Source organism: Stegostoma tigrinum, chromosome 11 (assembly GCF_030684315.1).
Source record: "Stegostoma tigrinum isolate sSteTig4 chromosome 11, sSteTig4.hap1, whole genome shotgun sequence".
NCBI classification, from domain to species: domain Eukaryota; kingdom Metazoa; phylum Chordata; class Chondrichthyes; order Orectolobiformes; family Stegostomatidae; genus Stegostoma; species Stegostoma tigrinum.
In genome coordinates, this window is record NC_081364.1 from 81199767 (window position 1) to 81271855 (window position 72089).

The 72089-nt window shown below is 43.2% G+C and overlaps 2 non-coding genes across 2 annotated transcripts; one reads left to right on the forward strand and one right to left on the reverse strand.

Moving 5' to 3' along the window:
• Positions 1–29522: 29522 nt before the first annotated feature.
• Positions 29523–29637, reverse strand: trnal-caa (transfer RNA leucine (anticodon CAA)). Its single transcript has 2 exons — positions 29600–29637; positions 29523–29557 (listed from the first exon to the last, which is right to left on the reverse strand). It is a non-coding gene; the product is annotated as a tRNA-Leu (tRNA).
• Positions 29638–30817: 1180 nt separating this feature from the next.
• On the forward strand, positions 30818–30889 carry trnae-uuc (transfer RNA glutamic acid (anticodon UUC)). The gene has a single exon. It is a non-coding gene; the product is annotated as a tRNA-Glu (tRNA).
• The last annotated feature ends 41200 nt before the right edge of the window (positions 30890–72089 follow it).

The window sequence follows — 72089 nt, forward strand, 5'->3', positions numbered from 1 at the left end:
AGTGAGACACAACCTCCCCTTCACAAAACCATGTTGCCTCTCACTAATACGCCCATTGATTTCCAGGTGGAAGTAAATCCTGTCTCAAAGAATCCTCTCCAAGAATTTCCCTCCCACTGACATAAAGTTCATCAGCCTGTAAATAGCTGGAATATCCTTGCCACCCTGCTTAGACAAAGGAGCAACACTGGCTATTGTCCAATCCTCTGGGACCTCCCCTGTAGCCAGGGAGGATATGAAGATTTGTCTCAAGGCCGGAGGAATTTCCTCCCTTGCCTCTCTCAGTATTCTGGGGTCTATCCCATCAGGCCTTGGGGACTTGTCTGCATTAATGTTTCTCAAGGCCCCCAATCCCTCCTCCTTTTTGATCTCAAAATGAACAAACTATCTGTACACCCTTACCCAGACTCATCATCCACCATATCCTTCTCTTTGGAGCATACTGATGCAATGTAGTCAGTTAATACCTCACCATTTTCCTCTGGCTCCACACATAAATTCCCTTCCCTGCCCTTGATTGGGCCAACCCTCTCCCTTGCTACCCTTTTGCTCTTTATGTGCATATATGGGATTTTCCTTAATCTTGTTGGTCAATGACTTTTCATGACCCCTTTTTAGCCTTCCTGATTCAATACTAAAATTTCTTTAATCTTTCCTTCTATTCCACCCTTGCTTCATATCTTCCCAACCTCCTGGCCTTAATAAATGCCTCCCTTTTCTTTTTGATTAGACTGACAATATCTCCCGTTATCCAAGGTTCCCTAAACTTGCCGTACTTATCCTTCATCCTTCCAGTAATGTGCTTGCACGGAATTCCCGGCTTTCAATTACAATTGAAAGCCTCTCAATGCCAGATGTGAATTTGCCCTCAAACATCTGCCCCAATCTACATTCTTCAGTCCCTGCCTAATATTGTTATAATTAGCCTTTCCCCAATTTAACACTTTCACTTGATAACTACAACTATCATTATCCATGAGTACCCTTAAGCATACTGAATTGTTGTATCTGTTTCTGAGCCATTCCCCTCGTGAGACATCGATCACTTGGCCAAGTTCATTCCCCAATACTAGGTCCAGTAAGGCCCCTTTCCTAGTTGGAGTATCTACATTGTTTTTGAAGAAGCCCTCGTGGATGCTCCTTAGAAACTCCACCCCATCTGAGCCCCAAGCCCTAAGTGAATCCCAGTCAATATACGGGAAGTTAAAGTCATCCACCACAACAACCCTGTTACGTTCAGAGCTTGCCAAATTCTGGCTACATGTCTGTTCTTCTATCTCCTGCTGGCTGTTGGGAGGGTTATAGTAAACCCCAAACATTGTGATTGCACCCTTTCTGTTCCTGAGCTTTACCCATATTCCGTCACTGTATGAGCCATCCGAGGTGCTCTCCCACAGTACAGCTGTGACATTCCCTTTTGCAATTAGTTCAATGTTCCCACACCTTCTCTACTCCCTCAATCCTGCCTGAAACATCTTTTTCCTCGAACGTTAAGCTATCAATCCTGTCTCTCCATTAACCACATCTCTGTAATAGCAACAAATTAGTTCTACGTACTAATCCAAGCTCCAAGTTCTTCTGCCCTACCTGTTACACTTCTTGCATGGAAATGGGTGAACTTCAGTCTACTAGATCTGCTTGGAACAGCAAGCACACCCAGTCTGTTCTTTCTCTGAGCCTTACTGGCCCTATTCTCCAGTTCGCTTTCAGTCCATTCACTTTGCATTGATTCCCACACCCCTGCTAAGCTAATTTAAATCCTCTCGAGTGACACCAGCAAACATCCCAGCCAGAATATGTGTGCCCTTCCAGTTTAGATGTAACCCGTCCTTCTTGTACAGGTCCAACTGCCCTGGAAGAGAACCCAATGGCCCAGATATCTGAAACCCGCCCTTCTACACCATCTGTTTAGCCACATTGAGCTGTACTATCCTACTATTTCTAGGCTCACTGACACGTGGCACAGGGAGTAATCCCGAGATTACAACATTGGATGTCCTGCTTTTTATACTTTCTACCTCACTCCCTGAACTGCTGCTGCAGGACCTCGTCACTCAGCCTATCTGTGTTGTTAGTACCAATATGTACCACAATCTCTGCCTGTTCACCCTCTCCCTTCAGAATACTTTCTGACCTTTCAAAGACATCCTGGACCCTAGCACCAGGTGGGCAACATACCATCATGGAGTGTCTTTTACATCCACAGAAGCGCCTATCTGTACCCCTTAGTAAAAATTCCCCTATAACTACTGCTCTAGTGCTCTTTGTCCTTCGCTTCTTGAAAACAGAGCCAGCCATGTGTGCCTGCTGCTGCTGTTACCCTCTGATAGGTCATTCCCCCCAACAGTATCCAAAACAGTATGCTTGTTACAGAGGGGATTCCTGTACTGGCTGCCAGCTCCTTCTAGCAGACACCCATCTCTCTGCCTGCACCTTTGGTCAACACATCTCTAAAACTATGGTCTATGGCACTTTCTGCCATCCTTGTGCTCCGAAGTGCATCCGATTAATGCTCCAACCATTCAATACAGTCCGCAAGGAGCTGCAATTGGGTGCACTTCCTGCAGATGTAAGCATCACCAATCTCCCACATCTCAACAGTGCAGTACTTAACCTCACTGAATGATACTTCTATTCCCAATCCAGAAAGTTTATTTAACACTTAACCTTACTCATTGCTGCAAACATCCAAGGTAGGTCTTCCCTCACTCACCTTCCCAGGCTGCTCACTCCATCCTCCTCTTTGCCTTTGCTGCCACTTTACGACAGCCCCTCCACAAATCATCTTCTGGAAGAAGTGAATGCGCTGATGCAGATCTTCCCACGTTGGCTGATCAGCATTAACACTCTGCTGCCCTCTTCAAGTTGACTTGTTTTCAACTTTTCAATAACCTGTGCTCATATACATCGAGGACCCTCTGCTCCTGAACCCACTTTGTAACAGTACAGCCTATTTTATATTGTCTTTCCACCAACTGCATCGCATCACTCTGTTCTATATTGGTCCTCATCTGCCACACACTTGAACACGATACGAACTTGTCTCTGTCCTGTTGGTTTTCCACACTGTCCTTCACACACTTTACAATCCTTCTAGGTTTGGTGTCTTCAGGCATTGAATTTGTAACACAGTCCCCTCAGAGAAACAGACATATTGACACACGCCAGACAGATTGAGTGAAATATTGAGAAAATCATCAGAGAACAAAATAAATGGTAGCAGACACCCCTTATCCGTATAAATGTCAGTGCATTAGTTTGTATATCTCTGTTTCTCTTTTAGTGCCTGTGTGTCTTTGGCTGTGCGTGTATTTCCGTGTGTGTCTGTGTGTGTGTCTGTGGGGGCGGTGGGTCTGGCAGTCTCTGCGGTGTGTAATGTGATGCAATGTTTCCCTCTGCTGGCCTCTACAACATAATGCACCAAGGGCAACTGAAGGTGAAAAGGGATTCATTCAGTCTGTGAGGCAGGGTGGGCGCGCAGCAGCTCCGAGCACCATCTAAACTGACAGCCCATCAACACAGGCATACACACAGACGTACACATACAAGGCTAATGTCGGGAGGATTGCATTTGTACTAACGTTCTGAACAGTCGGAAATGCTCATGTGGAGAACTGTCTCTGCCCTCCCTGCAACGTGGAAGTGGTTTGTCTTTGGACATTATTTGTGGCTCTTAGTGTACACATTAAAGAGTATTTCCACTGCAATTGTAACCAAACAATTCTGAGTGAACCATTTTGTAAGGAGATGAATTGAATTTCATTCCATGGTCTTTAGGTCACAATGTTTTGTAATGAACTCTTACAAGTTAAAAGTGAGAAAGGAGTGTAAAGTCCTAAAACATACACGATGGTGATGGCAATGCGTCAGGAACAACGTCGCTATTTATCGAATGACACTGATTTGTGCCTCCAAAGATATTATTAAAGAAACAATGTGAGAGATTCACAGTGTTTGATGTTGTCTCAAAGAAAACTGAAAACTGTGTAGTGGTGTGGGGAGGCCAGCAGGGGGAGAGATTGTGTGATTGTAAACACAGCAGGAACAGTCAGCGTGAACGAGTGGAGATAACAAGGTGTTGAGCTGGATGAACACAGCAGGCCAAGCAGGGAAGCTGACGTTTCGGACGTAGACCCTTCTTCAGAAATGGGGAAGGGGAAGGGGTATCTGAAATAAATAAGGAGAGAGGGGGAGGCGGACAGAAGATGGATGAAGGAGAGAATAGGTGGAGAAGAGATGGACCAGTCAAAGAGGCAGGGATGGAGCCAGTAAAGGTGAGTATCGGGGGAGGGGAAATTTTAAAGCTTGTGAAGTCCACATTGACACCATTGGGCTGCAGGATTCCCAAGCGGAATATGAGTTGCTGTTCCTGCAACCTTCGAGTGGCATCATTGTGGCACTGCAGGAGGCCGAGGATATACATGTCAGCTGAGGAATGGGAGAGGGAGTTGAAATGGTTCACGGCTGGGACGTGCAATTGTTTAGTGCAAACCGAGCGTAGGTGTTCTGCAAAGCGATCCCCAAGCCTCCGCTTGGCTTCTCCGATGTACAGAAGGCCACAACGGATATAGTGGTGGAGTGGGTTTGATTCCTATTTCAATGGATTCACTGCAAACACAAGTGACCTCACTGCACAGGGATGCAGACAGTGATTCACACACGAATACACACAATACATATGCACAGAGACATGACACACATCAAATGCAAACACATAAACAAACCCATACACACGGACACAATGGTGCCTTTAAGACAGAGATCATACGTTTTCCATCAATAAGGGGATCATTGGTCAGTTATAGAAGGCAAGGGAATGGGGTTGAGAAACAATTCAGACATGATCAAACGGCATTGTAGACTTGATAAGCTGAGTTGCCCAATTCTGTTCCAATTTCTTATGCTATTACAATCTTATGGTGCCAGGAGATAATGGGAACTGCAGATGATGAATAATCCGAGATAACAAAGTATGGAGCTGGATGAACATAGCAGGCCAAGCAGCATCAAGATGCTGCTTGGCCTGCTGAGTTCATCCAGCTCCACATTTTGTTATTATGGTACCTGGACTTGTCTTTCTGTGATTACAGTGGAGGTTAAATTCGTTAAATAATTCATTAAGACCGTACCCAAGACGTCAGCCTTCCTGCTCCTCTCATGCTGCTTGGCCTGCTATGTTCATCCAGCTCTACACCTTGTTATCTCAGATTGCAGCATCAGCAATTCCCACTATCTCTGAGGAAAATCTAGAATGAAACCAGTTCCCTTGATGGCCATTGTCAGTGCTGCCATCTCCCTGGTGCATACATGGCTCACTCTCTCAGTCTTGAAAATGTCTTCCTATCCTTAGTGTATTTTCCTGGCTGATAAACTGTTATATCTCTATGCAGTTGCAGTGACCTGAAATATTAATTGGTCTGCTCGTAATAGAAGCAGTTGACAATGTAATTGCACAACTTTCTGTACCAGTCATGATAATAGCACCACTGTTGCTGCTGGAATTGACTGGTGATGTTGGGAATGAGATGGCCTTGTGGTACTATTTCTAGACTATAAATCCATGAACCCGGATAATGACCCAGACACCGATTCAAATCCTGCCATGGCAGAATGTGGAATTGGAATTGAATGAAATGGTGAAACTATTAAGCCATCGTTGATCATTGGAAAAACCCACCAGGCACACTAATGGCCTTCAGGGAAGGAAATCTGTCATCCTCACCTGGTCTCACCTACATGTGACTCCAGGCCAACGGCAATGTTGTTACCTCTCAACTGCCTTTTGGAATGACCAAGCCAGCCACTCAGTTATATCTGTCACCACAAGGTCTCAAAGGAATGACACAGGACAGGCTTATAGACCAGCAATGTACAGCACATAGTCTGTAGTGATTCAAGAAAGCAGATCACAATGACCTTCTTAAAGGCAACGTGGAAAGGGAAATAAATGCTGGCCCAGCCAGTCACACCCACAACCCATTAATGAATAAATGAAGATGAGCACACTCAGGGAAGACAGACTGAGGAGACAGAACTTACTTTAGACAGGGACTTAGAGGTTTATTTACATGGGCATGATATTCAGGAATATGGGAAAAGGTGAAAAATGAATGTAATTAATTTCGCATTTTATTTCCATCCACCTGATCATCAACAATCCCTTTCTTTGATTTTCTTTTCCCTCTATCTCTCTTTCTCTATTTATTCAACCCATTCCTTCTCCCCTTCCAAACAAACATCCCTGTCACCAGCATAAATCACAACAGTTACCAGCTGATTTCAGTTCTGATGTCTGTTCAGTGGAATTGAAATGCGAACGCTGTTTAAATTCCATCAGAGCCTGTCAAACCTGCTCAGTTTCCTCAGCACTTTGGTCCTTTTTGTTTCAGATCTCTGACATCTTTCTTTCTTTGATTTATATGTTATTCTTTTTTATTTCATGGGATGTCAAAATCACTGGCAAGAGCAGCATTTGTAAACCATCATTAATTACCTCTAACTTTGACCATTCCACAGGGCAGTTTGGAGCCAAACATATTGTTGTGGGTCTGAATTCACACTTAATCCAGACCAGTTAAAAATGTTAGATTTCTTTACCAGAGGAGGTCAGTGAAATGAAATGGGTTTTTAGATAAAATGCTGCTGGTTTTATGGTTGCTATTAGTGAAATTCACTTTGGTTACAATTCTTATCGTTAGAATTTAAGTTCTACCACCGACTGTGGTGTTATTTGAAACAGTATCTTTAGTGTAATAACCCTTGTGTCTGAATTACCTGCTGAGTGACCTAACTACTCTGACATGGTGTCCCTATCATTAGCTACTTTAGAAACAAGAACAAGGGTGTGATCAAATTATTTATAACTTGGAAGACGGGTGAGAAGACAGCTGGAACCATAAAGTCTGAATTTTACCACGGCACAGATAATGGTTTATTCAGCCACAGCACAGAGGCAGACGGGGAGAGTGGCGATGTTATGGAGCTCGTGATGGATAGGTGATGGAGACAGTAGTGAAACATAAACCAAAAAAGGCCCTCAACGTAGTGAACAAGGCTTGTTCTCAGATGTTTGTAAAGGATGAGTCTAAAATTCATGGACAATGAAGTGATGTTTTAATTAAAACTGAAGATAATTGTTTCCATCTTTTCCAAATCCAAGTACCAGAAATGGCAATAAAGTTGTATATGCCTTGCGGAAGTAATGATTGGACAGAGATAGAGACACTTACCAGGAACACCAATAATAGCGAGAATGGGATAGTAACCAGCCTGAATAATCCACAGTACACCTAGTATCCGAACTGGTAATCTCGCCCAATACACACTGACAAAGAAAAGTCCCAAGGATAAACTCCTGTCCATTGTCATAACATTCCAGTCTATTGTTCTCAGACTCTGATCCATTGTTGTAACATTCCATTCTATTGTTCTCAGATTCTGATTCATTGTTGTAACATTCCAGTCTATTGTTCTCAGATTCTGATCCATTGTTGTAACATCCCAGTCTATTGTTCTCAGATTCTAATCCATTGTTGTAACATTGCAGTCTATTCTCAGACTCTGATCTCTCCGCCCCCTCTCTCTGCAGCTGCCAGTCACTGTTAGTGCTGTCGCTGATGCTCCTGCTTATACTATGGGATAACACACTGAATGGAACCCCTTAGTTATAGGAGAGAGAAATCCTCCTCTGACATAACTAGAATCCATGGAGACTGACATCAATCACAGTCACTGAACAAACAGTTCCAGTTAACCCCTTTCAATACACCTTCAGTGAACCTTCAGTTCACAATGAAAACTGGACTGGATTGCATGTTAGTGATAATGGGAACTGCAGATGCTGGAGAATCCAAGATAATAAAGTGTGAAGCTGGATGAACGCAGCAGGCCAAGCAGCATCTCGGAAGCACAAAAGCTGTTCCTGAGATGCTGCTTGGCCTGCTGTGTTCATCCAGCTTCACACTTTATTATCTTGAATTACATGTTAACATCGTTGGCTATAATCTGAGAAACCAACGCCAATTGTTCTAACAATATCTGTGGTGAGGGAGAATGATTGATGTTTTCATTTTGCAGGCTAAATGGCTCTGAGCTGTTGTCCATGTGCAATGCTGTAACCACCTGCATCTACACCCTCCCAAAAAAAACACAATCAAAATGTTATTACTGGGCTGAGTACTCTTACACGACCAATGGAAAAAAAAGAAATCGCTGGCATAGGTGGGCTGACCTTGCAGAGAAAGTGTGGATTTCTCACTGATGTAACAAAAAATTGTATCTTCAACATGCAAAGTTCTTCATTGCAGTTTATGTGCTTTAAAGCAGTAATGTTTACATTTCTTGATTCATTTGACCAGAACTATAATCAAACGAGGCGTGTACAATAAGGTTGTTCATTAAAGCACATGGACTGAAGAGCCAGGGACAGAATGAATGTGGCATTGGTTCAGAGACAGAGAGGAATGGGGGCAGTGGCTGTAGAGACTGGAGAGGACAGTGAGATCCCAATGTCGCCAGTATATGACTCACAATTATGCTAACAGACAGAATGAAAAGTCATGCAGAGCAAGAAAACAGGTTATATTTGGGAGATGGAATGCCGATGAATGATGTGAACACACCATGATAATGTTAAATGTGATGCAGGAGATGAAATATCAGGGAAACACTGTTTAATCGTGCGGTGTGCAGAATGATAAAATTGTTCATATATGCACAGTATATTCAGAATTAGAAGCAGACAAAGACTTCAAAATGTTAGGTGTATAGGGAGATTACAGGATAATAATAGTCGGGATACCATTCACCCCCAGCTGGTGCGGAGATGATGGGCTGAGTGACCACTGTAATTATTGCTGTAATTATTCTGAGATTTGTATGAAAATTTTTCAGAGCCTGAGGGGAAACACTTTCAGGAAAGGCACAAGTTGTGCGACCATGAGTAACCCATTTCTGTTGTCTCATGAAGTGCAGCTGCCTCTAAAATTTATTTTATTTTTAATCAATTTCCTGAAATTCATGCATTTCGGAGGGCATTCGCAATTTTGTTTTGGAACTTAAATAAGAGACAAACTCTGATGTACTACAAGTGTAATCAGCACAATAGCTCTAATGGAAACGGGAATGGATGATATTGTCCAAATATAACCATGTCAAGCATCTGGGCGCATCAAGAAACGCAAAATACTGGAGATTATGGAAATCTGAAATGGGAACAGAAATTGGTGGAGATAAGCAATAAATGAGGCAACATCTGGAGACAGGTTTTGAGTTAACATTTCTAGTCTGTTATGAACCTGTTCTGAAAAAGTCACATTGCAGATGCTGCTAGACTTGACCTTTTTTATTCCAGCATTTCTATTCTTTCTTTTGCACTGCCGCAATTGGACTGTCTGATCTGAACCAGAAAAGTGAAACTGACATTTGAGTTGACTCTCAAGTATTTGTGAATGGCCATTAGTTGAGGCATTTTTTCATAAAGACTGGTAAAATCTATGGCATGTTGCATTGAGATATATTGCCATGAAAAGCTTGAACTCAGTGCCACTGATATTGCACAATCAGTCCTCTCATTGAAAACGATGCAGACCCTTACCTCAATGTCATGATGCGCTTATGATGTCATTGGGGTTACACTCATCTAGCAAAGTGTTACGTTTCTGAGACTTTAGACTAAACTGTGAAAATATAAAATATCTTGATCTTTCTAATAGGACACACTTCTCCATGGGTTTTAGTGGGCACGAGCAAAGGCTAAGTTTATTTGACATCACCACTATCTCTGGAGAAAGTAACATAGAGCTGCCTTCGTGAAACACTTCCAATCCAACTGCTGCAGAAGTAGACACAAACTTGTTTATAAGGGGTTCAATGATTTTTTTTTCAATACCTCATAGTCAAGGAGCAGCAATTTAATGCCTATGCAGGATGACAAGTGACTTGAATGACAACTTTCAGAGATTGATTTTCCCTTTTTTCGATCGAGGACATTTTTCGTGCAGGATTCTCCCCAATTCGCATCGAGTACATTTTTGTTCAGGTTCCTTGATGCCGCAATGAGGGAAGTAACATGGGTGGCATGGGAAATTAATCTGTTCTCACTTCAAATGATGTTGGAACATTGGCTGAAACAATAAAGAGTGAAAGTACAGAACACTGTGCTCACTGTCCTCATAATATTCCAAAGAAACTTTCGGTATGGACTTCGGATTCTGTCAGGAGGCGTTTGTCCTATTCGTGATGAGACTATTTGGTGTCTGGAATCCACTGCTTAGGAGGGTGGCTGAGGCAGGCAACATCCCAAACTTCAGAAAGCACTTGTATCAGCACCTGGTGGTGCAGCCTCAATGAGTCTTTTCTCAGTTCTATGATTCCATGTGGTAGCAGCCATGAAAGGTCTGATATATTCCGAAGTACTAGCCAATGGCTCTTGTTTATCTGTTCGAACAACTGTGCTCAGAAAGTTTTTTTTCAAAACCACATCACTCAAAGTATCAGCACTTTCTCAGCCTAGGAAAGTCCAGCCATCTCTGAAAACATCCAGGATTTTTCAATGATCAATGCCAGATTATTCCAGCAGTTTATCACCATTATTTTAATAAACCAATAAAATGGATACAGTTTTCCCTTCATTAGAATAAAGTATTTTCGCTGTTAAGGTGCGATTCCTCAAAAGAAGAATCAACTCCTTCCCATGTACCCATTTTGAGAATGTATTTGTTTCCTGCCAGTTCTTAATCCTCACTCCCCTCCAGTGCTGTTTCCATGATCTGGTTCCATGTTTGTGCCACTCGAATGTGCATTTTCAAAGAGAATGTTTCTGTTTGAGCCAAGAATGTAATGCTCACGAACAGGCCATATTGACAGGGAGTGAAAACATCAGACACCCAACTGCACTGAAACTGATTCCTCAGCAGAGTTTCACGGTCCTCAGTTACTGCAGTCATCTATGTTGTTATTTCAAAATATGTGGGCACCGCTCAGGTTTAGCTGATGAATGGCAAATAAGAATAGTCCTTCAATATTGCCGGGCAGGAATTATCTCCAACAGGAGGCAATCCAAAAGCCCCACCTTGATATTCAATGGGATAATCAACTTACAGTGACAAATATCCTGTATGTAGCTATTCATCAGAAATTCACCAAATCGTTGAATCATAAAGTTGTGAAGAATGGAAACAGACCCTTCAGTTCACCTCGTCCATGCCAACTACATATCTCAAATAAATCTTGCACTATTTGCCAGTATTTGACCCATATCCCTCTGAACCCATCCTAAACACAGACCCATCCTTTCGTATATTGTAATTGTACCAAACTCTATCACTTACCCATGCAGCTCATTCCACACACACACCACCATCTGGGTGAAAACGTTACCCCTGACGTCCCTTCTAAATCTTTTCCAGCTCACCTTAAACCTACACCATCTAATTCTGGGCTCCCCCACCCTGATGAAAACACCATTTCTCGTTACTCCATCTATTTCCCTCCTGGCTTTATAAACCTCAGTAAGGTCATCCCTCAGCCTTCAAATCTCCAGGAAAAAGCCTAATCAGTTTCTCCCTAAAGCTCAAACCTTTCAACCCTGGCAGCATTCTTATAAAACTTTTCTGAACCCTCTCAATAGCAGGGAGATGACAATTGCCTACAATATTCCTAAAGTCGCTTAACCAGTGTACAGCCGCAACAGGACCTCCCAACTACTATATACAATGCACCGACAAATAAAAACAAGTGTACCAAACGCTTTCTTTACTGTTCTATCTATCTCTGACTCCACTTTCAAGGAACTATGCAACTGCATGCTAGGACTCATTGTTCAGCAATAATCCCCAGGGGCTTACCATTTAGAGTATAAACCCTGCCCTAATTTGATTTCCAAATTGCAGCACCCCACATTTATTCAAATTAAACTCTGTCTACTACTCTTTGGCCCACTGGCCCATCTGATCAAGATCCCATTGTACTCTGAAGTAGTGTCCACTACATTTCCAATTTGGTGAACTTCTAGCTGGAAGTTTTCAAGGTCAATTAATGCCGGTCTAGCAACATTAAAATCCCATATGAATTAAAATGTACGTCTGATTTTCTATTGATCTATTAAACTAATCAGTGCCTTTGATATTGTGGGATATATTTGCAAACCTGTTCATGCATAAATTGAAAGAAAAACCCAAATCACAGTGCAGGTCACAGAATAAAAGATAACGCAGCATTTAAGAAGCAACTGAAGGAGCACTCAAAACGCCAGAGCCTAGTGGCTGTAGACTTCAAGGTAGGTGTGATTAATGTAGTTTTGTTTTTTTGACTGGAATAGGCATGTTGAACTGAAGGTCCTGTTTTCATGCTGAATGACTCTCTGGCCTTAATTTTTGAAAAGAGAAAATTCAGTCTCACAATTTTCTCAGAATGTGAGTATCAAGTGTTGAGGATTACAATCTCCAAGACCACACAGCATCCTGACTTGGATATATATCATTTTCCATTCGCTATCACTTGCTCAGAATCCTGAACCACTCCACAAAATGTATCTGTTAGTGTCCCTGGGTTTTACCATCATATTCTGAATGGAAATTAGACAGGGGCAATAAATGCTGTTCTTGCCAATGAAACTCATCTCAACAGAACAAATAAAAGTAATCTGTCCTATTAAAGTTATATATTCAGCCCAATCTGTTTACTAATGTAGTTTTAATGAGATTTTAACTTTGTTCTATATCTCTGGCCTTTCTGCAAAACCATGAAACTTTCCTGAGTATTTTCATACTGTCATTTAAAAATTGTATTTGGAAGTTGTACCCATCATTCTGAAAGAAAGAGGCTTCGTGGCCATGTGAATTTTCTCACCATTTTCCGGTATCTAAAGACAAGAGAAATGTAGAAACTTCGAGCAGGAGTAAGTGATTAAAAAAGTCAAACCAAATCCTCCGTGTGATGTGCTCTTGAATGATCTGGTTGTGGCCTCAAATAAACATTCCTGTCCACCCCTTATAACATTAGTGTGTCATTCTTAGTCAATAATCTGTCTGCCTCTCCCTTAAGAATATTCAACGTTTTCCATCTCCCTCTGGAAAGACTTCTGTAAACACACAATCCTTTGAAACAGTAAAGAAAATAAGTCACCATTGTTTGAGATATTCTCCAGTTTTACAGTCCATCCACTGGTAGTAATCTCTTGCACATATTGAAATATTGTTTCAGCATTCAACTTGAAAAGACTGCTCAGAATATTTTGGGATTAAACAAGACCATGTGTCATTTGTCTAAAGTCCAATAAATCCGGAGCCAGTCTGGTCATGATTTCCTCCGAAGACAAATACTTCTCTCAGGAATCAGTTCAATCAATTATCTCTGTGTGGCTTCCGATTTCATCACATCCACATCTCTCTCAATGCAGTCTCACCATTACTCTGGAAAACTGTCCAAAAACTGCCCTATTTCTGAAAGCATAATAAAATGTGAGGCTGGATGAACACAGCAGGCCAAGCAGCATCTCAGGAGCACAAAAGCTCACGTTTTGGGATGAAGGGTCTAGGCCCGAAACGTGAGCTTTTGTGCTCCTGAGATGCTGCTTGGCCTGCTGTGTTCATCCAGCCTCACATTTTATTATCTTGGAGTTCTCCAGCATCTGCAGTTCCCATTATCTCTGAGACTATTTCTGAAAGCATTCTGTTTTGGAATGTTTCAGCATTTGCATTGCCTCCCTAAAAACCTGATGTACAAGGAAAGTTTTATTTTCTAACACAGGTTTCTGGTTCCTCGCTACCTCATGTTTGCAACCTCTCATTTGAAATAATACACAGGTTTTCCATTCAAACCTTCAACATGTTTGAACACAGACACATTTTCCCTACTGTGCTTCATACACCAATAGTTCTTTTTTGTTCACGACACAGCAACGTCTCTTTTTAGACTCGTGCTCTTAGTATTTCCCCCTTCTAAGGTTTTCAATGTTTACATTCTTCCATAATACAATCAGAACATATAAATTGCCTGCTTTCGGGGGTGACAATGGCCTCTTGGTATAATCACTGGATTGTTAGTTCAGGGATCTCGGTAATGTTCTGGAGAGCCATGTAAGAATCCCACTACGGCAGGTGATTGAATTTGATTACAACAAATATCTGGAATTAAGAGTCTAATGATGACCACAAATCCATTACCGATTGCTGGGAAAGCCCATTTTTTCACGAATCCCCTTTTGGGTAAGTAACTGCCATTCTTACTTGTTCTGCCTACGTGTGACTCCAGACCGACTCTCAACTGCCCTCTGAGCAATTAGGAATGCGCAATAAATCATGGCCTAACAAGTAACACTGTCATCCTTTGAATGAACAAAAATAAAACAAAGCTCCTTTGGAATTGACAATATAATACTTTTACTCCATATTCAAACTGCCAATTTGTGACAATGCTGACATGTTGTGCAGTCCCATCACCCAATTCCCCCTCTGCAGTGCAGAAAATAATTTTTAAAACTCAAAACAATGGACCCCCCCCTTTACTTCTGATGTAAATGGTCATTTGCCTTTTTGTTATGACATTGACATATTAATTAATGACTTTCTGTCTGACTGTGACATTTGGATTTTGTTTACTCAAGGCAATTAGACAACAGGAATTAGGAACAAGAATAGGCCGCCTGGTTCACAGGCCTGCTCTGGCAATCAGCAAGACCTGATTCCGTTTTTGTATCCACATTACTGTCTTGCTCCACACACACCAACAAGCCTGCATTAACTGAACCCCTCGACTCCCGCCACCCCAACCTTCACTGAAGTCTGAATGCCAAACGACTTCAGATGGAACAACATTGGAACACAGGAATAAAGAGCAGAAGTAGCAATTCAACCCTTGGAATCCACTGTGATTCTTAATATGATCAAAGCTAATCTTATCCTGCCTCAGTTCAACCTTCCTGCCTCATCCCCACAGCCCTTTGTCCCACTTTTCATTAGAAACCCATTTCTTTGTTTGTTGAAACTGTTGATTGACTTTGCCTCCACTACACTCTGGGGCAGTACGTTCCACATTCACAACACTCTGAGAGAAGTAGTTTCATCTTATGTCAATTTTATGTCATTCTGTATCTCTGACAACTTGTTCAAGGCAAGTTGGTCCCATAAGAGGACATGTTGCCAATCTCCACATTATCAACATCCTTCAGCATTTCATGTGCCTTAATCAGATCCTCCCTTATTCTTTTGTACTCCATCGATGTATAAGCCCAAGCTATTCAACCTCTCCGCATATGACAACCCTTTCATCCCTGGAATCAAAGTGCTAAACCTCTTCTGAACTGACCCCAGTGCCAACCACATCCTTCATAAGTAAGGAGACCAAAACAGGACACAATACTCCAGGCGTGGCCTCGACAAAGCCTGATTATAACAACCCTTTTTCGTTTTATAATGCAGTTCTTTGGCAATAAATGCAAGGGATTCATTTGACTTTCTTATTGTATACTGCACCTGCACACCTCCTTTGACATTCATACACAGAGAAACCTAAATTCTTCATCATTCACACACTTTGAATCTGCTTCCACTTAAAGAAGAATTTATCCTTTAATTTTCTGTCCAAAATAGAACACCTTGCACTTATCCACATAAACCTCCATCTGCCAAATTCTGGCCCATTCTCCTAAACTCTCAATATTCATCTGAAACAAAAACAAAGCTGCTGGAAAAGCTCTGCAGATCTGGCAGCATCAATGGAAGAGAAAACACAGTTAACATTTTGTGTCTGCTGACCCTTCCTCCAAACCATTCTGAGGAAGAGTCACCGGAACCGAAAGGTTAACTCTGTTTGCTCCACCATAGGTACTGCCAGGTCCGCTGAGTTTTTCCAGCAACTTTGTTTTGCCTCCTGATTTACAGCATCCACAGTTCTTTTCTTTCTTTTTACTTAATATTCATCTGGAAACTCTTTGTCTCCCCATCACAGCCTGCATAACCAACTCTTTAAATGTCATTTGGGAATTTTGCTATATTACATTCTGTTTCTGGTTCCCAAAAATGAAAATTACAGCATCTTGCTCGCTTCAGAACACCACGCAGAGAAGATCCCATTTAACCTGCTGCTCTAGAACATAGATCATAGAACACTGCAGTGCAGTACAGGCCCTTTGGCCCTCGATGTTGCGCCGACCTGTAAAACCAAACTGAAGCCCATCTAACCTGTACTACTGCATTATTATCCATATGTTTATCCAATTACCATTTAAATGTCCTTAGACTTGGTGAGTCTACTGCTTTCGCAGGCCGGACGTTCCACATCCTTCCTACTCCCTGAGTAAAGAACCTACCTCTGACATCTGTCACATATCTATCACCCCTCAGTTTAAAACTATGTCCCCTCGTGCTAACCATCTCCATGCGAGGATAAAGGCTCTCACTGTCCACCCTATCTAATCCCCTGATTATCTTGTATATCTCTATTAGGTCACCTCTTAACCTTCTTTTCTAGCATGCAAACAGCTTCAAGTCCCTCAGTCTTTTGTCGTTATGCCTCCCCTCCATACCAGGCAACACCCCGCTAAAACACCTCTGCACACTTTCCAATGCTTCCACATCCTTCCTATAATGTGGCGACCAGAATTGTGTGCAATACTTCAAGTGCGGCTGCACCAGAGTTTTGTACAGCTGCAGCATGACCTCATGGCTCCAAAACTCAATCTACTAACAATCAAACCTAACACCCTGTACTTCACTCCCCTATCAACCTGGGTGGCAACTTCCTGGGATCTGGGCACATGGACACCGCGATCTCTCAGCTCATTCACACTACCAAGAATCTTACCATTAGGCAAGTACTCTGTGTTCCTGTTACTCCTTCCAAAGTGAATCATGTCACACTTATCTGCATTAAACTCGATTTGCCACCTCTCAGCCTATCTCTGCTGCTTACCTATGTCCCTCTGTAACCTGCAACATCCTTCTGCACTATCCATAACTCCACCAACTTTAGTGTTAACCGCAAATTTACCCCATCTGTCTATGCCCTCATCAAGTTCATTTATAAAAGCGACAAACAGCATTGGCCCTAAAACAGCTGCTCACAGCACACCACTATTAGCTAAACTCCAGGATGTACATTTCCCATCAACCACCACCCTCTGTCTTCTTAAAGCTATCCAATTTATGATCCAAACTGGTAAATCACCCTCAATCCCATGCCTCAGTATTTTCTGCAATAGCCTACTGTGAGGAACCTGATCAAAAGCCTCACTGAAATCCATATACGCCGTATCAACTGCTTTATCCTCATCCACGTGTTCGGTCACTTTCTCAAGGAACTCAATAAGGTTTTGAGGCACGACCTACCCTTCACACAACCGTGTTGACTACCCCTAATCAAATTATTCCTTTCTGGATTATTATAAATCCTATCTCTTGTAATCCTTTCCAACACTTTACCCACAACCAAAGTAAGGCTCACTGGTCTATAATTACCAGGGTTGTCTCTACTTCCCTTCTTGAACAACATTTGCTATCCTCCAGTCTTCTGGCACTATTTCTGAAGATAATTACGACACAAAAATCAAAGCCAAAGGCTCTGCAATCTCCTCCCTAGCTTCCCAGAGAATCCTAGAATACATCCCATCGGTCCCAGGGGACTTATCTATTTTCACACTTTCCAGGGTTGCTGACATCTGCTCCTTGTGAACCTAAGTGCTGTCTCGTCTCTTAGCCTGTATCTCAGTATTCCCCCAACAACATTGTCCTTTTCCTGTGTGAATACTGATGAAAAGTATTTATTTAGCCCCTCTCCTTTCTCTTTGCACTCTACGCACAACCTTCCCACTGCTGTCCTTGACTGGCCCTAATCTTACTCTAGTCATTCTTTTATTCCTGAAACACCTATAGAAAGCTTTAGAGACTTCCTTGATCCTAACTGCCAAAGACTTCACATGTCCCCTCCTGGCTCTTCTGAGCTCTCTCTTCAGGCCCTTCCTGGCGAACTTGTAATTCTCAAGTGCCCTAACTGAGACTTCATGCCTCACCTTTACATAAACCTCCCTCTTCCACTTGACAAGAGATTCAACTTCTCTGCATGAAAGGTTCATGTTGATTAAGGACACACAGTAGCTGTTCCTTGAACAAGCTCCACATTTCAATTGTGCCCAACCTCTGCGGTTTCCTTCTCCATCCTATGCATCCTAAATCTTGCCTCATCACCTCATAATTCCCTTTCCCCAGCTATAACTCTTGCCCTGCGGTATATACCTGTTCCTTTCCATCGCTAAAGTAAAAATAACCAAACTGTGGTCACTATTACCAAAGTACACATCCACCTCCAAATCTACCACCTGGCCTGGTTCATTAACCAGAACCAAATCCGAAGTGGCCACACCTCTTGTTGGCGTATCCGTCCTGCACACATTGGATAACAACTGACCCACCTGAAGTGTTTTACCTGTTGTGTTTCCAGTAAATATTTGGAAAGTTAAAGCCCCCCTATCAACGAACCTGTTCCCTTCGCTCCGATCCAGAATTATCTTGGCAATCCTTTCCTCTACATCTCTGGAACTTCTGAAGCCTATAGAAAACTCCGAACAGGGTGACCGCTCCTTCCCTGTTTCTAACCTCAGCCCATACTACCTCAGTAGATGAGTCCTCACCAAATGTCCTTCCTGCCACCGTAATACTGCTCTTGACTAACAATACCACACCTCCCCCTCATTTCCCACCTTCCCTGATCTTAGTGAAACATCTAAACCCCGGACCTGCAACAACCATTCCCGTCCTTGTTCGATCCAAGTCTCCAAAATGGCCACAATATCAAAGTTCCAGGTACCAACCCATGTTGCAAGTTCACCCACCTTATTCCGGGTGCTCCTGGCGTTGAAGTAGACACACTTCAAGCCACCTTTCTGCCTGACAGCACACTCCAGTGACCTTGAAACCTTATTTATGACTTCGCTACTCCCAACCTCCTGTACACTGTGTCTACAATTCATGTTCCCATCCCCCTGCTGAATTAGTTTAAACCCTCCTGAAGAGCAATAGTAAATTTCCTCCCCAGGACATTGGTACCCCTCTGGTTCAGGTGTAGACCATCCTGTTTATAGCGGCACTGCCTACCCCAGAATGAGCCCCAATAATCCGGGTATCTTAATCCCTTCCTCCTGCACCATTCCTGCAGCCAAGGGTTCAACTGCTCTTGCTCCCTATTCCTCACCTCGCTAGCATGTGGCATGGATATCAACTCAGAGATAACGGCTCTGTTTGTTCGAGCTCTAAGTTTCCACTCTAACTCCCTTAATTTCTGCCTCACATCCCCGTCTCTTTTCCTACCCATGTCATAGGTACCTATGTGGACCACGACTTGGGGCTTCTCCCCCCACCACTTTAGGATCCCGAAAATAGAACCCAAGACATCATGGGCCCTGGTACCTGGGAGGCAACACACCAACCGCGAGTCTCTCTCATCACGAGAATCTCCTATCTTCCCCGCTAACTATGGAGTCCTCAATGACTAATGCTCTCCCCTTCTCCCTCCTTCCGTTCTGAGCACCAGGGGCAGACTCTGCGTCCGAGACCTGTACCCTATGACTTACTCCTGGTCAGTCATCCCCCCAACAGTATCCAAAACAGTATACTTGTTATTGAGGGGGATGGCCACGGTGGATCCCTGCACTGTCTGCCTGTTCCCTTTCTGTCCCCTGACTGTAATCCATCTACCTTTGTCCTGTACCTGCGGTGTAACTACCTCCCTGTAACTCTCACTTACCCCTTCAGCCTCCCAAACGCTTCGAAGTTCATCCAGCTCCAGCTCCAGTTTCCTAATGCAGTTCCTGAGGACCGGGAGTTAGATGCACTGCCTGCAGATGAAGTCAGTGGGGTCACTAGTAGTGACTCTTACCTCTCCTATCTTACAGGAGGAACATGCAACTGCCCTGGCACCCGTTCCTCAGTTCCAAATTCACACACAGATGATTGCAAAAAAAAAGAAGCAATCCTACCAGATCAGTGCTCAGATCCTTTTTTTGATGCGAGGCGGAGGATGGGTGGGAGACACCACTGAAGTAGTGTTTTGGGGAAAGCAACCGCCCAAATATATGACCTCACTGACCTTCCTGTGTGCGCTCTGGCTCGTGCTGCTGCTGCTGAAAACAAGAGGGTGGCTGCTGCATGAGGTGCGTTTTTATAGCACGGCCACCAAAAAAACGAGCTTACCTTCCCGTCGGTGCTCTGGCTCACGCTGCTGCCGCTGAAACCAGGTTTTGCTTCCTGAATAACTTATCCCCGCCAGCTGACAATATTTTCCCAAAATCTCTTGCACCATGCTCAGAGATGAGGAATTCCCGTTTGGGGGACAGAATCCCAAGGCCGAGAATGTTCTCTTTGGAGCAAAACAGGAGATTTTTGGGGCTGTATGTAATGAGGTGGTTGGGTGGGTGTGGGGATGGGCCGGTTGATCATCGGGATAAACTGTACCAATGACAAGATTTAGTTGCCAGAGGACTGGGATTGAAGATATTTCATGAAAAATAGCAGTTATTCAGAATAATCGCACAGAATACTGCAGAAACTCAACAAGCCCAGCTGTATCGGTGGGAAGAGAAACAGAGCTAAGGTTTTGAGTACAGTTAGATTCTTGTTCAGAATACGTCTTTCCTGAACGTCAATACACTGGCAGACCTGAGAAAACGTGAGTTTGTTGGCATCAAGAAGTCATTTAAAATGAGTTGCAGAAATGCACTTGGCAGAATTCAAAACTACACGGGGAAACCCCAATGAATTTCAAATCTATTGCTTTTACAAATCAACCACAACTGCAGGCAACACCGCAACTTTAACATGCCTTATGGAATGTTCTGACGGGAATGGCGAGTACTCGATTTGAGATGTCTGTGCTACTACCCGAATATTTAACATCACCCTGCACTTGATCAGAACAGAACAGGCTGTTGGGGGAGTGAATTAAACTAAACACATTGTAAGAGAGTGTGAATGGAAAGGATTAACTTCCATGAGCAGAAAGTTTAATTATCAGAGTGGCGGGTCGAGAAAGAATTATGTCCTTGTATTTTTATCGCACCTTTCACGACCTAAATCATAGCCAATGCCGTATATTTGGATAAGATTCCTCTTTGGCAAATCTAACGTGCAAAGCAGGACAGTTGCTTTAACTAGAGGTCTCAAAACAAAATGTTTTCAGCACTTACAGTTGACACTGGAGATGTCGGTGAGTTCACACCAAACTTTGGAGGCTTGTTGTGCTCTGATTTATACCGGGTGTGTTATCTCAGGGAAACGAGTTGCCCGTTTAAATCAGAGATAAGGTGGATGTTCTCACGCTCAGGCAGAAGCAAATCTGTGGATTTCTTGAAAACAGAGGCTGTCAATGCTAGGTATATTCAAGGCTGAGACAGACAGGCATTTAGTCATTTCAGGAGTCAAGTCGATTGTGGGGAAAAACCTACCTGGTTTACTAATATTTTTCAGAGAAGCAAACAGCCATCCATGGCTTATATGTGACTCCAGACCCACAGCAATGTGGTTGACTCTTTACTGCCCTCTCTGGCAATTTGCAATGGGTGAAAATTGCTGGTTTCGCCAAACATTGCCCTCATCCTGTGTACGAATAAAGGATCTGCAGTTCATGCTATCTCCTGTTAACAGCAACTTTTCCGCAATACATCTCCTGAACAACATCAGATTATCATAGCCCCGCGTTCTCCACTTTGAAACCCAGGGCGATAATATGAATCATTTCGAAACTTGGAGAGAGAAACTTCACTGGTGAAGGTGCTACTGGTGTAGGAACAGGTGTGGGAGTGTGTACAAGTCAGGTCGCACCGATTAGTGTCAGTAAACTGGTTGGCATTCAGTGTTTGCATCACTCAGGCGTGGCTACAATTCCCAGTCGGGAAATGACGATTTATATCTCTTCCTGTTAACTCTAGGAATAAAAATGAATTTCTGGCTATGCAGAGAACACACGCCCTGAAACTCCCAGAGTCAATCCAATGAGAGTTTGCCCTCACGTTGAAGGATAATGGCAGCAGATGCACGGGAATACGACCACCACAAACTCCCCTCCAAGTTTCTCACCATCCTGAGTTTGAACTATGCCGCTGTTCCTTCAGTGTCACTGCTTCAAAATCCTGGAACTCCCTTCCTCATGGAATCAAAGCTGTACCTACATGCCAAGGAGTTTGAGTATTCAAGAAAGTAACTCGTCACCTCCATCTGTGGGATAATTGGGAATGGGCAATAAATCCAATCCCACTGAATGAAGTCCTATCCCAGGCATCCGTGTTCCAATTGGAGTTTCTAACTGAGCACCTATATTCGGTCAGGAACACGTTCAGAAGCAAAGTGTAGGAGTAAAGCAAAAGTGAAAGGCAGTGATGGCTGGGGGTGCGGGGGCATGAGGCAGGAAGTGAGTGTGGAGCTATTGGTACAAGGCTCAATGTTGGTTCCAATGGGTCAGGCTTGACAGCTGCTCAATTAACCAAAATGTACCTCTTCCTCTTGTTAGGTTCCCTCAGTGTGTGTTACTGTTGTTAAAGGGCCCCGAGAAGATGAGCCCATGCTCTTTATCCAGTCAGCTTAAACAGGTGAAAATGTCAGTTTTAAACCAAAGCAGGAGGAGATTGTTTCTTTCCGTGTATTTTCACAGGATAATATTCAGCTGTGAACGGTCCATGTTTGAAAAGTGGGGTTAGATTGAAATTCTCACTGAGTAACACTGATACAGGAAAGTTCCCCAAGTTACTGTGAAAGCGTGGGTAAGGAAATGCCCTAATCGTTGGGTAAAAAAGTGTGTAGTAAACAGGCGAACTTGAGTTAAAATCCCAGCGGTGCCTGAGCTTTCCATTGAAGATTCCTCGTTTCAACTTCTCTGAAATGCCATACTGTTAATCTCAACCGTAAAGTTATTTTTGCCCCTTTATTTGTTCATGGAATAAGGGTGGCACAGGCTTAGGCATTTAGCCAATCAGCCATTGCTAATTAGCCACCATGACTTCTGTGGGTCTGGAGTCAGATGTAGGCACGATCAGGTAAGGATAAAAGATGCCAAAAGGATATAAGGGAACCAAGTGGGTTTTGGTTCCCCTGACGATGGATTTATGATCATCATTATATTTTTAATTCCTGATATTTGATGAAGTCAAATGCCCTCCTGTTCTGAGGGTGATATTTGTACCTAGGTCTCCAGACACTACGTGGCTTTCTGAATAAATAGTCCAGCGATAATACCACTGGGCTGTTAGTTGCCTTTTGGTGGAGAGAACTGAGCATGGTTCCTCGGCTTGAATGCAGACAGTTATCATTTGGTGCTGGTATTCCTGTCGCCTGTTTTCTCCCCACCAGGGAATGGTTTCCTGCTAACAAATAATTCATCCTGAGGTTTGGTAAGAATAACAAGGTAAGGCAGAATAATCTGCAGACTTACTGTGGAATATTGTGGCAGTGAGACGGACACCATGAACTGATCACTCTCACTCTCTGCTGTCACCATTCACTCATTTTACACCCACAGTAAAAACAAAACATCACCGTAATCGTATAATTGTGGCATTTTGTTTCTTTATGGTGGATTAGGAATTCTATTTAGAAGTCTAAACACCCATCATGTTTTGAGGGAATAAATGTCTCCTTGCCTCAGTCCCTAAGTGACCGAAACACTATTTGGAGAATGTGAGCCCAGTTCCAGGCTTTACACTCGGGGTGGGAGTGGTGCTTGTGGTGAGGAAGCCTCTCAGCAGCTCCACTCTCAAACACTCCCCGATTTTCAGACTTTTCAAAGAGCAGCAATGGGAAATGAGGGATATAGACGGACAGAGAGTAGGAGAAAATAAAAGGGGGTGAGGTGAATACCCAGACACAAAGAGAGACAAATAGAGACGCATATTGAGGTAGAGCCTAAAAGGGCCAATTCTCCATTCGACACCGCTGCTAACTAACTGAAAGGAAAAGGCAAAAAGAACCATTTAAGCAGAGCCTTTCACCACCTGAGGGTGAAGGAAGCAGCATAACAACGGGTTAAAGTTGTAAAGTTGACGACGGGAAACTAATGCGATATTTTGATAAATATACTGATTCGACAGATAAAACTGGTAATTTCCCTGCATTATAATATGGAAGGGCATAACTGACTTGGTTCTGATGTACATTCAATGGATCTGAAACGTTAACCCTGTGTCTCTCCACAGATGCTGCCAGGCCTGCTGGGTTTCTCTGTCAATTCCCGTTTCTGTCAATTCCCAGCATCTGCAGTTCTTTGTTTCATGTTAGCTTGAATATCGTTTGGGACACAGTTAGTTACCTCACAGCCCCTTTCCTTCTCCTCATAGGGGAGGTGATACAATCCATGCAATCGATTGTTGGAAGAACCCATCTGGGTCACTAATGTCCTTTTGGGAAGGAAAATACCACCCTTACCTGGTCTGGCTTACATGTGACTCCAGACACACAGCAATGTGGTTGATTGAATTAATGCTGCTGAGCCAGTGGTGCCAGTCAATGAATAAAATTACAATTAGTCAGCAAAGCTGTCATCAATAAAAGCTAGGAGGGAGGATCTTCCACTCAACAGTTCAAACCAGGGCCGTGGTTCCAAAAGCACCAAATCCGAACCACCAGAGAACCAGAGAATACATTGGAGGTGCTTGCATCATTTCTCAACGACAGTTTTTGCCTTTCCGTTTTTGATCCTTTTGATGACAGGTCAGTTTCTCCCTGTCTTCGAGTTTTTATCACGTGGAAAGAGACTATCTGGGCCATTGAATTGGTGCGTGTCATCAGGCATCTATCTATTCTAATCTCAGTTTCCAGCACTTGGCCCATGTACCTCTGATGTATCAGGGACAAATATCAATGAGATTAATGCTGTAATCTACAAACGGGACTGAGGCTTTGTGACAGTAAAACTGTGTTACAGCCGACGTATGGAACTCATCCTCACGTTTAGCCACAGAGGGAGATGCACAGACACACCCCTCAGGATGACACTGACTCCAGGTGCTTCACGTTCACTCTCTGTCCCCACACATGTTTCGCCGACAACAGGCAGATTTACATGGAACACAAGCAAGTTCTCCAGGCCATGAAGCCTGTTGTTGTGAGCTCGGAATTGAAACTAACAGAGAGCTGAAAAAGGTTGCCAACACAGCTCATGCGCAACTTCCAATTTCATACTTTAGCTTCTGGGAATCTGGCTGCAAAATCACCTGCTGTACGTTCCAACTTCAGGTGAAGGTGTCACCTTGCTGGTATTGAAAATGGACCAACTATGCTCGAGCCAGGCAGGAGTCAGACGTACAACCTGATCCGAAGTCAGATGCGTTATCCATTACGCCACTGGCCCACAGTGGGCACCTGACTTCTTGTTGAGTTGAGATGTTTACAAGGACCAGGGTGGAAATGTGATACAGGAGTTGAGCACCAGCAAAGGCAATCTCTGTCACTGCTTCACTTCAATGGGCATCACTTTGGGAAACAGTAAATTTCACTTGCAAAAGAAACAAATTTATCCTTAGGTGCCTGCTTCACAGTCACCTCTTTATCCATGAAGGCTTGCCATCATTTTATTCAGTTCCTGTGCTAGTTTATGAACCAATCCAATGAAACGTAATTTCCGACAATTATTAATGCTAAACCTTCATCAGTGAAGTGGATGCATATGATATATTTGCAGGAAACACCTTTTGGGAACATAGACTGAAATCGATTTCATAAAGAATCACCCCCTGGCTCTACTGAACATTAAAAAACACAGAGGCAACAATGGCTGATGCAGAATTCAAGCCAGCAGCTTCTCTCATTTCTAACAGCCAGCTGGTGTGAGATGCAGACCAGAAGACCAATGATGCTGTCTGCTGCTGGGCAACTTAACAATAAATGAGGTGTCAATCATGCAGTGATAGTCTCCCTACCTCGGATGTAGGAGACAGAGTTCAAGTTTTATCTGCTCCGGAAGTATATAATAACATATCTGAAAAAGTTGCTGAAAAAAAATCTATTCCCCGTTGCTTCAATTAACATCTTCTCATTCTGTCACCATTCTGCTGGGATAGAGCTCTCTCCATTGGCAAATGCATTCAACGATTGGGCCACAGGCAGGCAGTGCTGAGGGGTGGTATACACTTTGTCGCTGTCTCTCAAATGCTGGAAGAGGGAAGGAGCAGAAGGGGTGGAATCAGACTTGTGCAGCAAATTGTAAAGGTGATTTGGAACTTTCATCAAATGACATTTATCAGAGGCAGACAGAAAGATGGAGGGCTGCTGGGAAAGATAGAAGTCAAAACTCGAGATTAATCTCTACAGCAACTTAAAATGTGATCTTTCTAGGATGTTTGAGTGAACGATTTCTAAACTTAAAGCAATTATCGAGTCCGAGAGATATTCAGCACAGAAACAGTGTTTTTGGTCATTCTCGCCCATACCGATCAGATTTCCAAAATTTATCTCGTCCTTTTTGCCACCATTTGGCCCATATCCCGCTAAACCCTTCCTGTACATGTATCCATGCCGACGCTTTTTATATGTTGTATTTATACCAGCCTACACCATTTCCTGTGTCTGTTCAATCCATGCACACACCATCCTGCGTGTCAAAACATTACCCCTTTAAAATCTTTACCCTCAAACCATAAACCTATAACCTAAAGTTTGGACTCCACTACCCTGGGAAAAAGACCTGATCACTACCCCTCATGATTTTATTAACTTCGATAAGGTCACCCCTCAGCCTCCAACACTCCAGTGTAAAGAGCCCGATTTTATTCAGCCTCTCCTTCTGGATCATCTGCTCCAGCCCTGGCAGCTTCTCTGTAAACCCTTTCACCTTTCCTTGAGCAGGGAGAGGAGGATTGAATGCAGTTTGCGAGGTTTCGTCTGTGTGTATTAACGTGGTTAATGTATGCAGAGAGGATGAACACATCCGCTTTATCCCGCCAGTTTAAATTGTGAAAATATCGGTTTTAAAGCAGTGTAAGACGAGACTGTATCTTTCTGTGCATTGTCACTGGAAATGTTCAGCTGTGAACGATCTGTCTTTTAAAAAACGGTGTTTGACTTAAATTCTCACTGATTAACTGTGAGATAGAAAACAAGTTTCTGTGTTCGGGTGTTTAAGTTCATGAACATATGGATTGGAGCTGAAGCAGCTTGTGTGGTGCTGAAGCAGCTTGTGTGGTGCTGTGGCTTAGTTGGCTAATGTGCCTTTCTAACAATCAGCATAGGGGTGGTTTGAGTCCTACAGGTGCCTATGCTTAGATTGACAGTATCTTGTTTAAACCTCTTGTAAATAGTGCCAGTTGCTTGGTTCCTGAAAGCTGAAGTGGCTTGCTTCTTGTGTTTAAACTCAATGCATTATTATTCCTCTGCTCCCACTCCAGTTACCTGAGCTTAACACAACTGGCTGTTTTGTTTGTTGCTGTTTTGTGAACTGTAACAATTAACTATTGTCAGCCACTCAGAGAGAGAAATTTTGATAAATATCCCGATTTGACAGATAAACCTGATCACTTTGTCGAAGATGACATGATTGAAATGCATAACTAATCTAGTTCCAATTAACAATCTGTGGACCTGAAAGGTTACCTCTCTTCTGCTCCACAGATGCTGCCAGGCCTGCTGAACTTCTCAGTCAATTCCTGTTTCTCTTTCAGACTTTCAGCATCTGCAGTTCATTGACTTCTGTTAACTTGAATAATTTCTGGGACAAACCAGCCCATCTACCAGCTCCAGAGCTTCTTTCCTGCTCCTGAAAATCAGGCATCACAATAAACGAGCAGAATAGAGCTCCCATTCCCTGACCGAAAACGGAACCCAGCCTGCAGCGGTGAAAGCACCAAATCCTAACCACTGCACCATCAGGAAGGGCACTTGAGACTCTTGTATCTTTTCTCACCGACACTGCTTCTGACTTTTTATTTTGTACCATTTTGGCTGCAGATCAGTTTTTCCCTTTCACCAAAATTCCATTTGCGTTTTTAATTCCCTGCTGCACCTGCAATCCTACTTTTAGTGATTCATGCACAAGGGCACCAAAGTCCCTCTGCACAGCAGCATGCTGCATTTTTTTTATCATTTAAAACATAGTCCATTTTGCGTTATTCCTACCAAAATAGATGACCTCACACTTATCAACATTGTACTCCATCTGCCAGGCCTTTGCTCCCTCACTTAGACTATCTATATCCCTCTGCAGATGTTTCGTGTCTTCTGCACACTTTGCCCTATACTCGTCTTAGTGTCATCTGCAAATTTTGACACACCATGCTTAGTCCCCAATTCCAAACCATCTGTGTAAATTGCAAACAATTGTGGTCCCAGCACTGATCCCTGAGGCACACCACTAGCCACTGAACACCAATGAGAAAAACATGCATTTACCCCTCCTCTTTGTTTTCTACTTGTCAACCAATCCTCTATCCAAGCCAATACATTACCTGTAATATGGTGCAACTTTATCTGATGTAGCAGCCTTTGATGTGGCACCTTGTCACTTGTCTTCTGGAAATCAAAATACACCACATCCACAGGTACCCCATTGTCCACATAGCAGATAATGTCCTCAAAGAAATTCACCAAATTAATTCAGCAAGACCTACCCTTCATGAACTCACGAACACCAGTGGGACAATTTACATCCAGATGTCTTGCTATTTCTTCCTTGAACATAGATTCAATCATTTTCCCCAGTGCCGAAGTTAAGCTAACTAGACCAAAGTTACCGGCTTTTTGCCTATTTCCTTTTTTAAACAGTGACGTCACATTGGCTGTTATCAATCTGCAGGATCAACCCCAGAGTCCAGTGAATATTGGTAAATAATTACTACTGCATTTGCTATGTCCTCCATCGCCCCTTTTAGTATCCTGGGATGCAGTTAATCAGGGCCAAGAGACCCCCATGTCCACTGTTCGTCCCGTTACCTTGCCCAGCACTGCCTCCTTAGTGATAATGATAATCTCTATCACAATCAATGAGAGTTTCACATCAGAGGTGAATTAAATGGGAAGAAACATTGAAATACATTACTTCCATTAGCTCAGAAACAGTACGACAAAAATGCTCTTTATTGAAACATACAGGTGTTATTGGCGATGTAACGGATTGGATGCAGAAAGGTTCGATCCCTCCTGGGACCGTCTGAGAACCGAGTGTCTAATATCAGAATGGAGGTTGCACATTTAAGGCAGAGTCGAGGTGAAGTTTATTCTCTCAGATGGTTGTGAATCAGTGGATTCTTTTACAGAAGAGGATTGTCAGAGCTGGCCCACAAAGTACATTTAAGGCTGAGGTTGAAAGATTTTTAGCAACAAGGGTATCAATGGTTATCGGGAAATCCAAGAAAGTGCAGGTCAGGATTATCCGCTCATTTAATAGCAGAGCAGACTTGATGGGCTGAGCTGTCTCCTTCTCCTCCAAAACTGCATTATGTTAATATAAAGCTGCAAAACTGACCGGAGCAAATTTTGCTTTAAAACAGGTAGATCCCATCGGGACACTGAACCTCAGTGATATTTACAAAGGACAACAAACAAAGGGGCAGTCATTGTCAGAAGTGGGATTTGAACCCACGCCTCTAGGTGGAGACGAGAGCACCCGGCTTTACAGTGGAAGGAGTCTATTCTTTGAGTCTGGCACCTTAGACCACTCGGCCATCCAGACACACCTTAGCGGCTCCAGAGCGATCTGTATACCAGGGTAAACAGGAAAAGCCAGTCTTCAGCACCCACACTGAGCCTGGCTCCATTAGGCCCACAGTCACCTCTCACAAACCACCATTGCCCTTCACTTTTCCCAACCTCCCCCTTGTTCTTGTCTGAAACAAATTGCACGTCAGGAAATTGTAGCTGACATTGCCGATGTAGAACTGTAATGTAGATTGAACTGATACCGCCTTTTCTATGACATAATTCTGCTTCAAAGATCAGTCAATATTTCATAGTTACTATTGCAAATAATAACCATGAACATGCAATGGCAGTGAAGGCACTGAATCCTAATCAGCAGACTGCAAGGGAAGAGGTATATCTCTACCACCCTGGTCACTGCCTGATTCAGCATTGTGTCTCTCATCCTTCTGCACATGATTCCTTCAGCTCCATCACGGTTTTGTCGCATTGTCTTGGTTTATAATGCACAGACTATCCTGCCATCTATTACATTGCAGTTTCTAATGCTTGAAACCCTACCTTACAGGGCACAGCCTTCGCTCTGTAGCGCAGTATTGAAAGCAATGATCTTGTAAAGCACCAGCCATGAGTTTACTTCTAACTGGAGGAGATGAGAGTGTTTATACAACTGTGGCATCCAACATCTAAAAGAGGATTTTCAATATTGTCTGAAATTATGCCAGTGTCATTTCCCCCATAGGCCAGCAGTGAGGTGAGGTGAGGTATTATAACCTGTAGGTTGACAAGGAAACAATGGGGGTCAAACACAGAGAGGGGAGCGGCCGAATGCTTTATTTCTTTGCTGTAACCAGATTCTGGTTTTGAAGTGTGAAATGGGACTATAGAACCCAAATGGATGAAATCCTACTTTCTGGGGGTTGGTCCCTGCTGAGGCCTTTGTCACCTTCTGGGAAATGTGTCTGTGTGTTACCTTCTGAGGGTGAACATGCGGCCGAGTTCCCCAAGAGAACGTGAACATCTCAAACAGCCAGTCCATCGTCTCGTAGTGCACAAGGCTATGGGCAAAGGCTGGAAACTGGGATGTTGAGCCTCTTTCTGTGCTGTAAAACACGATGATTCAGTCATTTTGCAGGAGAAACAACTGTCGTAGAAAGAAAAAAAAAAGCCAGAAGTTGTACCATTAAGAAACGATGCACACTCATCCATCTATATCCCTGGTGGTCTAGTGGTTAGGATTCGGCGCTTTCACCGTCGCAGCCCGGGTTCGATTCCCGGTCAGGGAATCAAGTTTTATTTTTCCTGATGGTGACAACGCAAAGGCGGTGTAGCTCTGTCTGCAATCCTTTCAATGTCAGTTCCTGTCCCCGAGAGCATCAGGGTCCATATTCCAGCCGCTCAAAGAGGGGAAAGGTGCTTTAGCCGTCACTGCTCAGTCAGGCTACTCACCTTTGTGTTGTGTTGTTAGCAGGGACATCAGCAGTAAGGGGAACATTCACAATGTAAACAACCAGCAAAGATAATCACAGTCGCCACTTCAATTCAATTGTCTCCCCTTTGTGACGCGGTAAGTTTCACTGCCATTTGTCGTCAGGAAGCTACAATTCACCCGATCGAGTCTGTTCAGCCATTCAATGAGATCGCTGCTGATCTGATAAATGTCATCTCCGCTTTCCTGCTCTTCCTCCATAACCTGAGGTAAACTCAAGCCTAATCACAACATCATATAGTACCGATATTTTTTGGAAGTTTAGATGACTTCAGTGACCTGTGCATGTTTGCATGAAATTGAATACAATGAAATGAGCGAAAAAAAGCCCTTCCCACAATTCAACCCAGTGCAGGGTCAGCCATATGACAAGAGTGAGAAAGCAAAAAGTTACCTCTATTTCTCCCAGCACAGATTTCTCTCTTGATGGGTTGAATATTTGCAACATTGTCATTATAATTGTGACATTATCATGGACAGATCCTCACTCAATACACAAATAACTGTGCTTCCAAAAAGTATTTTGCCTCAGATTAAAATTGCTGTGCATCTTTTCATGCAGCTTGATGTCCCAATAATCCCTGCTCCATGTCAATAGAAGCTGCTCCGGGTGAGGCTGGAGCTCACAGACTCGGCATTTCACGCGTCTCTATGGCCACAGAAGGACTGCGCGCTCACCGATTGCACCACTTCTATCTGTATCCCCCTGGTCACTGTCTGATTCACCACTGTATCGCTCATCCTTCTGCACATCATCCCCGTGGCTCTATCTCGATTTTGTCACATTGTCTTGCCTCATAATGCACAGGCTATCCCGTCATCTATTTTCACAGCGTATGTCTGCACGCTCATTGCCATCCCCATTTCCGGTTATATCTTCGTGGCTGGGTCACTGAGTTTCCCTGGTTCTGGGCCCAGGAACTGGGATTATATGGTTGTATGCAGCAATGGTTACTTCCTTATGTGAAGGAGCTGATGAAATATCCAATGTTAAACTAGATTACTATTGAAAGGTACATTTCAACAAGAGCCAGCACTATACACTGAGTCTTTGATATTTCGTAGAAATCTATCAATCTCAGTCTTCAATATAATCATTGATGGAATCCCCACAGTCTCTGGTAGCATTGTAATTACAGATTCCAGCCCTCTGTGAATCCCCACATTACAGTGCACTGCTTGGAAAGTATTCCTGTTGTGGATCTGGTGCTGTTCCTAACGTATCCTCTGCCACTGTAGTTATTGCTTGTTGCACACCAGTGAACTCATGTGGTGCCGTGATCGTATAGTGGTTAGTACTCTGTGTTGTGGCCACAGCAACTTCGGCTCGAATCTGAGTCATGGCAGTGGGTGCTTGCTGTATTTCTTTTTAATCCTTGTGCCATGGGCCACAGAAATGCAGCAAGTATCAAACATTTTTACGTGAAAATATTCTTTGAGGTAGTGACAATCATCTCCCAACCCCGGCTCTCTACCATATCTGCATTTGATGTGTCACAATTCAAACCCACCACTTGGAGAATTTTCTCCCTCCCACAATCACTAACTCTCCTTGACGTCCCACCTTCCGCTTCACTGAGGCACTGCACAATCTAACATCCATTTTCACATTGACATTGTTCATTCTGTCTTGTTGCAGTCTGTGTTGCTGAGTGAACGTGGCCTGTCTCACCACCAGGAACTCTAAGCCAGATGAAATATTCAGATACTGGGACGGTCAGATCAAGACTCATGGAGCAGCTTTTACTGACATGGACCAGTGATTATTGGAACATCAGGCTTAGGAAAATGACCCATGGCAATAATGAGCAACATGGACTGCATCAGAAAAGACCAGTTTCAGTGGCTTTCTGCAACATTCATTGTATTTGTTCATTTCGCTATAGCGAGAGTATTGTGCGCAGTTCATTAATTCACATTATTGTGGGATGTGGTAGCAACAGAAACTGTGCCGAAGAGATTTACCAGGATATTGTCTCAGCTGAAGAGTTTCCATTCTGAAGCAAGATCGAACAGACTGTGGTCGTTTTCCTCAGAGCAGAGGAGATGTACAAAATAATGAGGGTAGACTACGTAAACGCTTCCCCTTGAGGGAGGGATCAATCACTGGGGACCATAGATTTAACGGAAGAGGAAGGAAGTTTTGAGTAAATTTACAGAAAAATGCTTTTAGCCAGTGGATGTTTGGAATCTGGAAGCCACTGCTTGCAAGTGTCCTAGAGGCAGAGATCCTTATGACTTTAAGAAGCATTCAGATGTGAATATGTGATGCTGTGGCATTGACGATTATGGGCGAAGCAACAGAAGTAGAATTTGGATACTGAAGCGATTGTATGTGATTGGTGCACATGTAAAGGGCTTAAGGGGCAGTTGCACCTGATGCCCTCATTAGCATTGTGGTCACTCTCCCCACCTTTCACGAGGGAGACCAGGGTTCAATTCCTACTGGACCCGACCCAAGCATTTTTGGGGCCTTTCAGCAAAACGGACACAGCTTTGATTTCAGCTTCAGCTGGTGTCAGCATGGAGTTTGCACATTCTCACCATGTCTGCGTCTCAGTGCTTCAATTTCTTCCCATGGTCTAAACGTATGCAGGCTAGCTGAATTGAACACATAGACCACAGAAGAGTACAGCACAGGCTCTTCAGCCCACAATACTGTGCCAAAATATTATCCTACTCTATGATCAAACTAGCCGACATACTCTATATTTTACGATCATCCTCGCAACTGTCCAAGACTCGGTTAAATGTCCCGAATGAATCTGACTTGAATACCACCGCCAACAGAGCATTCCATGCACCCACCACTCTCTGTGTAAAGAACCTACCTCTGACATCGCAACAATACCTTCCTCCAATCACCTTAAAAGTATGCCTCCTCATAATAGTCACTTCTGCTCTGGGAAAAGGTCCCTGGGTATCCATGCTATCTATGTCTCTCATCATCTTATTTACCTATATCAATTCACAGCTCATCCTTCTTTTCTCCAAAGAGAAAAGCCTGAGCTCCCTCAACCTTTCCTCGTAAGACCTGCCCCTCCAGTTCAGGCAGCATCCTGGTAAAGCTCCTCTGCACCCACATGGAAGCTTTCGCATCCTTCCTGTAATGAGGCGATCAGAACTGAACACAATATTCCAAATGTCGTCTAACGAGTGTATTAAGCAACTGCAGTATATCCTTGCGGCTTTTAAACTCAGTTCCCTTGCCAACGAAAGCCAACACACCATACACCTTCTCAACAACACTATTAATTTGGGTAGCAACTTTGACGGGTCTATTGATGTGGACCCCAAGATCCCTCTGTTTCTCCACATTAGCAAGAACATTAGGTTAACCCTAAATTCTGTATTAAAAGTCAACCTTTCAAAATGAATGAGTTCACACTTTTCCAGGTGGAATTCCATCTGCCACTTCTTTGCCCAGCTTTTCACCTTGTCAATGACCCATTGCAAACTCCAACAGCCCTCCACACTACCCACCATGCCACCAAACTTTGTGCCATCATCAAACTTACGAACCAATCTTTCCACTTCCTCATCTGATTCTTTAATTTCTCAATTTCCGTCCACTCGCCTTTTGAGCTCTTCAACAACCCCATTTGGGAAATTGAGAGAAAGCTGGAATTAACGCATGGAACTGGGACGTGGGTGGAAGAATGAGGAGAGGCCACATCAAAGAAAGCTCCCATTCCAACAACAGAGCTTCTCAAAACACAAAGGCAGCATGAAAGCTTGAGCTGAATGAACATGGTGATGTGTGGGCTGTCATGAGGAAAATGTGACCATGATCACAAATGGTTAAGATCACAGGATCCTGACAGTGCAGAAAGAGGTCATTCTGTGCATCGAGTCTGCACTAGCTCTCTATCCCACCCTACTCCCATGAACCCCACATTTACTGCAGCTAACCCAACCATCGAACCTGCACACTCGTGGACAATTTAGTGTGGCCAATCCACCTCACTTGCAATTTTGGACTGTGGGAGCATCACTGTTTAGCTCTAAAAAGGCAAAATTGTGGATTAATGCCCCAAAAAAATCAATTTCATGGTTTTTATTTCCAAAATCAAAATCAGGGGAAAGCTGCAGCCACAACGATTTCAGATTTGCTCTGGAGGAACAGAATTTAAAACTCTGACCCGGGGGCGCTGTGAGTTGACAGAGGCCTGGGACCAGAAATTTAACAGATTCTGAGCAAGGTGGGGGTGAGACAAGGGCACAAAGGCAGATGTCACAGGGGGAAGGCAGGAGAGGTGAAATTGCAGAAATGTTATTAGTCCTTCAAGGCTGCAGGGAATGGAGTTAGGGCTGGAAAAGAAACAAATAAACAAAAGATGTGCCTGGAGCCAGGTGTGCAGTGGACCCAGACACATATTGAAACAAGAAATGTAAACAAATTGGGGCAGAGTTCACAGTCTGAAATTGTTGATCTCAATGATGAGGCCAGAAAGCTGTAAAGCCTGGCCAGTTCTATTCCAGCCAACACACACATGATGGGCCAAGGGTGAATGCTGCTGGCCAGCCAACAATACACATATCACACAAATGAATTAAAAAAGGCCTTGCTCTGCACTGTAATTTTCTGTTACTTTTGCTCTGACATTTGCAGTTTGTTTCTGATGATGGCTATAACCTGAAAATTGAACTAGAGTTTAGTATCCGAGAGAAATGTAAAATAAGTCAGCTTTGCTTCAAACACATCACTGTAGTTTGTTGTATTTGTCCTGAAGGTTGAACAGCACCGAGAGGTCAGAAAGGACAAGCTTTAGGTGGCTGGGGGTGGCAGCTTGCTTCAGATGTTACCGCCCTGCATAGATTTTGGAGTCTGTGCAGAAGAACACAAAAGACAGGGAGCACAAGTCCCTTTATAGATCAATATTTTTCAAACAATCCCTCTTCAAATATTGTGCTGTTGTTCTATTACTTCCCACCAAAGTGCACAACGTCACATACATCCTCATTGCTCTTCATCTGCCAGACGTTTTCCCAGTTATTCCACTTGTTTCAATTGCCTTGGAGAACCTTTACAATCTTCTCACCACTCACAGTCCCAGTTTTGTACTGTCAGCAGACTTGGAAACATTGCATTTGATTCCCTCAACCAAACTTTTGATATATTTTGTGAATATCTGGAATCCCTGATTTACACCATGAAACTTTCAATCCAACAAAAAACCATCCACTTATTCCTGCTTCCTGTTTCCTGTCAGCTTCCCCATTATGACACCATATATTTGGCCCAATCCCATGTGTTTTACTTTACACATTGGGCTTGGGAATCTATCAATAATCTTTCCAAAACTCCAAATGCATTGCATCTATTCCATCTCCAAAATTTATCTCCAGGTTGGTTTGTCAAATACGAATCCCAGATCATAAACCAACATTGGCTTTGTCTGTGCCCATTAAAACCGGTCGCAATAATTTCTCCAAATTAGTTTATTTGCTAGTTTCATTGTACTTCTATTTCTCATCACACTCAGATCTCCTAGTATGGCTCAGAAGGTTATCTTTTTATCTTTTCTTCTGTTAATCAAAAACTGAAGGAGTTATGTCATACTTCTGCCATTTCCTTGTTATTTATTCTCCACTGTCTGGTTGCAGAATGTTTTCTCATGTGTTCCCTACTGGCATCCTTTTGGAAGCAATTGCAGTTCATTCTTGTAGCCTTTGCTATTATCGTCGCCAGAAACCCAACAATTCCTGCCCTATGCTGCTCAATGGTTGAACGTCCACAACCATACAATCACAGAAGCATGCCCATTAGTCCCACTTTCCTACACGAGGCCTGTAGCCCTGAATATTATGAAACTTCAAGCGCTCATCCAAATACTGTTTAATGGGTTGTGAGGTTACCCGTGACAACTCCTCTCAGAAAGCTCATTCCAGACCCCAGCACTCTCTGGGTGAAAACAACCCTTAAATTTTCTTTAGCTCTCAAACCCTTCAATTTAAAAGTGTGCTGCCTTTTTCTTGGCCCTTTTACTAAAAGGAACAGCTGCTTTCTTTTGACACTGTTCATACCTCTCATTTTTCTATATCTGAATGACTTTGGTTATTATTTGGTTATTAATCCAAAAATGCGCGTAATGCTCTGGGTCTCTGAGTTCAACTCCTGCCAAGTGAGATGTTGGAATTTGAATTCAATAAATGTCTGGAATTAAAAGTTGAATTATGAAGGTTAAACCACTGGCAATTGTCAGGAAAACCGATTTGATTCACTCATATCTTGTAGGGAAGGAAATTGCCATCCATCCCTGCTCTGGCCTAAATGTGACCCCACACACCCAATAATGCCACAGGCTCTAACTACCCTCTGGGCAATGAGGGATAGAATGACTGTTGGCTCAGCCAGTGAAGCCCACATCCTGTGATTGAACAGAGGAAAGTGTCCGGGCTGTTTCTGGGAGTGGAATAGAGAATGGGATATAACTAAGCATTTCAGCTGATCTGAAAATACCTACATTCAATGTTTTCTTTCTTGTGATTGAACCCTTCAAACTCTCACTCCATTAACATTGCAGTGTGACCATGCACACTACATCATGGTGGTGAAGACCCACTGTCCTGGCAGCACCCACAGCCTCTTCATTCAGAAGCAGGCAGCCATTCCCATTGTTTTAAGATCTTCATGTAGAAATATAGGATGGTATCTTGGATAAAGGCCACGCCCTTGATACACAGCCCAAAACACTCTCCTCCTCACGACTGCTCACCACCAACCAACCACATAAAAATATCCTGTGTGTACTGAGAGTAATGAGGCACCTTGGACCATCACGGAGTAGCCATCAGGATGGTATGGCAACACTTCCAATGTCTGAAAGTTTCAGAGAGAACCCTCTCGTACACAGTGTATCACTAGGACCCATAATCTCCCTCCATTCGTGTAACATATAGCCTTTTGTTCTTCCTGAAAGTCTCACAGGTTCACAATTTCCAACATGATATTTCATCTGCCAAATTGTCAGTTGCTTATCCACTTACATTCTCTCTACCTCCTCCTGATAGCTTAATTTCCTGCTAATCTTAGCATCACTGACAAATATAGTTCGAGTACATTTTGTTGTGCTTCTCGAAAACATTGATACAGGACAATGCCCAAATATAATAGTTCACTTCCCGTCTGGCCTTCTCACCACCCCCGCCACTCGAATCAGGAGGCCGCTGACTCACGAGGTAAGTTTTTAAAAGCAGAATATTTCCTTCCTGGCTGCCCCCTGTCTCGTGCTCTCACCACTCCCTCCAAAATCGTAAATCTGGATTGTAAATTGTTGATGACATTAAACTGGTTCCTGAGGAATTCCATTAGATACAGCTTTCCAATATAAAAGTAAGTAGTTATTTCTGCTCTGTATTTAATTTTAGCGAACCAGGCCTCCCTGTTCCTGTGTAGCAGCCGAGAAAGTTAGCATGTCCTCCTCCGGTGGTGTGTAGCCGGCTGTTGAGGTGTTTCTGCACTCTGCAATACACCATTAGGGACATTTGTTGTCAGATAATGAGGCTGAGGTTGTATTGTCATTGATACTGATTCCTGAGCAACTAAAAGATGAGAACAGAATGTAGACTAACACTTGAGTAGAATACTGTGCTGTCAAAAATTTCAGCTGCAGCAATAAACCTAGTCTGTCCCCTCAATCAGGTTCTCAATTTTCCCCAGATATGCATTGAACAGGAGGGGAAATTTCTTGCTAGCCTGGTTTACTTTTGTCTCTTTAACAGTCCCACCAATGCAGATAATCGTGACATTTTTGGCCGTGGCTGCTGTATGGAAAAATTGCTGCAGTCCCTACACAATAAAATAAACAATTGTCACTGAGGGGTGACCTTATAGAGGTTTGTAACTTTATGGTAAATCTGGGTAAAGAGTCAAGGTCTTTTCCCTAGGGTGGGGGGAATCCAAAACTAGAGGGCAAAGGGTAACATGAGAGAGGAATGATTTAAATGCGACCTGCGGGGCAACTGGGTGATATGTGCATGGAATGAGCCACTAGACGAAGTGGTGGAGGGTGGTACAATTACAACATTTGAAAAGCATCAAGTTGGACATATGAGTAGGAACGTTTGAGAGAGGTTTGAACCAAATTGCTGGCAAATGGGGCTAGATTTATTCAGGATATCTGAACAGCATGGATGATTTGGATCAAAGGGTCTCTTTCCATGCTGTATATCTCTATGACTCTATGACTGAATATTTCTAGAAATAACAACAATTGCCTGCCTGCCACTAAATTTTATCTTGAACTTTCCCAATTCATTACAGCTCACCTGGCAATCTAGCCTCATGGATTCCATGATGTTTGACAGTAACATTTAAAAATTCAATGTTTATGTCATGTAATATGCAGTATATTGTTGTCACTATTCCTCAAAAGTACTTCAGACCAAAGTTAATAATTAGCGTTTCTGACCGCACAACACGGAAGTCAAAATTACTTGGTCTCTGGTTTGGTTCACAACATTCTCTTCAACCTACCTCATACACACGTGTGGATTTTATTTTTTCATAGCGTTAGCAGTCACTTACTTCACGGAGTTTACATGCAACTTGAGCTAATCCATTATTACTGCAGATTCCACAATACTGGCGTATCTAATCTTCAAAGCATAGGTTGTACAAAATCTGTACTCCAGTTTTGGTTCAGTTATAAAACATGCTAATGTTTGCTTCTTCTTGCTGTTTGTAAGCTCCACCCAAACTGATTCAGTGGAACCTGAGGGGGTGGCCTGTGGTGTTATTAGTGATGGACTTGGACAAGACATTCGGTGAGGCTCACCTTGACGCTGAGATGATCTGAAGAAACATCCAGAAATATAGGACGAGTATCAGTAACCATTCCATTACTGCCAGTATAAGTGCCACTGTATTCTTTCTGCTCCTTCACACCCATTCTATATCTGTTATAGCAACTAACTCCGAACAAGGTTCACACTCTATCACCAAGTGAGGCTCAAACTCTTACCACTCCCACTACTGAATGCAATGCCTTTATTGCCTCACACTCTCTGTCACCTCGGCAACATCCCTGCAAAAAATAAAACGCATGGAGTCAACACTGTGGACTGACTCACTCTGTACACCTCATCATTTCACCCAGCCTACACTATCTCTTGCACCAGTGCCATTCTTTAACCCTCACTCACAACTGTCCCTTCCCTCATTCGAGGAGAAACAGCCTGTAATAAGACATTAAAAGCCAAGCCATATGGTACTGTGCCCGACATCCGTTCCCTTACCCCTCCCACACCCCCCACTCCCATTGTTGAGTGGACCCTGGCACAGGCTGGAGATGACCAGAATGACTCCCGTGGAGATTCTGAAAGATCGAAGCTCCACCAACTGAGATGTTTTGCTCAATTAACGGCAATTCTCCCATTAAACCCACTGTCATTTCTGACATCAGTTGTCTCATCTCCAAAATAGATATCTCATTGCACAGAGATGCAGATACAAAAATACACAGAAACATTGGTAAACACCCCGATATACTAACACACGCAATACATATACGGAGATAAACATAGACACACACACACACACACACACACACACACACACACACACACACACACAGAGATACAATCAAGTGCAAATAGACATAAACACACACAGAACCACACAGGCTGATTTATAGATGGATAACCATAGACACAAGTACACAGACACATAAACACATGCGCAAAGAGACACATGCACATGTACAGACAGAGGTATAGAGACACCAGTATCTTTAAGACAGAAATAGATGGATTTTCAGTAATAAGGGGATCAAAGGTTACAGGGGAAGGCAAGAGAATAATGCTGAGAAATATGTAAGACATTATTGAACAGCATATCAGATCCGATTGGCCAAATGGCCTAATTCTGCTCCTTTTTTATGTTTCCATGGTGTTACGCTGTCTGATATTCTCTTTCCAAGAGAGCAGTGAAGGCTGAGTTTGATGCATATTTGATTGAAAAGAGTCAGTGGTAATGTGAGTCACGTTTTGAGAGCCAAATGGTTTCTGGTTAGTCGAATTATTGTGTCCTTGTGTCTCAAAAGAGTTGGTCATTTGATGTTAGCTGAACACATCTTTAACGTAACAGACCTCCATTGAAATAAGGATGACCCTTCCTCTTTATTGTTGTGCTATCTGTGGTACCCTCATCCACGGGAAGCAGGGAAGCCTCAGTTATTGGAGATATTCATGGCTGAACTCGGCTGATCATTGCTGGACTGGACAGTCAATGTTTATTGGGAAAAAAATAGGAAAGGGACGGTCAGACACATTCAGATGGTCAGACACAATCTGATCAGCCATGAGCCAACAACTACTGCCCCGAACTGATGCATTGTTCTCTGAAATCACCCCTCACGGCGGTTACAGAGTACAGGACCACTCCATTCAGCCAGCCAGGATTGTTACATACGATCCGTGTTCTCTATAGAGATCAGAAGCTGGTGGGAATCGTTAACTGATTTAGAACGAAGGTATTGTGGCTGTTGCTGGGATTGCAGATAACGTTGCACTCACTGCAGGGTCACACACACCAGCTGCACATTAATGTGGTGAGACTTTATTCAGAGTCTTGACACCACTCTCTCTCTCTCCCTCTCTCTCTATCTCTCTCTCTCTCTCTATACTTGGAGAGTGGGGGTGGGATTGGAGAAACATCCTCAGAAGCAATTAAACTATCCAAAATCATGCATCTTGAGAAAATAAAAAAAGTGAGTCATGGAATTTATCACTTTCTTAGTGTCTGTTTAGAACATATAGATAGACCACAACCCTCAAGTTTAAATGTAATCATCTTTCATTTTCTCACAGTGCTACAGATTAATCTTCACTCACTCCTCATGGTACCTTCATACCAGTGATTAGCCTGGTGAAGCTCCATTCTCTCTGTGGCAAGGACATAATTCCTTACAAAAGAGAGAAAATCTGTCCAAAATTCCAAAAATGCTGCCTCAGTAACACTCACAGGTTTTTTATAATAGTTTGTTATCCTTACTTATCCATCAACAAAACAGACAACAACAGGAGGACACAGTACGACTGAACATACCGGCCACACTGCCCTACATCAAGAGCATATTGGAATTGACAACAAGACTCCGAAGACCACAAGGAATCATGGTATCCCACAAATGCAAAGCCACTCTTCGAAAAGGATTAAAGACCCTATTCCCACAACACGCAGAACGAACATGGTTGACAAAATACCAGGCAATGAATGCATCAGACAGACAGGAAGGAAGCTAGCCATCAGACTATATGAACATCAGTCAGCAGCAAAACGGCATGATGAACTCTCCTTAATATCTGTGTATTCCGACAATGAAGGCTATCAATTTAATTTCGGCAAGGTAACCATAGGACCTCAAGCCAAAAGTAGACGCGCATGGTTGGTCCTAGAGCCAAAACACCTGAACAAAAGCAAGTCTGCTTGGCGAGCAAGCCAACAACCTCATCCACAATCCAAGCTACAGATCTTTGCAAAAACCTCTCTGTTTATTTCCTGTGGCAGGGAAGGCCATTCCTTCTCTATGCATTGTGGCTGATATAGAATGTAAAAGCTCCTTGCGTATGTAGGTCAGCATCAATAAAGCCAGCACCAGAGGTGCCTGTGGAGATGACCATCACTCTCAAGGAGAGACTCAGTGAGAGAGAGTGCACTTGAAATAGGGAATTGCCACATGCCTGAATGGAAATGAGTTGTAGGAATATGGTAAACAGGCACCGGAAGGGAGTTATTTTTACTTTTGTTCTACTTCCATGTGATGTATGCAGCCCTGGTCACGCCAGCATGTTATACCTGTCCTGAACTGAGTGGCTGGTTCAGCTGTTCCACATAACAAGAAAGAATAAAACAGTTTGCTGTGGGTGTGCAGTCACATGGAAGTCACATACCCAGGGAAGGGTGACGCATTGCATTCTCCAAAGGACATTTGCTTGGGCTTTTTTTTAAACAACAAAGATCATGGTTTCACTTAAATGTCGCCAACTTCCTTTATGAAATACCAACAGGCTTTTATTCTGTGCCTCTAGATTATGAGTCAATGACTTGAGCACAAGGCACTATCTTCCCGTCTGATAGATTCTGTGCCAAGAACAAGTTAAACATCTCAGGCGTCATTATTTTGCAATAGAAACATAGTTAGAAGGGACTTGAAGTTGTATCTGGATTTAATAAAGGCACAAATGATGGCTTTTTCAGAAGTTGCACTGAGGCTGAGGAAGACACTGCAAAAACATAATGACGGTAATGGGGAAGATAGGTGAGTGGTGAGGATATGAAGACGCAAATCTGTGCAGGGAAAAAAAGGGTCATGGAATTTGAGAACAATCCAGTCCCTCCTTACATATTGGTGAGTAACCTTTAAATAGTAACCAGCTGGTTATAATTTGTAAAGAGTAGAACTTTTGATTGGAACGGAAAATGTTGAATTCCACCTTTTCAAAATTTATCCATCATGAGCCGCAATTCAGTTCAAACTGTTTAAGAGACAAAGCGACTTACCGGGAACACCAACTATAGCAAGGGTGGGATAGTAACCAGCTTGAATAACCATCAATACATCATAAATCCGCAATGCTAATGATATCCAAGGCTGAGAAAGCCAGTAAAGACCATCGGATAAACTCCTGTCCATTGTTGGAATATTCCAGCCTGTTGTTCTCAGGCTCTAGTCTCCACTCTGCCTTTCCCTGGAGCTGCTGATCCCTGTCGGTGCTGGAGGCGATGTTCCTGTGCATGCAATGGGATAACACATTGAAAGCAGTCCCTTATTCATAGAACAGGCAAACCCTCCAGTGACACGTTTCGGATCCACAGAGACTGACAATAATCGCAAACAATGAACAAACAGCTTCAATTAACCCTTTTCTTGATTTATTCAAATTCAAAATAACACTTAACTTTTACACATTTTGGATGGGCCATGTGAGCATAACTGAGAGGAGGAATGTTAGAGATAGTCAACCAATTGTGCTCAATCATTCAACCTGCTTTGGATATGGGAGTAATGCCAAAGGATTGTCGGAACATAAACATGCTTATCTGTTCATAAATGGTTACATCCATCCTGTAAGAACTGATCAGCCATGACACTATCAGTAAAACATTTCTCGTCCATAATGTAGGGCCAAATGGCCTACTCCGGCACCTATTGTCTATTGTCCATTAGGATACTGATTGTGGATGATCAGCCATGATTATAATGAATGGCGATGCTGGCTCGAAGGGCCGAATGGCCTACTCCTGCACCTATTGAATATTGTCTAATCTGAGGGGAAAATGTGCATAAAATAACAGACAAATGGTGTGGATATGTTAACAGAGAACTGTACCTGACAAACACAATTCAGGTTGTTGTTCCAGAATCAAAGAGTGAAGATGAGAGTTGTGCCATTGATGTTATCGATGTCAAGGGACTGAATGTGAATTCTAATAAATGATACTTAATCAAAGTGTGATTTTTTTTTTTCTATTTATTTGTGGGATGTGAGCCTTGCTGGCTGGCCAGCATTTCTTGCCCATCCCAAGGTGCCCTTGAAAAGGTGGTGGGGAGCTGCCTTCTTGAATCGTTGCATTCCTCCTGCTGTGGGTTGACCAAAATGATTGCGAATTTGGAGAATATACAGAATACAGAGAATTGGAGGACACAGCTGTTGAGATCCGAAGAAAAGACAATGATATTTGTTCCGTCCCGGTCTATCTCCCCTCATTCTAGCTTCTGATTTATTTAACTTCCAACTCTTCTAGCACCCCTTTCATTCTCATTCTGTCTGTTGCTCCCCTTTCTCTTCTCACTCAGTTTATCGCCCTTCACTTTCTTTCTCTCTGTTTATCTCTCTTTCAGTCCACTCTCTCTGTCTCCAAATTGTGCAGTTGAACAGCTCATGGACCGCAATGGGCTGAATGGCCTCTAACTGTGCTGTAATAATTCTGAGGTTCTCTGACCTACAATAAAAACTTTAGATGGCTGGAGAGAAAAGTTGGTCGAATGGTGGACACAGTTTACAGTCAGCCGTTATCTCTTCCCGTTCTTCTCTTCTGCAGCTGCCTCAAAATGCCTGTTCAAATAGATTAAATGTAATTTAAGTCGGATGGAGGATATTCAGCGGAGAACATTTCAATCAGGACTTAATGAAGAATGGGATTACAGTATAATATAAATAAAAAAACAAGAACAGAGCAGCACAAGAAATGAGAACAGAATAGAACTTATCATTGCAAGTTATTACAAGTTCAACACCTTGATGTGACAAATTGCCTGATTTGAACACAAACAGAAAAAAAGTGTTTCTTATTCTGAACACTATGCAAGTAAAGATTCAATATCTTCAGTTTAGACTTTCCTATAATTAGACAGGTTTCAAATATTGCATAATTTATTCTTGCTGAAGGCTGTGATAAATGTCACCGATGGTGTTGAATTCAATGGCACTGGCACCACAGGATTGATCCTTTGAAGAAGAAGACTGAAAGTGACAATCTTCGTACAGACAATGTGCTGCTGGCAAATGGGACTCACTGATGGCAGCATGCATTCAACACATTATTGGACTGCTGGCCGACACTGAATCTTCCCACTATCTGTATCATAGGGCTTAGCATTGACCAGAATGTGAGATCGAATTGAAATGAATATACAAGTGTACAAGAGCAGGTCAGAAGCAAACAATTTGACAGTGAATAATAGATGGAATGCTCATTAAGACATGAGAGAAAGCAATATATTTCGGACATCCAGCCCATCGAATCACCTCCAACATTCAATCATTGCTGATATGTTTCTAATCCCGATCATCCTGCTTGCTCCCTTAACACGTGTTCTGCATTTAATCCAGAACCCAATTATCTCTGCCTTAAATAATGTGGCCTGCACAACCTTCTGGGGCAAAATGTTCCATAGATTCACCAACGTCTAGCTGAGGAATTTCCTCCCAATCTCAGCTCTAAAGTGTCATCCCTTCAATCTGAGGCTGTGTCCTGGAACCATGGTCTATCTGACTAGTGGAAATATCTTCTACATGCTCACTATATCCCAACCTCTCGGTATTGTGCCAGTTTCAATCAGACCCCTCCCCTTATCTATCTAAATTCCACTGGGTACAAACACAGAGTCCTCAACTGTTCCTCATATGACATGCTGTAACTCCCAGGATCATTCTGGACCTCATCCAATATCAGCACATCCTTCCATAGATACAGTGCCCAAAACAGCTCACAATATTCTAGATGCAGATGACCAGAGCCTTTATAAAGCCTCAGCAGTACGTCTCTGCTCTTGCATTCTAGCCTTGTTGAAATGAATGCAAACATTGCATTTACTTTTCCCACCACAAACTGAACCTGCAGATGAAACATATGAGAGGACGAGGACTCCAAAATACCCTTGATTTCACAAAATCTTTCAGAATATAGTGTATGCATGTAATTCTGCATACCAAAATGCATAAATCTCACTTGTTCCCACGTGGTGTTCCATCTTCCATCTGTGTGCCCACTGTCCAAGCCTGTCTAAGTCTTTCTGCAGTCTCCCCACTTCCTCAACATCACCTGTTCGCCCAACTATCATTGTATCATCTGCAAACGTATCAGAAATGCCGTCAGGTCTTTCTTTCAAGTTGTTCATGTATATGGAATCTCATAACTCCCTGAGGACTGTCCACCATCCACAAGGTACAACACTCAGGGTGCTTGGCGCCATTCAGGTTAAAGCAGTGGCTTGCTTGGAATCACATCTGCAAAATATTCACTCTCTGCATCAGCGGCACTCAGTAGGAGCACATCCTGGCCCCATTTTGTTGTGAATTTACCCCATTATGGTGATGCAGAAATTGGTGGACCATGGCCCTGGTCTATTGATGCCTCTCTGTCTCAACACAAACTGTGTGGTGCTCACACCAACCAGTTCTGCCATGTGTTGATGATGCCTGAGAGATGTCTCTTATGAATGACTATGTGACTGTCACTAATTGGGGGCTGATGCCTGCCCCGACAGCCCTGGATGTGCCTGTGTCCACTGGCACACTGCAGATGTCAGATCTGTCTTCTGAGAGTCAGCCCAAGGAAAGCACGGGGTTCTTACTATGTCCCCAGCCGAGCACTCAGATCCTGTGCAGACTAACAGATGCAAGGTATTCACCAACATCTTCAATGTCTCCCTCCTACAAGACAAAGTCTCCACCTGCTTCAAAAAGACCACCACATATCCCCTCTCTATTAGGGAGGGAGGGAGACTGGAGAAACTGACTCCTCACCATTAACTCATTGCCCAACCTCTCAGAAACTAAATCCTGGGGGCAGTCAGAAAGTATTTGCCCTTTAATTCCATTTGAAGCCTTTCATATTCTCTGGGTTTGAAATCAGGGGACAGTGGCTACAATTGGGAAGATTTTGGAAGTCAGTCAGTAATGGGATCTCATTTGTCTCTGTTTATTTTTCTTTCAAATCATCTTAACTTTGATTCAATCAATTTCTATCTCTCTCCTTCGCTCTTCATGGGGGCTTTCTGAGAGACTGAAGCTTGGACACAGGGAGAGGGAGACACACAGTGTCTGAGAGTAGGGAGTTAATAACTCTTCTGTCCTACGCTTCGAACAGAATCACTGCTGCAGTTATGAGGCAATATGAGACACATTCATCTGCTCTCTTCTCTGGGTTTGATATCAGGGGCAATGCTGGTTGGGGTGAGAAGGTGGATGGGAGGTGGGGGAGAGATGGGAAGTGAAGGAGATAATGTTTGGTTTTGCAAGTAATTCTCTTTATTTGTTCACTGTGAGGGTGAAGTAAATAAATTTAACTTGCTACTTATAAAGTTGATATCAGGCATTTGATTTCATTTAATCTCTGTTTTTAACACATCATACATGGGAGGCAAGCTTTTTCTGGGTGACTCACGTTTAATCATTAGAGGGGAATCTCTACTCCCGCCGTAATGGTCTGGAGCTTCTGTTTTGGTTTAAATATCAAAGGGATGCCTTTCTTCCCTCTCGAACAGATTGGGGGCTCAAGTCTGGAATATGGCCAGTTCATGCAGAGGATTTGAATTGATATGGACTGTATTTGGACAGAATTAAACGAAGTGGGAGATTTGTGTGCAAGATCATGAAAAAGAACTTTGGTGAGAAAAATCTGTTTAATTTTGGTGACTTGTTGGGGGTAAAATTAAACTTGACGGAAATGTCTCTGAACATTTCTAAAGAGAATCTGGGGTTTGCAGATGCTTCCGAAATTTGCCAAGAAAGTTTAGAAAGACAGAGGAAGTATATATATTTTCGAATTAGCATGCAGGCGAAAATTGGATTCAAGGGAATCGGGTCAGAGGAAGGCTGAAATTGTCATGGAGTTGGTCAAGCACTAGGTAATCAGAGAAACAGGCAAGTTCAGATGAATGAGAAAAAATGCAAATGAGACAACTGGAGTTAGAGAATGAGAGGGAAGAGAGAGAGTTTGAATTATGGTTGAAGGCAGGAGAGAAAGAAAGGGAAAGAAGAACCATGACAACAAAATGTGAGGCTGGATGAACACAGCAGGCCAAGCAGCATCTCAGGAGCACAAAAGCTAACGTTTCGGGCCTAGAAGGGTCTAGGCCTGAAACATCAGCTTTTGTGCTCCTGAGATGCTGCTTGGCCTGCTGTGTTCATCCAGCCTCACATTTTGTTGTCTTGGATTCTCCAGCATCTGCAGTTCCCATTATCTCTGAAAGAAGAGCCGTGTTGAGATATAAAGAAAGTCAAAGGCTGCTCGAGTTGGAAAAGATGAAGTTGGAACTTAAAACAAAATAATATCAAATGGCAGAAGGAGAAGTACAAGTTAGAAGTGAGGATGAGCAAACTCATCAAACCAACAGCCTAATTAGGATACATACAAATATATCCAAACATTGTAGAAATTTAATTAAAAGAATATAGAAGCCTTTTTTAACCATTTCCTTTCAGGAACTGGCGAGAAACTCTTTGGGTAATGTTACTTTCGATGACATTGGTAGGCAGGGTGAGTGAGGTGTTTGCAGCTCTGTCAGATGTGGTGTCAAAAGATTATGGAGATGTCAAACAGGTTATTGTGAGCGCCTACAAATTGGTACCAGAAGCACATTGACAACAGTTGAGAAATATACGGAAGGAACCTGGTCAGTTCTATGTCGAAACTGAAAGAATTAAACAGGATAACTTTGATAGATGGATGAGAGTATTAAAGACAGAAAAGGCTTATGAGGTTCATCGAGAGATTGTTCTGTTGGAGAAGTTTAAAAACTCATTTCCAGAAGTGATAAGAGCTCATGTTGAGGAACCAAAAGTTCAAACACCGAGAAGAGCTGCTGAGGTGGCGGATGAATACATATTCGTGCATGAATCGAAATCTAGCTTCCGACAGCAATTTCATTCCATGAGGATGTGAATCGAGGGGGAAAAAAGGCGATTCTTCAATGAAAATAAAACAAAGTGGATCACACAGTGACCGGTTTACCATTGGTGAAAAAATAAACCCATGCGGGTGTAAAGGAGGCAAGAGGCACCAGGTGTTGACACTGTAATGGAGAGGGAGACATTAACATACAGTGCCAGTGGCTTAAAAAAGGCACCGGCAAAAGGTGTTTTCACTGTCATATGTTGGGACACACATAGCCACAGTGCTGGTAGCTGAAGAAAGGCACTGGTGAAAAAGGATGTGGTAAATGAGGCTAAAACTTGCGATTAGTGGAGACAGCGAAGGAATTCCCAAAAGATTCCCAACAAGCTGCAAAGAGAGTGCACAGCTGACTCACAGACTGGATAGGAAGACGGTACCTGACCTCTATCAAGGTTTCACATATGTGGATAAGGTTTACTCAGGAAGAAAAGGGGGAGGGGGTAAAGAAGTAAAAACATTGAGGGATATGGGAGGTTATCAGTCTCTAACAGTAAGAGATGAAAGTATTTGCACTCTTTCTGAAATGTTACCTGTGACAGTGGTAATCTGTGGAATAGATGGAGAGAGATGTATCATTCCACTGTGTAAGATCAGGTTGGAAAGTCCTATCAAGACTGGGGAAGTGACAGTGGGAGCCATTGAAAGAGCATCAATTCCAGGAATACAGTTGGTTAAAGGAAACGGCCGAGCAGGATCAAAGGCAGGAGGCATACCCTTGTAGTGGAGAAGCCAAAGGTATACCAGGGCCAGCGGAGGTAAAAGAGAAATAGCCTGGAATTTTTCTGGAATGTATGGTAACAAGATCCCACAGTCATAACTTACAGCAAGAAGGGAAAAAAAATGTAAAAACAAAAAAGGAAGTCAAAGTTCCAGTTAGCTGCCGTGTTTGACGAAATGGTAAAGGAAAAATCTGAACAGGGAGCGGGTCAGGCAGAGGTGCTAGTACGGATGATTCCTGGAGTTACATCAAAAAAATGAAACAAGAAAATATTTATATCATAAGACTGACTCGGAAAAGGAATCAAAACATATTCCAAATGGTTATTATCTTGATGTTAGAATCTGAAGGCAAAAATGGAGTCCGCAACAGGTTCGTGCAGAAGGGAAATTGGCGGAAATGCACCAAATGTTGTTGCTGGCAGCAGACAGACAGGAAGTAATGTGGCTAGCACATGAAATACTGACAGGAAGTCATTTGGGAGTGAGGGAGAGTGAGGTTAAAATACGAAAGCAATTCTATTGGCCTGAATTAAATAAAGATGTGGTTGAATTTTGTCATTCCTGTCATACATGTCAAATGGTAGGAAAGCCACAGGCAGGAATAAAATCAGCGCCTTTGGAATGGACACTGAGGAAAAGGTATTAGTCACTGACACTCAGAACGAGGCACATCAAAATACAAATTAACTGCTTCTGATGTGCCACAACTTAACCTAAATGGTAAGGAACTCCTTAGGAAATGGGATAGGACAGTGAGCTATCTGCCTGAAGTACAGGCCACTGAATCGAAAGACTCGTTGCAGCAATATGAGAACATGTACAGGAATAGAATGGCGAAGAGTAATTCTACCCTGCATGAAGATGCTGTGGGCAATGCTGTTCGGAAAAAATAACTCCTACAGGCTTAGTCTTCTCAAAGCCACACAGATGCAGAAAGAATTGGAAGTGATGCTGCAAAAAGACTTCACTGAACCAAGTAAAAGCGAATGGTTTTCACTGATCCTGTTGATTGCCATACCACATGGTACTCAACACTTCTGCATGGATTATTGGAAGGTAAATGCCAGAACCAAATTGGATTCATACCCAATTCTCAGGCTGGAGAACTGTGTTGGAAAAAGTTGGACAAGCCACTTACCGCACTAAGTTGGACTTATTTTGTGGTTACTGGTAATTACTTTTGTCAGAGACAACAAGAGAAATTTGTGTGTTTGTAACCCCAATTAAATGTGATGCCTTTTGACATGATGAATGCGCCAGGCACATTCTAAAGACTTATGAACAGCGTTGTGGCAGGTTTGCCTAATTGTTCTGTCAAGAGAGATGACTTTTTGATCTTTAGCCATTCATTGAAATATCACATGGTACTTTTGGCAAAGCTCTTTGAAAGACTGTGGGTGGAAAAACTGGTTATAAACTCAGCAAATTCTGTCTTCGTGAAGGCCAAAGTGATGGCCTTGCAACTCAATGTCAGATGTGGAAGGATGAGCCTGCAGCATGTGTAAATGAAGGCCATTGAGGAATTTTAAAGATCATCCTCGAAGAAAGAGGTGCTTCAAATTTTTGACACTGACCGGCTTCTACTGGAATATCGTACCAAACATTAGTAGCACGGTGGTGCTGCTGATGGTTTTGCTAAAGAAGAATATGAAATTTTGGTGGACAGAACAATACCAGGAGGCATTTGAGAACTTAAAAGCCATATTAAACACAGCACTGGTTTCAACAATGCCAAATTTCTGAAAAAAAAACTTTTTAACATCGCTATCAATGCCAGTGCTGTATTGGTTGGAGCTGTGTTAATGCAGGAGGATGATGGTGGAATTAAAAGTCCAGTTGGATATTTTTCAAAGAAACTCAACATCCACCTGATAAAATATTCCACCATTGAAAGAGAGTTATTGACTTTGGTACTGGCCTAACAACATTTTTGTGTTTATGCTACAAACAGTGCATCAGAGACGGTTCTCTGTACGGATTCAACTGTCTCACCTTTTTGAAAAGACTGAAGGGCAAGAGTATAAGTCTATTTCATTGGGGTTTGACTTTACAGGCTTTTAATTTGCAGATTGTACGTGCTGTGTATAATAGAAGTATTATTTCAGATGCGTTATTGTGAGTTTAAAAGAAAATGTGGAGATAATATGTCTCAATATTATATATTATATATATATATATACATACATAACAGAATTAGTAGTAACATTCGATTAATGTCCTATGTATCTCATGATAATGGTATGATTTTTTAGTAATGAAGCCATCTATTCAGAATGATGTTTTCCTTTTTCTAATGGGGGAGGTGTTATGATGTCGTTGAGAGAAGTTGTGAAGTGGAAGGCAGGAAGCTCAAATTTGTTTGTAAAAATGGTAAGGGAGAAGAATGCAGGGTAATGTGCTTATCGAGCCTCGGAGAATTATACATAAAAATGTGTCTGTGCGTAGCTGAAGATGTACAGCCAATTCTGAAATTGAAATATGTATCATTTGGTTGTGTTATTGTTGGCCTTGGGCTTGTTTTGATGTTTTGGCAACAAGCTAGAATCAGCCAATTGATTTAAACAAAGACTTAGTGATCGAAAGCCAGATGAATTTTAAATTGATGGTTTTGACAATCTCAGACCAATGCTGTTTCAAGAAAATTGAAATAATATTTAAGGTATACAAGACGAGCATATTTTTTTGAAAATCAGGATAAGAGTGAAGCACCAATGAGAAATAAGCATCTAGCTCTCACATGAAATCACAAAACACTCTCGGAAAGCAGCACCAGTCAATAAAATGTGCAATGGCACTACGAGCGAAGAGTACTCACAGAAGGCTTCAAAGAGATAACGTTCCTGACAGCTGGGTCAGTGGGAGAAAAGTGCTTATGGCTTGACGATACCAAAACAAAGGCTTACAGACTTCCAGAGACTACATTCTAATTTATTTTCTTTTACTTGGGTTTATATAAGTGAGAATTGTTTATTGGAACAGTATACCAGTACAATTTAGTTCAATCTGCAAAGACTCTGTAATAAAGAGGAGGTTTTATCGTTTGTTAAAAGTTGTGTTAATTTGTTCACGGTTATGATTAAATAAATAAATTGTTACTTTTTACTTGTAAAGTGAATATCAGGGATTTTCCTTCATTTAATCTCCCCTTGTCCATCAGTTTGGGGGCCCAAGTTCAAGATCTGCTCTGTTCGTGTATGCGATATGAACAGACCTGAATGGATTTTTACAAACTTAAGTAGACTTGGAGATGAGTATCCTCGATCAGGTGAGAAAAATCTGTTTAATTTCAATTACTTATCGTTGGTTAAGTCAAAAGTGAGGGAAATAGCTCTTAACATTGAAGTTTTGTGATTTGAAGATGCTTCCCAAATTTGCCAAAAAATGTTTGCATAAACAGAGGAAGGATACAGTTTTAGAATCAGCCAACAGTTTAGAATTGGGTTCACAGGAGCAAGAGGAAAGCTGAAATTGTAACGGGCTTCGTCAAACATTTGCGTATACCAGAGAAATGGAAAATTGGAGGGGAGCTAGAAAAAAAAATGCAAATAAGCTGGAGTTAGACAATAAAAGGTAATTGAAAAAGTCCGAACTACATTTACAAGCACAGCAAAAGCAAAAGCAAAGAGAGAGAAGAGAGGGAAAGACAAAGAGGGAGAGAAGAGTGGGAAAAAGAACGCAGGGAGAAGAGGGGGGAAAGAAAGAGACAGAAATGGAAAAAAAAGAGAGAAGAAAGGGAAAAGTGCTTGCATTCAAAAAGATAAAGTGTTAACTAGAAGCAAAAAGACTACATGTGACAAAAGTGCAAGCCAGAAGTGAGGATGAACAAACTCATTGTTACCAACAGCCTGGTTCGGACATGGACAAATATGCCCAAACATTACCAAAATTCAATGAAAAAGATGCAGAAAACTATTTTTATTTCCTTTCTAAATTTGACTAGCCTGATGAATCGACCAGACAATGTGTTATCTCTGTAACCACTGCTGGCGCAGGTTACAGAGATAAGGAAGGGTGTCAGCATTGAAAGACTTCACAGTGATAGGGAAGATTGGGTTTGGGAGCCTGAGTAGGTTGCAACAATAAGCAAGAGAATGAGGGCTGGAGGGGCTTCAAGAGATTGGAACAGGTATAGTTGCTGGTGGATATTATTGCAATAGGGACGGATCTCACAGTTGGAGAGCAACCATGGCTGGAGAGCAACTTGATGAGATTAAGAGGGGTGCAGGAGCTAGAGGATGTTTCAGAGATAGGAGTGCATGGCTAGTGGAGGTTACACAGAATGGGAGGGATGACGTCTCCTTACAGGGATGAGGAGGAATGGAGGGGCTGAAGGTTGTAAGGGGAATACATGACTATGTACATGCTGCAGGAGGTTACAGCAATAGGGAGGGCAGGAATAACCAGTGGGAGTTACAGCATGACGAACTGTTGTTGGGAATGGAGGAGGTTCCAGAGACATCGAGCAATATATATGCAGTTGGAGGTTACAGACATAGAGAGCGAAGTATCAGTTGCAGAGATAGGAGGAGTTCAGGGACTGGAGGAAGTTACAGAGATAGGGAGGGGTACAGGGCTGGGCAAGCTTACAGAGATAGTGAGGAGAGTAGGAGCTGCAGGAGGGTCCAGAGACAAAGAGCAGTATGCATTTTGCAGGGGGTAACAGTAATCATGAGGGCTCAAACAGCTGGTGGAGATTATAGAGATGGGAGGAATGTAGGAGTTGAAGTGGTGACCGAGATAGTGAGAGAGATATTTGCTGGAATTAGTTGCAGTGAAAGGTAGGGCTGTAATATGTGTTGGTGGTTACAGAGATAAGGGGGGATCTACGGCCTGGAGGAATTACAAAAATAGGGAAGCGGGTCTGGGCTTCAGGACATTACACATTTAGGGAAAGCTTTTGGGCCTGGAAGAGATTTCATAGCTTGGAGGATTGCAGATGCTGGAGGAAGATTTTGACATTGGGAGGATTGTCCATCCTCAAGCAGGGTACAGATTTAGGCAAGACTATAAGTGCTGGAGGAGGGTACATGGACAGGGGATAATGTATGTGCTGGAGGATGTTAGACAGATAGGGAGGGGCGGAGGAGATGTACTAATATAAAGAAATAGAGAGGGCTGGAATAGCTGTTGGAGGTTAGAGAAGAGGAGGGTGCTGGGAATGGAACAGATTACAGAAATAGGTAAGATGATCTGATCTTAAGGAGGTTACAAAGGTAGGGCAAAGTGAAATCCAGAGGTTACAGGGATAAACGTATAATATCCCCACAGTGATCCAACAAGTCCACATCTGCAGCCCGCACACACCATCGATATAATTCCCATATCCAGTCCACTGAACCTACATATTGCTGGACACTGTGGGCAAATTAACATGGCCAGTCCACCTAAACTGCACAGCTTTGGACTGTGGGAGGAAACTGGTGGACCCTAAGGAATCTCATAAAAAAATAGGGAGAATGTGCAAACTCCGCACAGTCACCTGAGGCTGGAATTGAACACAGGCCCGGGGCACTGTGAGGGTTCAGTGCTAAACCATGAGCCACAGTGCCACCTACTATAAGAATGTTTTAGGGGCTGGGGGAGGTTACAGGGACAAGGGGCATGTGGACATGCTCGAGCAGGTCTAAAAGACAAGGAGGAGTATAGATGGTGAAGAATGTTACAGGGTTCGGGACCACATGTGGATGTTGGTGAAGGTGACAGAGATATGGAGTTTATCAGAGTCATGGGAGGCGTAAGAGATGCAGCGGAGTATAGGTACAGCAGAAAATTTTAGAAATATGGTGAGTTGAAGGTGCTGGTGGAGATATGAAGTGGTGTATATGTTGGAGGCTGTCACTGAGAGGACGATGCAACAAGGGAAGAAGGTGATGACAGAATTTGGGAGCTGATGGATGAGGCGCCAGAGATTGGGGTGAGTAAATCCTGGAGGAGGTTTAGGGTTTTATGGGCAGGATGAAGCTACACAAATAGGAATGCGTGGCTAGAGACATTACAGAGATAGTGAGGCCTATGCATGCTAGAACAGCTTCCAGAGATTTTGTTTTTTTCATTCATTCACATAATGGCAAAAGGTGCAGTAACTGGTGGTGGCAGAGGAAAAGACAGTTGTATGAGCTGGAGGAGGTTAGATCGAAAGCACAGAGTGGAAGGGTTGGAGGAGGCTCGAGAGATAGAGAGAATTGTAGGCTCTGGTGAAGTTTTAGGGGCTGGTGGAGGGTGGCAGGATGAGGAACGTATGCATATGCTCGAGCAGGTTACAAAGGTATAGAGGAGTACAGGTGTTGGAAAATGTTACAGGGATTGGGAGCAGATGCAGATGCTAGAGAAGGTAAAAGAGATAAGGAGGTTATTGGAGCTGTTGCAGGCTACATAAATGTAGAGGTGTGTAAATGCTCAGAAAATTGTAGAATAGGGAGAGCTGAAGGAGCTGGAGGAGATATGAAGTGGAGTAGATGCCGCAGGAGGTTAATGAGAGGGGGATGGGACAGGGGAAAGGAGGCAATAAAAGAATTTGGGAGCAGTGTAGCTGATGGCTGAGTTTACAGAGATAGAAGGGTTTGAAATCTGGAGGAGGTTTGAGATTTTATGGACTGAAGGAAGCTACCGAAATCCAAATGCAGGGCCAGAGACATGACAGAGATAGCGAGGTCAGTGCATGCTAAAACAAGCTAAAGAGTTTGTTCTTTTTTTCTTTCATTCACAGGATGGAAGAGAGGCGCAGTCGCTGGAGGTTACAGAGAAACAAAGGGTTGTACGAGCTGGAGGAGGTTAGACAGAAAGGGAGGAGTGAAGCGGCTGAAGGAGGTTCGAGAGATAGAGAGGGATGTAGAGGCTGTAGGGGGTTGGATAGACAGGGAGAGTGAGTGGGGTTGTTGGGGGTCAGAGACGTATGGAGGGCAAAGGGGCTGGAGGAAGTTCGAGAGATAAGAAAACTATATGCGGCTAGGACATAAAAGAGATAGGTAGAGTGAGAGGGCCTGGATGAGGTGAGAGAGATCGGTATGTTGAAGGGGCTGGAGGATCTTATCGAAATACGTGGGGTGAGGCGACTGGATGTGGTGAGACATATAGGGAGGGATGCAGATGGAGATGGATGTAGCTCTTGGAGGCGATGACAAGAAAAGTTAGAGGGACAACTGAGCATTTTAAAAACTCCAAATTGCACAATGGCTTAATGGAGACCACTTTGTAGGAACCTGTGCCATAGACAAGGTACTGGGAGTGAGACCTTGGAGGGCCCAATCACAAGAACTATAGAATCAGTGTTATACAGCATAGTCCGTCCCTTTGGCCCCTTCAGTTGACAGCCACAAAAATAAAAAGCCCTGCAGACACTGCAAAGTCATCCTTGCTAACGTCTGGAGACTAGTGACAAAGCTGGGAGAGTCATCCTACAGAGCAGTCAAGCGACAATGTGACATAACGAAGCCTCATGGTGTCAGATCAGACTTTGACACAGAAATTTCTGGCTGAATCATTTCCCTGAACTGGTGGATCAGCGTTTCTCCACATTGAGCCGCACTTGGAGAAAGCACCGAGAGAGTGGGAAAGATGGAGAATGTATACAGTGTGGTTCATTTCAAAACCAGCAACAAGAGAGAATCAGCAACAGCACTGCTGTTTCAGATGGTTGGGTGTGAAAGCACATAGCTGCTGGGCTGGGGCAGCAACTGCTGGGGAAGGGCTGACTCAGAGGGGGAAACGTACTGGACCTCGTCTTCACCAATCTGCCGGATGCTGGTACATGGATCCATGACTCTATCAGTAACAGTGACTACTGCACACACTATTTCAAGAGATGAAGTTCTACGTTTTACATTGGGAATACCCTCCATCATGTATATGACACTACTACTGTCCTAAATGGGCTAGATTTCAAATAAATGTAGCAACTCAACGCTGGGCTGTGTGAGGTGATATGGGTCACCAACAACAGCAGAAGTTTACTCCAGGACGATTTTGAATAGCATCACCCAGCATATCCCACACTTCATTACGACTATCAAGGCAGGGATCAACCCTTGTTCAGTGAATAACACAGGAGAGGCTGCCAATAGCAGAAGCAACCCTATTTAAAAATGAAGAGAAGACCACTTCCTCAGCAAATAGGACAAGCAGAAAATGATCGACAGATCAAAATGAACCCAGAACCAACGAATCAGACCTAATCTCTGCAATGCTGTGACATCCAGTCCTGAATAGTTTTGGGCAATCAAAGAACTCACTGGAGGAGGAGGAGGAGGAGGCTCCACAAATATCATCTTCCTCAATGATGGAAGAGCCCAGCAGAAAATGTAATAAAAACAGAAATTGCTGGAAAAGCTCAGCAGGTGTGGCAGCACCTGTGATGTAAACAAAATAGAGTGATTGTTTCGGGTCCAGCGACCCTTCCTTAGAAGAGGAGAAAAGACAAGTCCAAAACACTCACAACAATGTTCAGGCAGAAGTGTCGATGGAATGATCTGTTTCACTCTCCTCCAAAGATTCCTAGCATTACACGAGGCAGTCTTCAACTAATTCCATTCATTTTCTGTGATATGAACAAACAGCTGGAGGGACTGGATAATACAAAGGCGGATCCACCAGCTAATTGGGGGCGATTCAGCAGGAGGTTTCCTCGTCAAAGTTTGATCTAACACCCTGGCATTGTTGCCATGAAAAACAATTGTGTAAATATTAGCACATATATTAATACAAGGGAAAAATAATTGTATGCCTTTAAAGTCCTTGCACTTAATAATCATTTGATCTTGGGTGTGGCAACAAGCGTTATCATTCCAAAGTCCCTCACTGTGATTTGTGCACTGTTTGCTCATATGTTTATCATAAAATTGAACTGAATAAATGGGTAGATGTGTGCTTTTTGGACAATCAGAAAGTGGTTATTATCGAAGAATGGTTGCATTCAGTGATGTGACTTTGCTATTAATAGTTAGAATGCTGAGAACATTTCCATAGAAATTTATATTTCCAGTCACACGCAAGTATGTTGGTTTGAGAAAATGCTGACCATCATTGTCACTGCACAATTCAGTTTGGACACTGATGTGTGGAGCTGACATGCACTGGATATTGTTAATAAGGGATTCAATGAAAGGCAACGCATGCTGCAGGAGTCCATCACCTTTATAACGCCTTCATTCAGGATCGGGTCAAAGATGCACAATTAGAGGAGTTAGTTGGCACATCAGAAGTCATCAACAGGGATAAACTTATGAGGCGTGGTTTTTGGCAGGTAATTTTTCACAAATGTTAAACTGCATTTGGACTAGTACTGAGTCTGGTGCTAGTTCATTGGCCAAGCTGCCCCATGCACTTCCTTGTTGTTCAGAGATGCTTCTAAAGTTCTGTTGTGTGCCATTGTGTGAATACCAGTCCAAGTCCGGTTTAGTTACTCTTGGGACAGATTTAGGAGATGGCCAGTGTTTTGGAGGTAGTGGTGAGGCCCGGTAACACAGCAGCTGAGAATTTAGTGTTTTTGTTCAAGTTTATTTTTCACAAATTTGCTGACTGCAAGATGATGTGTTCACTGACCTGAACGTGATTCAACTGTTCACCACAGTCACTAAATTCTGTATAATTAGGTGTGTACTCTGGTAGTTTAATTATTGTCACTTCAGTTGTTTCCAAATGAAAAAAAAACATTGCATTTGCTTTACTTTAAAAATATAAGAAGTAAAGTGATATTAACTCTTTGCTGTTATAAATGTAAAAGTGGGCTGCATTATATTTTCATGGAAGAATTAAGCAACAGTCAGACATTGACTGTAGAGCAGGATTATGTCACAGGCAAAATCATCACCCTCTCTGCTAGTTCCTGTCCATTTGACCAGACAGAACCAGGCAGAGGGGACAGCGACTTGGTATCTAGTCACTATAGTGCTCAGCACTGACGTCTGAAAGTAATTGATTGAAAACGATGCGGAGTGTAACCTCAATGTCATGCCATGTTCCTGATGTCACTGGGGTTACACTCATCTAGCAAAGTCTTACCTTTCTGACGCTTCAGACTAAGCTATGAAAAAAATCTTGATATTGTAAGTAGGACATTTTTATCCATTGATTTTGGCAGGCACTAGCAGGGGCAGACTTTATTTGTCATCACCAAGTCTGCAGAAGGTGATACAGAGCTGCCTTCCTGAAACTCTTCTCATCCAAGTGATGCAGATGTATGCATCGAGCTGTTTATAAGGAGATACCAAGGATTTTTTTGCCATATTATAGTGAAGGAACAACAATTTATTCCCTCTCCAGGAAGACATGTAACTTGAATAACAACTTGAAGAGACTGGGTTTCCCACTGCTCACTCAACGACATTACCAGTGCAGGATTCTCTTCAATTCTCATTGGTCATAGTTTTCTTTCTTCAGGGCACTTGATGCCGCAATGAGTCAAGTAAAGCTGGTGGAATGGGAAGTTACTCTGATCTCAGTTTGAGTGACATTGGAACATCATCTGAAACAATAAAGAGCGAAAGTACAGAACACAGTATTTTTGAATAATGTGCTCACTACCTCACAATATTCCAAAGAAGTTTTAGGCACAGACTTCCGATTCTGTCAGGTGACATTTGTCTTATTCTTGATTAGGCTGTTTGGTTAAATGCCCTGTCAGAGGGCAAGAACGAAGCTTCACTCTGTTTGACTGTGAACAAAACTATCCCATTTCCAGCACATCAGACAGTGGCAAGCATACACTGCTCTCTGCTCCTAGTGGGCATTCAGCATTTCAACCTCATCATTCACTGATGACCAATAGCAACATGGAAATCAGCAACTTCTATCATCCGAGTTGAAGGATAAAAAGGTAAAGAGAGGATGGGGAGGTGGGAGAAATCAGGACAGAGGAATGACATGCAGTGGGTGTGGTAGAAGCGGAGTGTGAAGGGAGACGGTCAGTGGAAGGGTATGTAGCAGCAGAAGGGGCAGTGCAAGGGAAGCAGAAGTATAAGGAAGGAGGAAGAGAACTGGCAGGTGAAGTATGAGTGACCACGAAAAGCATGTATTTCAAGAAGAAAGATTGATGGGCAATCAAACATTGCTGTTCAAGAAAATTGGATTCTGATTTCCATTGAAAATTAAGGAAATATTTCTCATGTTTCTTTTCCAACGCTTGATTCTTGTTCAGATTTTACACTGTTTCGGTATTTCTGTATTTCCATCAAGTGCAGATGAAATGTTATTCTCCCCACCCCCCAACCCCGACTCCCGTGCAATGTCTTAACATTTTTTTCAAGGTAGACATGACAATATGGTGTGATTGCCTACAATGTGTCCGTAATGTAGAATTTAATTGTATCTTTCTCCTCATTACTCGCTCTCTCACACAATCTTCAAGAATGAGGCTGTGTCCATCCTGCAGTTGAATAATTCCTTAAGCTCTGACTATTGCAGGGACAGTTACAAAAAACATGCTCCAGGTCCACGCAAAATATAAAAGTTTCAGGGCAAAATACCAAAACCTAGCCCAGCATTAATGACATCAAAGCCGTCGGAATATAACATGCAGAATGGGCAGAATGTTGGAGGATAATTCAACTCCATGTCCAAAATAATATTTGTGTCTCCCTCATCAAAGAACTCAACTGTATCACACTGTAAATTCACCAAAATAATAGAATCAAGAGATTGGAATTTTATATTCTTCCTCTGTGAATAATAGCTGGAGAACAGGAAGAAAATCAAGGTTAATTTTGTGATATTTGTAAATAATAGACAATAGGTGCAGGAGTAGGCCATTCGGCCCTTCAAGCCAGCGCCACCATTCATTGTGATCATGGCTGATCATCCACAATCAGTATCCTGTTCCTGCCTTATCTCCATAACACTTGATTCTACCATCTTTAAGAGCTCTATCCACCTCTTTCTTGAAAGTATCCAGAGAGTTGGCCTCCACTGCCTTATGGGGCACAGCATTCCATATATCCACCATTCTCTGGGTGAAGAAGTTTTTCCTCAACTCTGTTCTAAGTGGCCTACCCCTTATTTTTAAATTGTGTCCTCTGGTTCTGGACTCACCCATCGGGGAAACATGCTTCCTGCCTCCAAAGTGTCCAATCCCTTAATAATCTTATTATGTCTCAATCAGATCCCCTCTCATCCTTCGAATCTCAACTGTATACAAGCCCAGTCACTCCAGCCTTTGAACATATGATAGTCCCGCCACTCCGGGAGTTGACCTCGTGAACCTATGCTGGGCTCCCTCAGTAGCCAGAATGTCCTTCCTCAAATTAGGAGACCAAAACTGCACACAATACTCCAGGTGCGGTCTCACCAGGGCCCTGTACAGCTGCAGAAGGGCCTCTTTGCTCCTATACTCAATTCCTCTCGTTATGAAGGCCAGCATGATATTAGCTTTCTTCACTGTCTGCTGTACCTGCATGCTTGATGATGATGAGAATGTGGGAGATGGTGGATGGAGAGGATATGATAAATAATTTTGTGGATGTCACAAAGATTAGCCGGGTGTTTCACAGTAAGGAGGACAGGGCGATATAAACAGGCTGTTCACGTGGCCAGAACCGTGTGATGAAATTTAACACTGATAAATGTGAGTTAATGCACTTCAAAAGTAGCAAGGCAAGAAAATACTCAAACTGTGAAGAGAGACTAGATTTGTTCACGATTATCTTTGGAGCAGAGCAAGTTGAGGGGGGAGCCTGATCGATGTGTGTAAGAGCATGAGAGGTACAGACAGGGTGAACAGACAGCAGCTGTTCACCTTCCACGAAGGGTCAAGAACAAGGGGGCACACTTTTAAAGTGAAAGGTAAGAGAATGAGAAAGGATTTGTGCAATTTGCGTTGAATCCAGAAGGTAGTATGTGTCTGGAATGCACTGCTTAGGAAGGTGGCTGAGGCAGGTAACATCACAAACTTTAAAAGCACTTGGATCAGCACCTGGTGGTGCAGTCTCAATGGGCCTTTTCTCAGTTGTACGATTCCATGTGGTGGCAGCCATAAAAGCTCTGATGTATTCCGAAGTACCAGCCAACGGCACTTGTTTTTCAGTTTCATCAGCTGTGCTCAGTAAATGGTTATTTTACAAATCAGCATCATCTCATGGAGTATTGGCACTAACTCAATCTTGGACATCCCAGCCATGTCTGAAAACATCCAGGAAGTTCCAAATGGTCAGTGCGAGATTATTCCAGCTGTTTGCCACTATCACTTTAACTAAACCAATGGCACGGATACAGCTTTTCCTTCATTATAACAAATACTTTTAGCTGTAAGGGTGTCATTTCTCAAAAGAAGATTAAGCTCCTTCCTCCCACATACGCACTTTGAGAATGGACATGTTTTCCTGCCAGTTGCGAACTCCCATTCCCCTCCAGTGCTCATGAACTCGTTGACCGTTTCAGTGATCTGGTTTCATGTTCCTGCGAGTCGAAGTTGCATTTCGAAGACAATATTTCTGTTTTTGCCAGGATTGTGAATGATCAAAGCAGACCATTCCTGACAGGGAGGAAAACAGTATCTCTCAGCACGGTTTCACAATCCTCAGTTCCTGCAGCAGTCGATAACTTTCTTCCAAAATATGTGGACACCATTCAGGTTTTGCTGATGAATGTCTAACAAGAATAGTTCTTCAAAACTGCAGGGCAGTTGCCACATCCAACACGAGGTAATCCAAAAGCTCCTCTTTGATTTTCAGCATGAAGATCAACTTCCAACGAAAAATATCCTGTGTGCAACTGCTGATCAGAAATTCAACTGGCGCAGCCATCTAAAAGAGCATATCTGATGCTGGGAATTTGTGGCGAGTAACTCACCTCCTAAAGCTCTCTAAAGCCTTTCCATTACCTACAAGGGGCCAGGCAGGAGTGTGATGGAAGATCCTCAGGTACCTGGATGAGCACAGCTGCACAAACTCTATGGAGGAAAACATAAGCGGCTTGTTTAACACTCTATCCCTCTCCAGTAATGCTCACTGCCAGCAACACTGACACACCAGATACACTGCTGAGACTTCCTCCCAACAGCACTATGTATGCACCAACACCAAATCATAAAGCCGTTGAGTTATAATGAATGGAAACAGACTTTCAGCTCAGCTCCTCCATGCCAACCACATAACATTCACTGGGTGTGGGCATCACTGGCTGTGCCCATCACTAATTATCCAGAAGGCAGGTAAAAGTCAACAATATGGCAGTAGGCCATATTGGAATCACATGTAGGCCAGGCCAACTAAGGATGGCAGGTTCCTTTCTGACAGGACATTTGTGAACCACTTGGGTTTTACCTGACAGTTGGTTCATGGCCAGTATTGGTCTATTAATTCTCAATCTGAATTCAAACTCCACCATTTGGCACAGCAGGATTTGAACCCAGGTCCCCAGACCATTGTCTGAGTCACTTAATTAAAAGTCCAGTGATTATACCACTCGAACACTGCCTCCCCAAATACTCCAAAGAGCGACGAACTTGTGCAGTATGATATGTCCAAGGTTTTGTCTTCATGTTGTCACTGACTTCCTTGTCAAGCCATGGATGATTTTTTTCACCTTCATACAATTCCTCTTCCTCCCAGACAATTACTTTAATGGGGAAGTACTCAGCATTTTCCTAAATATTTGCCTTTATTCTTCAGCTGTACAGTCCTTTAATGTTTTTGCCCAGTCTACTCAGGACGCCTCCCTCCTCAGACTTGTACTGTTATCTTTGCGAAACCTCAAAGCTCTTGCATGAAACTGGTGTGTCCTGGCTTTCAGTCCGAATTTGCAGCTCCCCCATGTTGTGGTTACTCCTCCAAGAATGTCCTTAACGAGAAGACCATTTATCAATGCTTCCTCGTTACATAATACCAAATCTAAAGTAAACAGCCCTCTGGTTGTTCCTATGACATGTTGCTGTAAGAAACAATCCCTCATACCCTCTATGAATTGTTCTTCGAGGCGATCCATGCCAAATTGATTCATCCCATCAATATGCATATTCGAACCACCCATAATTACAATTGTGTTCTTCTCACAAACACTTAATTGATCTGAATTTAGAGAGACAAGACTTGATCAGGGATAGTCAGGATGACTTTTTTTGAGGGAAGTCTCATTTTGATTGATTTCTATCAAGATGATCATTTATATGTTTTTTTTTCAGCAAGGGCTGTTGACAAAGTCCCACATGAAAAACTGACAAAGAAAGTTAAACACAATGGTATCAATGGTAATTTGGCAAGTCACATTCAAAATTGTCTTAATGGCAGGAGACAGGGGATGGTGTTAGAAGGCTGTTTATATTACTGGAGATCAGGTCCTTGATGAAACCACATCTCAAACATTGTGCAGTGTTGTGTGCAGTTTTGGTCTCCTTACCCCATTAAGAATAAACCTGGTATTGAGGGAGCGCAGCAAAGGATCCCCAGGCTGATCTCTGGGATGACAGCCTTTTTGTTTGAGCTCAGTTCGAGTCAACTGGGTTGAAATTCCATGAGGTTTAGGAAAATGAGTGAAGGTCTCATTGTAATATATAAAACTCTCACAGAGTGAGACAGTTTAGAAGCAGTGAGAATAAAGCCCTTGGCTGGAATATCTAAAATAAGGGTTATAATGTCAGGTACAGGTAAGTTACTGGACAATGATATGAGCATGAATGCCTGCACACAGAGGCTGGTGAACCTTCGGATCACTCTGCCACACAAGGCTGCAGAAGCCAGGCACTGAATACAAATAAGGATTTCTTGACACTAAATGGATGGGCAGAGAACAGGCGTATGGGATACAGGATCAGCATCATTATGTTGAGTGGTGGAGAAAAATCAATGGACTGAAGGAATGACGACAGTTCCTACTTTATATTTATCTGTTTTCTCATGATTAATCACTTCCAGGGCTATCAGCAGTGTGTGGAAGAAAAGCATTGGAGAGATGTACAGCCAGGAAACTAGATTGGGGGACACTAAATGGGTTGAATGGCCCTCTCCTTTCCTGATATTTCTGTACCGCCCATGGGAAAGCTCTTTAAATGTTCCCACAAGCTCTCAGATATCAGGAAGGAGGCCTGCGTATGTTCAGCCATGAACTAGATTGGGGGACACTAAATGTGTTGAATGGCCTTCTCCTTTCCTGATATTTCTGTACCGCCCGTGGGAAAGCTCTTTAAATGTTCTCACAAGCTCTCAGATATCAGGAAGGAGGCCTGTGTATGTTCAGCCATGAGCTAGATTGGGGGACACTAAATGGGTTGAATGGCCTTCTCCTTTCCTGATATTTCTGTACCGCCCGTGGGAAAGCTCTTTAAATGTTCCCACAAGCTCTCAGATGTCAGGAAGGAGGCCTGTGTATGTTCAGCCATGAACTAGATTGGGGGACACTAAATGGGTTGAATGGCCTTCTCCTTTCCTGATGTTTCTGTATCGCCCGTGGGAAAGCTCTTTAAATGTTCTCACAAGCTCTCAGATATCAGGAAGGAGGCCTGTGTATGTTCAACACAACAGTGTTTCTTTGTCCCTTTTCCGATGCCGCAGCTGGGTGTTCCATCCGATTTTACCCTTTAAGGCATCAGAGCAGTTTGGTGCAATTGAGTCCCTTGCTTGGCTGTTCCAGAGAACATTGAAGTATTCATCACATGTCTGTGTGTCTGGAGAGGCTTTTCAGCCAGGTTAGGACAGCGCGGTAGATTTTCATCCTGAAAGTGTGTTGGTGAAGCAAATTGATGTTTCCAATCGATATTGGCTTCAAGGTCACTTTTACTGACACCAGATTTGAGACATCGATGTTTTATTAATTATTCTTCACATCCCCCAGCTGCCAGAGCATTAGCCTGGTCTGGATTAGAAACCCAATGATATTTCCACAACCGCACCATCTCCACATGGGGAACTATCAGAAACCACACCGAGCAGGTTATTTCTGTGCTGCTTGACAGCTCTGTCAAAAACAACTTCCAACAATTCGACAATTGCAATGAGACTAAGGGCACAGATATCGGTCAGATTGCAATTATGCTCCTCTTAGGAAACTGGGCATAGCTGATAAATGTTCCACATTGCCAGGCAGATGTCAGAGTTGGGGCTGGAATGAAACAGCTTCCCCCAGAGGCACGGCTTGTTGTGCAGCACAAGCCTTCAGTCCTATTGTAGGAACGGCATCAGGGCCAGTTTTTTTTCGTATTTTTACGTCATTGTTATCTTTTTCTTGGTATTACATGCAGCGAAGCTAATTGGTTGAAGACTGGCAACTGTAATTTTGTGCCCATCATGATGACGGTGAGGTGAATCATCAACTCGATACTCCTGGCTGCGGATGGTGTGGATACTACATTTTTGAAGTCGCACTGATGTGCAGGGCTGTTCCATTAGTTACATTAGGAGTATCTCTGGAACCCTCTCCTCCAGGAAGTTGTATAACTGACCATGCAGATGGCCTGAAAGCCCTCCGCTTCATCCTCGCCTACAGGCCCGACCAGTCCCGCTCCACTAACCCCTTTATCTATCTAACAAAACGCATCCTTACCCTTAACAACCTCCCCTTAGCACTTCCTATGAACAAACGGAGGTAGCCATAGTTACCCACACGGGCCCAAGCTATGCCTGAGTCTTTGTCGGGTACGTGGAGCAGTCCCTCTTCCACGCCTATCCTGGCCCTATTCCCCACCTCTTCCTCCGTTACATCAATGTCTGTATCAGTGCCGCCTCATGCTCCCGCAAGGAGATTGAACAGTTCACCCACTTTACTAACACCTTTCACCCAACCTGCAGTTCACCTGGACAATCACTGATACCTCTCTCTCCTTCCTGGACCTCTGTCTCCATCTCTGGTAACCGTCTGTAAACTGATATCTATTTCAAGCCCACCGACTCCCACAGCTACCTTGATGACACCTCATCTCATCCACCTTCCTGCAAGAATGCTAGCCCATATTCCCAATTCCTTCACCTCCACTGCATCTGCTCCCAAGATGAGGCATTCAACTCCCGGACAATGCAGATGTCTTCATTTTCCATGGACTGCAATTTCACCCTGACAGTGGTCGTAAATGACCTTGACTGTATCTCTTGCATTTCCCGCACCGCAGCCCTCACACCCCCTCCAAACAAAGACAAAATTCCTCTTGTCCTCACGTATCACCCCATCATATCCGGATCCAAAACATCATTCTTGGCCACTTCCGCTACCTGCAACCTGACCCCCACGACCAAGGATATATTTCCTTCCCCGTCCTTATCTGCCTTCCAGAAGGACCGTCGCCTCCATGATTCCCTTGTCCGCTCCACATTCCCTATTAGTCCCACCACCCCTGGGACATTTCCCTGCAACCGCAGGAATTGCTTCACCCACCCTTCCACCTCCTTCATCACCTCCATCCCAGGCCCCAAGAAAACCTTCCACATTAAACAGGTATTCACCTGTATATCCACTAATGTGGTCTCTGGGATCTGCTTTTTCAGATGTGGCCTTCTCTACAGCATGAAAGCCAAAAGGATGCTTGGAGACTGCTTTGTGGAGCACCTACACTCCCAGCTCACTGACCAACCCCCACCCAACTTCCTACCGACACTCACCTCACCTCTACTAGCCTCATCCCTGCCTCCTTACCATGTCCGTGTTCCCTCTCACCTACCCGCACCTCCCACCTCACTGAACAACCCCCAACCCCTACTTCCCACCTACACTCACCTAACCTCAATGAGCTTCATCCCTGCATCCTTGACCTGTTCGTGTTCCCTCCCATCTTCCCACCTCTCGTTCCTCACTGACCAACACTCGTCACATCTCATGACCTACACGCACCCTTACTGGCTTCAATGCCACCTCCTTGACTTGACTGTCCTCTCTCCACCTATCTGCTCCACTATCTAACTTCTAATATCGCCTCCCAATGCTCTACTTATTTCAGAATCCCCCTCCCCTCCAATTTCTCTGAAGAAGGGTCCAGACCTGAAACATTAGCTTTCCTGTTCCTCTGATGGTGCCTGGCCTGCTGTGTTCATCCAAATCCACATCTTGTTATCTCAGACTCCAGCAGCGACAGTTCCTGCTGCCCCCACCACCATTCATGACTAGTTATGGCATGATAGTTGGTCTGTTGATCTTGTAATCATTTTGCCCTGTCAGGCATGTCTTAGTTCTGCTGTCTGACATGCAAGCAGTCGAATGTGGTAGTGACAACGGGTTGCCATCAGTTTCAGGTACGCATGGTTCTAACCCCGGCATGTTTTCCTGCACTTGTCACTGAATCATTAATCAGCTTCATGGGAACCATAGACTGAGGGATTATCCGGGACAAAGAGTCACAGATTCTGGTAGAATACAATTCTGCTTCTGCTGCTGCTGCTGTGGTTTCCATCACCACATGGATGCCCAGTTTTGAGCTGCAGTAAGTGCAATGTAATGTCCCCCAGTTCAGACTGAGTCCCCATCGCCCGTGTCCACAGTGACCTACTCTGTTTTCTGATGTGATAACACTTCCATTGTCATTCTTCTGAGGGTCTTTGCATGGTGTCGCGCCTCCAATTTGTCACATTCCTCAAAACGCGTTAACATATCCATCTGAACCTTTTCCTTTCTAGTAGGGGCATCTTTGGGCAGTGCGGTGGCTCAGGGATTAGCACAACTGCTTCACAGCACCTGGGATGTAGGTTTGATTCTACTCTTGGGTGATGATGTTTGTGGAGTTTGCATATTCTCCCCAGTGTCTGCGTGGACTTCCTCAAGGTACTCCCGTTTCTTCCCACAGACCAAAGATGTGCGGGCTAGGTGAATTGGCCATGCTAATGCCCATCATGTTGAGGGATGCGTAAATCAGGTGGGTAATAGGGGGCTGGGTCTGGATTGGATGCTCTGAACATCGGTGTGGACTTGTTAGGCTGGAGGACATGTTTCCACACTGTACGAAGGTTTTTAAAGAGAATGTTTCTCTCCCTGATCATGATTAAGAGCTCTGTAGTGTCAATGATGCCAGCGTTATGCAGTTTGGAACTAATGCATTTGTAAACCTTGCGCTGCCATTCACTTCTCAGTGTTTGGTGATCCATGTTGGACAGGGTGTTTGGGCAGCTTTGACACACATTTTTGGAATTTATTTGAAAACACAAATTGTTGAAGAAACTAAGCAGTTCTGGCAGCATCTGTAGAGTGAAAGCAACGTTAAGCTGTTGGATCCAGTGTAACAAAGTGTGAAGCTGGATGAACACAGCAGGCCAAGCAGCATCTCAGGAGCACAAAAGCTGACGTTTCGGGCCAGGACCCTTGATGCCTCTTCAAAGCTCCCAGTTTCTCCAGCAACTTTTCTTCTTGTTTCAGATTTCCAGCATGCACGTTTCTTTGTTTTGTTGAAAATTCAGTCAGTGTTGATTCATTTCTGGAGAAACTCAGCAGGTCTGGAGCATCTGTGGAGACAGAGAAGCAGAGTTATGGTTTCAAGTCCAGCAAGACCCTTCGTCCCAACTGAAAAGCGTTGGAAAATTATCTTTTTAATACCTTGACAGAGGTAGAGGAGGGGTGAAAGAAAACAGAGGGTGTGGGGGTGCAGTGCAAGATACAAAGAGGTTTTTAATTCCGGTGGAAGAGAAACAGATGTACAATGGGAGTAAATAAAGGTGTGAATGGGGGAGATGGGCTCTCTCTATTGAGTGCAATGTTAACAAGATACAAACAAGACAAGGTCACATCGTCTGCATCACATTGTGTTCACTCTGTCTTTTTAATAACTCTGAATATCTTGAGCATATATGAGCAATCTTATCTGTCTGCACACATATACTGATTAAACAGTATATATGAAATCATTTCTCCTCCATTCCATTTCAAACTACCGTGTTTTGTTAATATTGTCAGTCACCATTCCTTCAGCCAAATTTATGCTGTTTCTTTCTCTGTGTTTTATTTTATGCCGTCTATGAAGAAGAAATTGCCTACTGGGCGATATCATGTTAGTCCTGCCCAGTCTGCACAGCCACTGTCCCCTCTTCCTTACTGTTTCTTAATCAATCACATAGATATTGTCTCTGACCCTTTACTCCCAATAAGCAAAGCTGTTGGAAATGTAATGTTTACTTTTGGTATAAGGCCAAAAAATCGGAAAAGAAAAGCTGTATTAGCTGCAAAAAAAACGATGTTTGCAAATTTAGGAGCAAATTATTGAAAGTGTTGAGTTAAAGATAAAATGTTGCCTTATTAGGGCAGTGAGAGGAAAGTTCGGCAACATCCACATTTCCTGTCTTTCTCCAGGCGTTTGTGGCCATAGACCGTTTTTAGATTGGCAGTTGTTGTAGTGGAGCAGGCTTCAGTGTAGTTGCAAGCTCTCGATTGGCTCTTAGGAAAACGGTTACATATGGCATTGCATGCAGAAAACACAGCAGAATCATTGAGCATGTGAAGAGAAAACATCACCTTTCCCCTCTAACTCTATCATTGTGAGAGTAATTGGAGATGGGCACTAAGACCTATCGCAGGCGATGTCAGCATCCCACCCAGACCAGGTATTGCTGTTACATTAAAAGTGTCATAGTGAAAGGGGTTAACTGGGGCTGTTTGTTCTGTGACTCGAATTAATGTCAGTCTCCATGGATACTAACTGTGTCACTGGAGGATTTCCCTCTTCTGTTAATAAGGGGTTTCTTCCAATGCGTTATCCTATATTATCCGTGGCTGTGTCATCCTCAACACGATTGGGATCAGCAGCACCAGAGAGAGGGAGAGATCGGAATCTGTGACCAGCAGATTGGGATGATCCAATCATGGATCAGAATCTCAGAACCACACACGGGAATGTGACAACAATGTGCCAGAATCTGAAAGGAATAGATTGGAATGTTCCAACAATGGACAGGAGTTTATCCGATGGCCTTTACTGGTTTTCTATTGATGGGGTATCATTAACATGGCAGATATACGGTGTACTGATGATTATTCAAGTGGGTTA